This window comes from Gobius niger, assembly GCF_951799975.1.
Source record: "Gobius niger genome assembly, chromosome: 21".
Taxonomy (NCBI): Eukaryota; Metazoa; Chordata; class Actinopteri; order Gobiiformes; family Gobiidae; genus Gobius; species Gobius niger.
Window position 1 is genome coordinate 19,331,876 of NC_136872.1, and position 72,089 is coordinate 19,403,964.

A 72,089-nucleotide genomic window follows, 5' to 3' on the forward strand; every position below is an offset into this window, starting at 1 on the left:
AGAAACCTCGGGGAGAACCACAGAGGAAAAGATCCACTCCCATGGACGGACAGGCTATACATGGACCCAGGGTGTCCCTCTGCAGATGGGCCTAGACTGCAAAAGAACGTCCAGTCCTTGTTGAAGCTTCAGTTCTTGTTGTCAAGTCCCTGTAGGCAGGTTCCTCCATTCCTCCGTGGACAGGGCTGAAGACCAAATAATTATTGTTCCCACCCTCCCCTATGGTCATGAGATTTGGGTAATGACCGAAAGGAAAAGACCGCGGACACAGGCGACTGAAATGAGTTTCCTTCACAGGGCGCACCCTTCAAGATCGGGTGAGGAGCTCAGTTACCCGGGAGGAGCTGGGAGTAGAGTCGCTGCTCCTTCACGCTGAAAGGAGCCAGCTGAGGTGGCCTATGGGGAGGAGGCCTCGTGGAAGACCCAGGATATGGTGGTGGGACTCTGAGCTGGCCTGGTGTTGGAGGAGCTGGAGGAGGTGTGGGTGGATCGGGAAGTCTGGGCATCTCTGCTCAAACTGCTGCCTCCACAACCCGGCCCTGGATAAAGCAGAATTAAATGGATGGATGTATCATAATAAGACAAAGTCTGCAGTAAGAAGAGCTAGAGGATAGCTCTCAGTGTACCGTACTTCCTAGAGCAGTATTCCTCCTAAGGCAGCTTTACTTCAGGCTGTGGGTTAGAGATTTACCTATAAGCTAATCTGATGAGGTAAGTTTTGAGCCTAGTCTTAAATGTTGAGACTGTGTCTGCTTCCATAACACGAGCTGGGAGTTTATTCCATAAAAATGGTGCTTGTAGCTAAAGGCTCTACCTCCTACTGTGATTTTGGAGACTCGGGAAATCATTAGTAGCCCTGAGTTTTGAGAGTGGAGTGCTCTGGTTGGCCAATATGGAAAAATAGGGTCTTGGAGTTAGATCGGGGCCATACCCTTTATGGCTTTAAATGTGAGAAGCAGGATTTTAAATTTCATTCTAGACTCAACAGGAATCCAGTAGAGATATTTCTCAGTTAACTATTAGCAAGCAGCTTTAACACCTACTTTATTCGCCTTAACATGAGTGTTTCTTGAACTACCATCTATAATGTATAGTGCATAACACCAGCAGAGGTTGCACTTTTTCCTGTTTTGCTCCAGGGAAAGGATCATGCATCTCTTTGAAAATCATCTCTTTTTGTCGCAATGAAGGAGAAGACGAAATCTCAATCCGGGATAGGTTTAGTCAGCTGAATAACGGATTCATCCATTCTCTCTCCAACTGCTGCTCCCCATTGTGTACACATATTTTTTGTCTTGTTTTATTGCACTCAGGGGCTTAGAGTGACGCGGTTTAGATTAATGCGCAATTTGCACGAGGCAGAGTTGACAATAAAGCCGACTGAAATAATGGACTAACCGTTCTGCAATAAAACATGACCCACTTCTGCAGATTTCAGCTCCGCTATCCGCTGTAAATGACTTCCATCGTGTAATCGCTCTGACACCGTCGTCCCTCAGTAAACAGAAGCCTCTGAAATGCGGAGTTGACATCTGGACGCCGCGCCGTCACCGCCGAGCGAGATGGGCCGAGCTCGGGGCGAACTGAATGGATTTATGCTGTTGTTTACACGTGGAGGGATTTTGGCGGCTGGGTTTTGCTTTGGCACTTTCCTGACGAACTCCATCTGTCTCACAGCGGTGCCACAGCATTTCTCCCTCAAAATGTCCGGCTTCATTTTTCCGCCTCCGTGGCTCGCGCGTACTCTTCACCGGGGCGTCTGCAAAAGGCGATGGGAAAAATGTTTGCGAATTCAAACTTGTCCGTGGAGTTTCGTACTGCGTGTTTGGGGCGAGTGGTTGACCTTCTTGACTCGCAGCAGGAAGGCGACAGGTTTGATGTTCTCCCTGTGTCTGTGTGGGATTCATTCTCTCCCATTTAACCTTGTCCTGTTCATCTTTACCCAAATCTAAAAGCTTCCTGACTGGAACTTACAGGCTATACATGTGTTTCCAATGACATCATACATAGTTCCGGTGGCCATTTTGAATACCGAAGTAGAATTATGCAGTACTATAACATATAACAATATTTCTACTCAGGACGAACATGAAAGACAACTGATGTGTGTGTGTTTTTACAGTTTTTCATGTCAACAGAGTCTCAGTCTTAGTCAGTGTTTAAGTTGCTCAAGACGTTAGCATGCTACCGGTTAGCAACTGTCAATGGCTTCAACATGATATACACATGATGATCTATGAACACTGATGAAATACTACAGTAACAGCATGTTGTATCCAAGGCTAGATGTTTGTGGTTCAAGGCTTTCTCTTGGAGAGGTCGGAGCTGAGCTGTTGAAGCTAAATGCTAACCAGTAGCATGCTAGCATCTTGAACACTAACTCACTGGTTTCTTCACAAATAAACGTGCATCTCTGGGGCCGTGTTTTAACTGTTTTCTTCTTGAATGATGATTACGAGTACATAAAAATGCCGCTGTCAATCAGTTGTCTTTCTTTTATATCCTGAGATATAGTTACATGTTGTAGTACAATGCTACTTTGGTATTCAAAATGGCCGTCATAACCATCCATCCATCCATCCATCCATCCATCCATCCATTTTCTTCCACTTTATCCGGGGCCGGGTCGCGGGGGCAGCAGTCTCAGCAGGGATGCCCAGACTTCCCGATCCAGACACACCTCCTCCTGCTGTTCTGGGGGGACTCCGAGGCGACACCAGGCCAGCTCGGAGACATAGTCCCACCACCGTGTCCTGGGTCTTCCACGAGGCCTTGTCCCACTAGGACATGCCTGGAACACCTCCCGTGGGAGGCGACCAGGAGGCATCCGAAACAGATGCCCGAGCCACCTCAGCTGCTCCTTTCGACGTGAAGGAGCAGCGACTCTACTCCGAGCTCCTCTTGGGTAACTGAGCTCCTCACCTGATTTCGGAGGGTGAGCCCAGCCACCCTGCGAAGGAAACTCATTTCGGCCGCTTGTATTCGCGATCTCGTCCTTTCGGTCATGATAACGCCATAACCACAAAAGTCAAATGACTGAAAGGCATGTATAGACCAGAGTAATGCCCACTTGAAAGCTAAGACCTACTGAAACGATCGTGACCTTTTTTGTTGTGTTGTCGCTGCATTTTTGGTCATGTTTGCATCACATTTTCACTTTTTATTGTATTATTGTTGCTTTTCCGGCACTTTTTTGTCACTCTTTTGTCGTTGTATTTTCATCCTCGTTTTTGCCGCTATTTTGACACATTTTTTTCCAAGAAGCTTTTAGATTTCCCTTCCACTTCCCACAATATTGAACGCATTTGTGATTGAACACATATTATATCCTCATTATTTCTTCCTATCGGATCAGAAATGTGTTAATCTTCCTAACCTCACTCCTGCTCGCTCCTTTAAACACATTCCCCACGTTCGTCACGAGGGCTCCGTGCTCCTCGCCACCGCGGCGTTCGGGCCAATGACACGCCCCGAGCTGATGGAGTAATGGATTAACATGTGGGGCATAAACATCATATCGGGCGCACCAGCCAGTCGCGGGGAGCAAATTGGTTTACAACACCGGCTGTGCAAGGGCGATGTGCTTTATGTCTGCCGCTTTCCAAAGTCAGTGAAGGAGAACAACAAAGCGGAGATTAAACCGGGAGAATCAACCTTGAAAACGCTGAGTCAGAACAGTCGAGAGTTCGCCATGTGAGGACGGACACGCGGCCGCACAGGCGCGTTCATGCTTTCATGTTGCCAGCTTTTGCATTTCATTTTGGCAAAGAGTTGGCCACGCTCAAACTTCTCACAAACTATAGACCCAGACTGGGTTTGTCCCTGTTTCAGAGCGTGGTGTCCTGCACTGATCAGCTCCTCCTTCCTCTTCCTCCTGCGCAGCTCCCTCCGCACTATAACAATCTTTCATCAACTTCTGGGAGGAGCTTAGCGGTTTATCTGTTTTATTCTCCAGTGAACGCCCATTAGCCAGAACAATAGAAGGCATGTGTGGCTTAGCTTTGAGTCTCGCCCGGATACCTCCTCACTTGTCCCGTCATAGTTTCCTGTAGCACCTCTTGTGCCGCCTCCTCTGTGCTGCGGGCAGGGGCGGACAGGGACAGAAAATCGGCCAGGACTCTGACCAGCCTGGCCCCCCATCTTAACCGAGGGCTTCATTTGAACGTCTCATTTGAAAGCTAAGGCCTACAAAAGTGATTGTAACTTATTGTTATGTTGTTGCCACATTTTTTGTTGCTTTTTTTCATAACTTTTTTGGCGTGTTTTTGTCACTTTTTTGTCACTTTTTTGTTATGTTTTTTCGGCTTTTGTGTTGCTTTTTTTATTGCTTTGTTGTCCTGTTTTCATCACTCTTTTGTCAATTTTTCGTTGTGTTTTTTTTTTTCATTGCTTTTTTTGTTGCATTGTTGTCGTGTTTTCGTCACGTTTTTGTCACTTTTTTTATCACTTTTCCGACACATTTCTGTTCTGTTTTCATCTTGTTTTCGTCGCTACTTTTATGCTCCTCTTTTAAGCATTTAGATTTGAGTAAAGCTTGGTTAAAGCGGGGGTAAGAGGTTAAGAGTTATGACGTACCTGTTTGGTCTTTGTGCGTGGCATCTGGGAGAGCATGGTAGCTTCCAACTTCACCCTTGTTTGGAGCTATAGGAATACACTGAAAGAGGCCAAATGCTAACAACATAATTGGTCTTTTTGCGTGACTGAGGGCACGCACAAAGACCAGACAGGTACGCATCAACTCGTCTTAGCTCAGGTAAGAACATATCTCAGTGTGGAAAAACGAACTATTCCTTTTAAGGACCATTGCGGAGTCTTAGCAGTATTTAAAAAATTCCACCAAACCTCACAAAACATGGCAAAGAACTCAATAAGGCTTTAGTAAAGTTTTAGTCGGTTTCATTAATGAAGTAACTAATGGAAATGGGGATGAATTTTAACAGGCTGTATAGACAGATTGCACCACAATAGGCACAGGCAGAAGTGTCATTGTCAACATGACTTTAACGATATCATTATGTTGATGCAAGTTAGTTATTTTATGCTCACTACTGCCACCTCAGGTCATACATGTAACTGCAGCTTCTATATTAAGGTCGTGCATGACGGTGTACGATCGAAACAGACGGCTTGTCGAGTTGCACTACTTCTCGTTCCTGCGCATGTGCAGAACTATCGAGTCATTTTACATTCAGCCATCGAGTTCCGCTTTTTCAGCAAATAGCATGACTTCATAAATTTGACTGTCGAATTACGCAGTCTATTCTACATGTAATTCTACATGTAATGACGTAGCTGCTAAAACAATTTGCCTTTAAAAATCTGTCTGTTGAAGATATTGGCTTTAAAAACAAAAAAAGTGCAAGTTTTAATTTCAATAATCAGAAAGCATGACCGTTTAAATGTCATAAAATTTGCTGAGGAAAGAGTCGACAGCTCTTTAGCTACGTAGTATTATGCAAGACAAAGTTTACCAGCTGTTAATAACTCAAAGACAAAGACATGTGCACATGCGCGTTGATACTGTCAGTGCAGCTTGACAAAGAAGTGCATCTCGACGTTACAACGGCACTTCAGACCCGAATTAACACCTTACAGTGCAGGATTTTAGAGGCAGTGGTGGTGAACAGGTCTGTGCTCATCCTACACATTTGGACATGGCTGGAACATGTAGGGGGAGGAAAATACTTAGTTTTAACATTTTTAAACTCTGTATAGTCTCTTTAAAAGGACACATTATGCATCTTGAATGACCTAGAACTTCAGTTTCTCCTGATGCAAATGGAGGAAGTGTCTGGGATGTTGGTAATGGCTGCCACTTCTGACACGGGGTGAGGGAGGACAAGGACTTGAGAGGTTTAGGTAAGTTGGAATCCCCAAAACAAAAGGAGTAAGTCCATCACTTGTGCTTGTCGTTTTCATCAAACACTTGAACATATGTTGCTTCAGTGCTTCTTCTGCTTCCCTCACCCCAGACGACAGATGAGATTATAATCTTTCTTCACACCCGATTTAAACTCACTGCTCTATGCATCCCTCGTTTTGCCTCTTGTCAGCATCGCAATGCACGTTCTGACGAATTAATTACCCTCAACCTTCCCCTTGACTCTCGCGCCTCTTCCGCACTTATCCATTCGGGACGGAGGCCACGGATCTGCTGACACCTTCGGTCCGACAAAAACCCCGCGGCTCGCATTGCAAATTAGCCGCGAGCTAACGGCGTTGACAGGCGGCAGAGGGAGAGGAAATGCCCCGGTGTTTGGGCTAAGACCTTAGATCAGTGGCTATCAAAGGCAATCAGCGTGAGGGGAACGTGCGCAGAGTCGCTCGGCATGCTGGGAAATACATTGTTTGAACAAAGGAGAGCCGCTAGCTGCGATAATAGGGGGGTTTGGGACATCAGAGTCAATGTTTTCTGTGCATTTTCTTTAAAAGTTTGAGGGTTTAATTCAGGTCACATTACAAGTTTATGTATTTTTTCCAAGAAGGACGTAGTTTATTAATTCAAACCATGCTCGACTGAACAGGAATCAAAAGATAAAACCCAACACTCCTGACAATGTTATTAAGTAAAGTAAATTGAAAGAGGGCCTAATATATTTCCCTGAAAAATGATTTTGTTTTCTCACTCAAGCTCAATCACATTTGATTAATTTTTGTAATTATCTTTTTTCAACCTTCGTTCAAAGTCCCATTGAGATTTAAAACCCTCTTTTTCAAGGGAGTCCTGGCAAAGAGGCAGCAAAGGTTACTCAGATTAATGCTTGTATATTATTTTAAAGCAGAACTATGTAACTCATGCCCCTAGAGGCCATAAGCGCCGCTGCAGGTGTCGTGGCATGTTGGGTTATTTTAAAGTGGTGTTAGCCCAGAGCTAGCTCTGTTTGCCTGTTAGCTTCTTCTTTGTGATTCCATTAGTGTGTATTGCGCTTCAGACCTGGAGGCAGGAAAGTTGCAAGTGTGGTTTTCTGGACAGAGACACGAGGGGGAGATGACAGACCCCCCAGTCATCCCATTAACACTTGTTTACCTTAATAAATCCTTTTCGTAGTCCCTCTGGGGGTATTACAAGTTACATAGTTCTGCTTTAAACTTATTGAGCAAAATGGCTTTACATGTATATGGATATTCTTTTTCTTTATTTTTAATCCATTCTGACATTTTGGCTGATATGCTGAAAACCAGTGTTCATTTTGACATTTAGTCGCCTAAATTTGCATGTCAATTGAGTCGACTAAATCTAGAATCAATTCAGTCAACTTTGCATTTCAAATATTTAGCATAATCATATTTAATCAAAGTCCTCTGCTTCGTCTTTGTTCTCCCACATGAGCAAAGCAGTGAATTAAAATGATTCAAACGGTCATTGGGAGTTTGGATGATTTTAGTCTCATAAACAACATTTAATTTAGCTTTTTTTTCTCATTAAGTGAGCAAAAAATATGACGAAATATTTTGGTCTACGAAGTTAACACTGATTGAAACGCAGCTAAATTTTAATGTTTTTCCATCTCCACAAGGCTGGGAAAAAAAGTGCCTCGAACCACTTGAAAAATGTAATGGTTTTCATCATAAATTGCACAGGCTGAATACTTACTATAATTAAACAAATACATAAAGGTCATTTTAAACCAGGGGTGTCAAACCCATTTTGGGTCGTGGGCCGCATATAATTGATTTTTTTTTTTTTTCGATAAATGAAAAACAGTAAGCTGTGATTTGGTCAAAGCCCCAACTTGACTGTAGTTTCATTAATAACAACGGCTTACACTTGTATTGCACTTTACAAGCCTGGGTCACAAGTTCCTCAAAGTAACTACATAGTCATTATTCATTCACTCCACACTCGCTGGTGGTAAACTGTGATTGAAGCCACACCCGCCCTGGGGCAGACTGTCCATTCACCACGTGGCTATATAATGTGTTGTTCATATCTCTTATTATGTCTGTGCCCTCTGCTGGACACGTGCGGAACTTTTTTCTTTTTTTTCTTTAATGCCCCCTAGTGGCTGGAATGAGCATTCTGGTTATTCTTTAAAAAATCATAACTCCGCACAGGAATGGGCTAGAGACTGACTTTTTTTATTTACATGCTCTGGAATTTATGCTCTACAGGGCAGGGGCTGGATTAAATCATCTCACATGTTTGACACCCTGTCTTAAACCCATTCATTTTCATATACAGTGGGAGGAAAAAGTGTGTACACCGTGTGGAATTTCTTACATTTCTGCCTAAATTTGTCATAAAACATGGTCTGATCTTTATTAAAATCACATGAATGGGTGGCGTTAGTTCAAGCAGACACTGTTTAATCATTCTTGTGAGTTTAATAACGATCAGACCACATTTTTTGACAAATTGTGGCAGAAAATTGCACTCCCTTTTTCCTCCCACTGTAAATTATGTTTGGAGGGCCCCCTGAAGTTCTCTGAGGCCCCCCAGAATATCAGAGAATAGAGAATATCAGGCTATAGACGGCGAATGCCACATACTAGCGGTGCTTATTTCTGTGGAAAAGTGCAGGGAAAGTGCTGTAAAATTGTACAACTGTAAAACATCATGACACCCCGTCGTTAACAGTAATTACTTCCACCCATTCCTGCATGATTCGATTCCACATCGCCTCTCTCCGTCTCACCTCTCTGCTCTGTGGCGTTACATTAATGGGCATCACGGCGTTCGTCCCATGGAGCCGCCGAAGGTGATTGTGCGACGGACTGTTTGGAACAACGGGATGAGTCAGAGGGTTTTTGTTTCACGCGGAGACGAGCTGAGTTAATATCCTTCACAGACAGAGGCCACCGACGCCGCTCACAGCTCAGACACGGCGGAGGAAACACGCTGGTTCGGAAACCTTGAAGGAATAAATATAAGCGCTTATGGGTAAGAAAGGAAGACTGTTTCGGTGAGTATGGCTCATGTTGATGGTTCATTATTGTGGTAAAGGGTGAATCAGTGTGTAGAACGCACACTGACGGTTTTAAAACGAGCTTTGAAATGGGACAAATGGCAGTGGATGGGAAACAATTCAGTTTAAAGGTTTAAAGACAGAGCAAATGGACTCATGTTTTTAGATGGAGGCCCATGTTTTGCTTTGGAACAGACTTAAAAAGGGAATATCATGCTTTGTGCAGGTGTTTGTTCAATTCAATTTTACTTTACTCTGTAACCATGGTCCATGAAAAATAAATAAAACAAAAGGAATGGACAAACAATTAAAATGGCATTCTGAAAAGACAATCATGCCAAACGTGTCACAGTCCATTTTATATTTGTGAGAGACACAATTGTTTCTTTTTCAGACTCGTTCAGTCTGTGCATCAAAGTTCAGCCTGTGAAGTGTTCACTCTGGCATTTGGTGTTTCAATAAAGAGAGAGAAATATAAAGAGACCATCAGCCCCTACTGGCTGCGGTGAAGCTATGACGAGTGTTTCAACTTTGGATTAATCTTAGCAAGAGAAGGAAGGAAGGCAAGAGGGTCAGGCGGGATGGAAAGGAAGGAAGGAAGGAAGGAAGGAAGGAAGGAAGGAAGGAAGGAAGGAAGGAAGGAAGGAAGGAAGGAAGGAAGGAAGGAAGGGGAATGGGAAGGAAGGAAGAAAGGCGGGATGGGAAGGAAGAAAGAAAGGTGGGATGGGGAGGAAGGAAGGCGGAATGGGAAGTAAGTAAGTAAGTAAGGAAGTAAGGAAGGAAGGAAGGAAGGAAGGAAGGAAGGAAGGAAGGAAGGAAGGAAGGAAGGAAGGAAGGAAGGAAGGAAGGAAGGAAGGAAGGAAGGAAGGAAGGAAGGAAGGAAGGAAGGACTAACCAATAAAGTGACCCCACCATTCATTTACAGACAGAGGTAGACACATGCAAACTCCACACAGACAGGCCCCGTCCAGGTGGGAATCGATCCCAGGCCCTTCGAGAGTAGAGGAAAGCCTGTCCTCGATATGTAGGACCTCAGGAGGAGCTGCACTGCTAAGAATAGCCACCAGCGAAGATCCAAAGAACACTCAAAGATGCACTTACATCTGAAAATACAACCCCAGGTCTGTTTTTGATGAGAGAACATTGCAACCTGGTTTCAAACCTGTAAAAAATCAATATTGCCTAAACCTTCCCTTTAAATGTGTGTGAATCAACATTAACAATTGTTCTCGATCAATGGTGAATGGAAACAGAGAAATTCCGACGTAATTTGATCCAAAACTGACCCACACCACTGAATGTATTGCTTTTGAACGTCATGAATGTGCCATTGTGTAAAGTTGAGTTTTTTTATAATTTTTTCAAGTCGATAAAACTTCAGCGCCTGAAAGGGAGAAGCGAATTTGTTCAACTTCCCTTTCTAATAATCTCATGAATGAGGACTTTTTGCTCCGTCTGCATGGCCTCATTTCAAACGGGAGAGACTGTTTAAATGTTTGCAAAGTCAAAACAGGAGCCGGGTTAAACTCGGGACACGCTCCACACAGGGGCGAGCTCTTTATCACAGAGCTTTGTGGATGAAACGGCGATAAGATGGATGGTCCGGGAGCCTAATGGAAAAGGGACTCCGGTGGTGGCTCCAATTCAAAGTGGGACCACATTATTTATGATCAACGTTAAGTTTAACCCATAAAAGCACTTCGAAAAATACTTCAAGGTTGTTCAAGGATGGTGTGGATCGGTTTGGAATAAATGAACATTATTATTCTATTTTCTGGTTCTAGTCGACAGATATTTAAGTGCAGAAAAGAGTATTGTTCAAGTTTCGGTATTGTAATCAAAGTATTGTTAAAAGGTGCATTAAAGCAGAACTAAGAAACTCATGCCCCTTGAGGCCATAAGCGCCACTGCAGGTGTCGTAGCATGTTTCGTTTTTTTTACTCTTAAATCGTCCGTGAGAGTAAATACTACGCTGACAGAAAAGACAGAGGGACAGAGGGATATTTTACATCCAATCACACAATGGAGATCATTTCTTTTTCACTCAAACTTGGCTGTAAATACTGTTTAAGTGGCGCTAGCCCACAGCTAGCTTTGCTCGTTAGCCTGTTAGCTTCTTCTTCGTGATTCAATTAGTGTGTATTGGTGCCTCCGACCCGTAGGCAGGAAAGCTGCAATTGTGATTTTCTGGCCAGAGACACTAGGGGGAGATGAAAGACCCCCCAATCATCCCTTTAAGACTTGTATCACCCCCAGAAGGACAACGGAAAGGATTTATTAAGGTAAACAAGTTACTTAGTACTGCCTTAAGCAACTTTTTATGTGGAAAAAAAAGTTGATATTTGTGCGTATTTGACCTTGTAGTGTGGTCAGCCTGGCACCATTACTTTCCATCACATTGGGGTTTTAATAATAATAATAATAAAAAAAATGCATTGGTTTTATATAGCGCTTTTCTGGGCACTCAAAGACGCTTTACATTGCATTATTCGTTCACTCCATACCCGGTGGTGGTAAGCTACTATTGTAGCCACAGCTGCCCTGGGGTAGACTGGCGGAAGCGAGGCAACCAGTCTGCTCCATCGGCCCCTCCGACCACCACCAACCACTTATTTATTTATTTATTTATGGTTTATTTGGTAGGGACAATGCAAGTTAATGAACAAGCCACACCGGATTGTAGCCTTAGGCTAATTTTCATCCGTCGTCCCCCATGCGCACTCTCAAACATACTGGCCTATTGTACATGTTTTTAGTGGTAGGGGAAACCGGAGTACCTGGAGGAAACCTACGCAGACACGGGGAGAACATGCAAACTCCACACAGAAAGGCCCCGTCCTTGGTGGGAATCGAACCCGGACCTTCTAGCTGTGAAGCACAAGCACTAACCGCTGTGCTACCGTGCCGCCCATACTCACTCACTACATTCACTAGGCTTCCTGGTGTTACTAAACGGTCGCCCATCCAAGTACCGACCAGGTCCTTCCTGCTTAGCTTCCAAGGTCTGACGGGATTGGGCATCGCAAAGGCGGTATGTACCATTTTTTCATTGTTGACTGACCCTCTCATCAGAAAACCTGCAAAACAATTGATCCTGTTAAAGTAAAGGCTCCATGCTGACCACTCATAAGCCACTGGGTCACTAGGAACGCACAAATATCAACTTTTCCCAAAATAAAAAGTCGCATAATGCACCTTTAACGCACGAGTATCTAAAAGACTGTCACGGTACCCAGCTCTAGTCTGGGCAGTGCATTGCAAAATAAATCTCCTGGCCTCTTAAAAGTTGTTGCTAACATAAAAGATGAGAACATTTTGCAGCTCCTTCTCTTTCAGTTGGAGACTAATCTGTGTATGACTCACCTGTTTTGAAGACATAACCCTTCCCTTGGTTTTCGATTGGCCCCTCACGTCTCCTCCGTCAGCGCCTCAAATCCTAAAATGAGCCAGGATATTACTGGGGGTATTTTTAGCCGCAAACTCTCCGCTAAAGAGTTCCACCAAAATGACCGCATCAGAGATGGCCTTTCCTGGAACCCGTTCAGACGGCTGATAATGACGGGAATGAGTCACCTCCGTTTGCAGAGTCGCTGTTGGAAAAACTACTGCCCAAGGTTCAGCTTTGTTTCTCCACAACAATGTGAGGAATGCGCTTCGACCGAATCTTACGCATAACTCGCGAGACAGACGGAGGAAGTGAGTCGTGCAAGCACTTTTGAAAAATGTGAGGTTTGCTGCGTTTGCAAAGGTTTTAATGAAAAGGTGTTCACACTGAGATTAAAATTTGAAACTTTCCAGCTTCAAAAGGCACTCTACAAAGGATAGTGTGTTTTTTCGTAAAGGAGACGGCAGTTTCTTCTTGAGAACTTTCCCCACAGTCAGTTTCACTCAGGGGAGGAATTGGGAACAGTCTTTACACAAGAAAGGCCTATTTTGCAAAACAATTAAGCTTGAAATGACTTACACACTGCCCGACCAAAAGGAAAAGGTCACATGCTCTAATTTTTGATAGGACGGTCTTTAGTTTTGTCTTTAGTTTGAGATATGTTCTTACCTGAGCTTAGACGAGTTGATGTGTACCTGTCTGGTCTTTGTACGTGCGCTCAGTCATGCAAAAACGACCAAAGATGTTGTTAGCGTTTGGCCTCTCCCAGTGTATTCCTATGGCTCCAAACGGGGGTGAAGTTGGAAGCGACCACACTCTTCCGATCTAAAAGATTCTTGAGAGCAATAGTGCAATGCATGACTGACAAAACTGATTCTAACTGACTTTTTATAGCGTTGTCGCCGCGTTTTTATTGATTTTTTCAATATTTTTTTCCCGTTGCTTTGTGGTCGTGGTTTTGTCACCTTTTTGTCGCTCTTTAGTCACTTGTTTGTTGTATTATTGTTGCTTTTCTGGGACGTTTTTGTTGATCTTTTGTTGCTTCTTTGTCATTTTTTTATCCGTTTCTGGCACTTTTTTCCGTGACTTTTTTGTGCGTTTTCATCTTCGTTTTTGTTGCTATATGGACACTTTTCTTAACGAATCTTTTAGACTTGGGGAAGAAGATCGAGCAGAGGATGGATGGATGGATGGATGGATGGATGGTTCACTTCCCTGCTGTGCTGCGACCCACCTCCACGTCTTCCGGCTCTCCCTGCTGCTGTCATGGTTGGAGGTGGTGTGAAGAAAGCAAACACCCAAAATGCAGGACTGCAACAAAACTGGCGATATTTAATGAACGATGAAAACCAAAATAACAAAATCCAGAGACAAAACTAAAACAGACCGGGGCTGACAAAGAATAAAACAAACAAAATAAAACACAGGACAAGACCAAAGACAAAACATACCAGAACAGAGGAACAAAGACAAATCATGACTGCTGCCTCCTTCACAGGTCTCCCGCACCACCACAAGTGTCCAGGCTCCAGGGAAGACATCTCTAACTCTAACCATCCAACATTCATTTATATGTAAATGTCAACTGCCGGGGTCTGAACGCCAAGAAATATACATAATATGTCAATAAATCGTTCTAATCGCTGCTTTTATCTGTTTGAGTCTATCCAGGTTGAAATGATTTATGTCCAATTAAACCTTTCTAAAGCCTTCACCATCCCACATCCCAAAGATTCTCAATGGGATTAAGATCTGGACTCTGTGATGGTCAATCCATGTGTGAACATCTCATGCTCCCTGAACCACTCTTTCACAAACGTGAGCCCGATGAACCCTGGCATCATCACCTTGAAGTAAATGGTATTTTTCCAGCAATATTCATGTACAAGGTCCCTGTCAAACACTTCACTTCTGTCAACACTTAAAACTATTGACAAAAAAAGACACTTTAAATGGTTGGAACTAATTGAGCTCCACCAATTACAACCTGAAAAACATTCTCTCCTCAAACGCCTACACTTTGACAACAAAATGGATTGAAATTATGAACCGATCCCTCCCCCCCCACTCTTAACACGAGCGTCTGTCGTCCCCTCCCCGATAAGAGAAAAAAACCTCCTCTATTTTTACGATTGCGGAGGGCGGCCAATTTGGTGTCGGCGCAGATCGTAATCATCCGCCGAACATGGCACACATTTTAATAGGACTGCGGCGGGGGAAACAATGCGGTGTTTAGCCCGGCCGCACCTCCCTTGTTTTGCTTCATTGTGGCGGGTCCGTCTGCACTCGGAGCGACATGCGAGCGGAATATCAATGCGTTTAATTGAAAGCAGTTTTATCCATCATTTACCGCCGTCATTGAGGCTGGATTAGAGCTGCAAGACCGGGGCGGCGGGGGGGAGAGGCCGGGTTGGGTATACGGTCTATGGTCGGGACTGTGTTTAGCCACGTGAATGTGTTGGGACTTGGGCCGTGTTGCTTTGTGATAAAACGAATGTGGGAGAGGAAGACATGGACACTTTTCTTTTTTTTTTTTTGGCTGAAGTTTGGAGAAGCGACATCTGGCAAACGAAATTCACAAAACCGAAGGGAATCTCTGCAGAATTTGCAATTAAAAACTCATAAATGTAACATTAAAGCGTCGTCTTTTTGCTTTTGGGCACTTCGGCATGGATATGTTATGCTAAAAGACTGCTCTTTTATGGGTCACTTTTTTTGCTTGGACCAGTTGCTCACAATGGGTGCCATATATTTTATTATTTATGCTCAGAAAAGGTACAGAATCAGAGTCTGTTCAAATGACTGTTATCGAGTTCTCTTGGTTATAATTTTTTAAAGGAAAAGGCCACCGTTTTTCCATACTGAGATATGTTCTTACCCGAGCTTAGACGAGTTGATGCGTACCTGTCTGGTCTTTGTGTGTGCCCTCAGTCACTCAAAATGACCAAGGATGTTGTTAGCATTTGGCCTCTCCCAATGTATGGCTCCAAACGGGGGTGAAGTTGGAAGCTACCACGCTCTTCCACGGGCACAAAGACCAGACAGGTACACATCAACTCGTCTAAGCTCAGCTAAGAACACATCTCCGTATGGAAAAACCTGTTCCTCTAAGCTTTTTTGGTTTATCTAATGCAGTATTTTACATCTATTTTACAAGTCTACGTCGTGTTTGAGTTGTGGCTGGTCATCCCAGGGGGATTGTGGGTCTGTACGCGATCCCAGTTGAGAACCACTGGCTTAGAGCAGTGGTTCCCAACCTGTTTTCCTTGAAGCCCCCCCGCCCTGTGCACGCTGTAGTCAGGCCACGCCCCTCCAGTCCAAAACTGTGGCCCCACAAATATATCAAAGCATGAAAATAATTGCTACTGAGTATTTATTTCAAACAAATAAACTGAAATTGTAGTGTTTAATGCACCTGTAGCCCTTACTCATATTTGATGATTTTATAATGTCATTTATGATGCCTCCTGGTCGCCTCCCGCGGGAGGTGTTCCAGGCATGTCCTAGTGGGACAAGGCCTCGTGGAAGACCCAGGACACGGTGGTGGGACTATGTCTCCGAGCTGGCCTGGTGTCGCCTCGGGGTCCCCCCAGAACAGCTGGAGGAGGTGTGTGTGGATCGGGAAGGATGCATTTATGACCTGACTCTCGGACCAGGCAAAGCTCTGGGCCCCCCTGCAATCCCAGGCGCCCCCCAAGTTGAGAACAACTAGCTTAGAGCAGCCTTCATCGGCAGCAGAGAGACATACAAATTATAAAAACAATATACAAGCCAACACAGAATGCTAACAAATCTATGGTGCCGTAATATATGCAGTGTGAGTGCAGAACTGCTCAGAACGGGTCCAGTTATTGATGAGGAAACATCATTAGACGGCCAAAAAAAAAACAAGCCTGTGTCTCGTGTTTCTCAAAGAAACATTATTCATTATTCATTCACTTCACGCCCCACTGTTCCCCAGGTGTAGATGTCATCAGACCCTCCGACCACCACCAACCACTCACTCACACACTGCATTCACACAGATGATGACTGAAGTGTCCTGCCTATGGGCACCACGACAGTCTGTATCCAGGAGCCAGGATTTAAACCAAGAACCTCTTGGTGTCGGGACAACTCGCTCTCAAATCTGAGCCAGTGTCGCCCCAAATTTAGTATTAAATGTCATTATGTATGAAAAAAGGCACATATTTACTGGTTAACATGCCATACATGAAACATACAGAAGGTGCAGTCTGTACAAAGGAGCATGTGCTGCCCTCTGCTGCCCTCTGCTGGTGCTTTCGCCTATTGATATCTGGCAAAAATGTTGAAATCAACTGAATTCTATTAGAGCAGGGGTGGCCAACACGCGGCTGTGGCTCTTGGCCAATCGGAGTGCGGCTCTTTGCATGATTGGAGATGTTTAATACAATGCGGCTCTTTGCAAAATAATTGGTAAATTTTCCCATAAACTGTAACAGTCTTTGACCAACCATCGTCTTACAGACCCTGTTTCCATCTCTACACATGAATGAGAGTCTGTATCTCCCTCCTTTTCGAGGCGGCGTGTAAAAGGAGCCCGTGCGGCCTCACTCAAAGCGGGATGTAGGTTGAACAATTGTCAGGCAGATCGTGGCACTGGGATTGGCTTCTATGCTTTTCAGGTTTCTGATCAGCTACTCTTTATTTGATGTAATTTGGACTCATATTAACAGAAAAAGATCAAAATTAGGAAATGGAAAAAAGCGGAGCTCTTTTGAAGCATATGATGCGAAGCGCAACATCGTAACGTGGAAATACGCAAAGTCATGACTTTTCTTTCACATGTGACAAACTGTAACAGATGCAACTTAACAGAATCTCAGACGTCCAGAGGCTCCTGGTTAAAGTTCATGAACTTTGTGCAGCCTAGAGTGCGTTCTCTGCACAGTCAAGTCAGGACGAAGCTGCAGGCACTGAGCGCACAGGCCAGGGGCGGATCAGAGAAGGGGGCTCAGTGGGCAGGGCCCCACATACAAACACAGCATAAAAAATAAAAAAAATCTCATTCTGTCTCAGTCAGAGCAGAAAGCACAAAATTTCAGTTAATATACATGTATTTCAATCTTGGTGAGGAGTAAAACCATTCAATCTAACACAATTATTGAACAAAAAAAAGAAAAAGGCCAGGCATAAAGTTCTAGTTTACTGTGATTAAATAAAACGGTCACATTCTATTTAATCACAATAAACTACCGCCCCGGGATCTCGCTAATGGTCGGTGCCTTTGTGGCTCTTCACAGGATCAAGGTTGAAAATTTCGGCTCTTGGTCTCTGACTAGTTGGCCACCCCCTGTATTAGAGGTTTACCGTTGATATTATAATGACCAACTTCAGCTATTATTCGGCTGTATTTAATAGTTAGTGAGGAAGCTTTATTCAGTTCAGGATTAAAGCAAACACAACTTTATTTAGGTGTGAGACCTCAGGGCAGCTTTGTCTTACACTAATATAGTAAAGGAGGTTATAATGGGGTAGAATCATTTCCATGTATTTTCTTTCTGTCTTGAATGTGAATGGAATTTTACGGAAAGTGCACACATATTTATTCAACCAGACTCCAACACTTGCCTGTCACCAAACATACTGAACTGAGCAGTGTTTTTACAAGTGGAGCTCCACACGGGACGGGGGAACATGTTTGACGGGGGAACATGTTTGACGAGATGCCTCTTTGGAAGACGAGGTTACAAAATAGAAGTTGACTGAAAACAGGAGGTGAGGAAGTGTTCCAGAGGTGCCGAGGTCAGCGACAAAGAAGGACGCAAACATGGAAAAGCAACGTGCAGTTATCAGGATAATACTGACAGCCATCTTTGCATCGGCGGGTAAGAACGTTTTAGCTTCGTATTTTAACTTGGGCCTCGGCTATGTTTGATAACTTCCATTTATGCCATTTCTTAGAGGATTCTTTGGCCTGTAGGTTATTTTAGAAAAGCTAAGTCTAAACACTCTGCTCCTGTTTTAGATGAGGATTTCAATTGTTTAAAAAAACTGGCTGCTGTTGCCATAAGTTACGATTCTTCTTGAAAGAAACTGTAAAAAGACTGTGTTTTGTACTTTCCCAGACTGAAGCTTTAATCACCTACACTGCAAAACTAACCAACTGTAAAATGTAAAGATATTGGCCTTTAAGATGCATATTTTTCTGCTCTATATTCTAGTGTTTATTGTGAAATACTGAGGCATGTCTTTAAAATGTAATACTAGTGTCATCAAAATTCACTGAAATCAATAATATGGGGAAAGGTGAATAAATATCCCTAAAAAAAAAAAAGTAAACATTTATCTTTTTCCTGTCACTAAAGCTGTTTTTGTGCTTTCAAGAAGAACAACTTTCTGGTCAAAATGTGGACTAACCAGTTTTTCTTTTCTGCACAGGTTGTCATTCACAGACGCTGGGTAAGTGCAGACACATTCTTCAGTGGGCGTGTTCTGCTCTAGGCTCGGGGGGGTTTGCAGATTATGTAGTCGCCTGAAACCAGCACGTTTTCTCCTGTTTGGCTTTACCCCAATCTAAAAGTGTCAAGATAGCAAACAAAAATGAGATGAAACAATGATGAAAATGCAACAAAAGAGCAAAAAAAAGCAAAAACAAAAGAAACCGAGGAATAACAGAAAAGTGACAAATGTAGTGAAAAAGTGATTTAAAAAGTGACAAAAATGTAGGGAAAAAGTGACAAAAACATGACGAAAAAGTGATAAAAATGTGATAAAAAAGTGATAAAAATGTGATAAAAATGTGATAAAAAGGTGATAAAAAAAGTGATAAAAAAGTGACAATAATGTAGTGAAAGAGTGACAAAAATGTGATAAAAATGTGATAAAATGTGATAAAAATGTGATAAAAAGTGACAAAAAAGTGACAAAAAAGTGACAAAAAATGTCCAAAAATGTGACAAAAATGTGATAAAAATGTGATAAAATGTGATAAAAATGTGATAAAAAGTGACGAAAATGTGATGAAAAAGTGACAAAATATTTCCAAAAATGTGACAAAAAGTGACGAAAATGTGATGAAAAAGTGACAAAAATGCAACAAAAGGAAATGACAAGAAATATCCAAAAAGTGACCACAACGCAGCAACAACACAATGAAAAAGATCTCTTTTTATATTAGTTTTCTGGGTCTGAGCTTTCAAATGAAGCATTACTCTGGCCTATAGATTTGGGTAAAGCTGGGGGTTAAGAGGTTTAAGGAGCATGGCAGAGTGATGTGTGAATACTCCTGTGTGTGTCAGACTGTGGAAGAGCCCCCCTGAGCCCCCGGATCGTGGGCGGGGCGGGGGCGTCTCCGGGCAGCTGGCCCTGGATGGTCAGTCTCAGACTGGACACTGGGGAGCTGGTCTGCGGAGGCTCCCTCATCAACAACCAGTGGGTCCTGACCGCCGCGCACTGCATGGACTACTGGTGAGCAAACACAGCGTCCACATTCACTCTGGCCGGTATATAACAATAACCCCACACTGTTTTCTCCTGAGGTCTGAGGGGATCCCCTACTTTGCCTCTTTGGGGCGTCACAACACCTCGGACCCGAACCCGAACCAAGTGGAGCGCAAGGTCCGCACGGTGCATCTCCACCCCCGTTACGACAGCGTCAGCTCCAACTACGACATGTGTCTGCTGGAGCTGGAGAGCCCGGTCAGCTTCGGGCCGTACATCCAGCCCGTGTGCTTGGCCGCGAGGGGGAGCGCGGTGCACAGCGGGGTGGACACCTGGGTCACAGGCTGGGGGGTCACAAGCGAGAGTGAGTACTCAGAGAACAGGGTTTAATATTAACTTTCATGATCGATGCACAGAGGCTGTTACTAACCACATAATGTTTTTACAATACCCATAAACTCTCTGCTGGGATCAATAAACCCATTTAAGCATAATTTATTATGGGATGTTTTTATTTTTTGGTATATTTTAAATGCTTCCTACATTTTAGGATCTATTGTATATAATAAAGTTAAACAACCAGTCCTGAGCCTGTCAATCACGCTCGGGAGCTCTGTGGAGGCTCCGCCCGCCCCACGAGTGAAGGGCTTCCCACCTTTTTGCCCTTTTAAGGAACAGGCTGTGTAGGAGGAGTCTGAGCGGCCATTAAGGTTCACACAGGACTCAAGATATTGGCTGCGCCTGCTTCTGAAACCATCAGATTATAGCCTCTAAGCACTAACACTAGCAACTAACTCCTTAACCTTTCATGGGGTCGACTGTTAGACCTCTTTGCAGTGAGTGAACTAGAGCTTCAGCAGCATTTTGAAAAATCCGTCCGTCCTTAAACAGGGGAAAGGGAAGTGACATCACCAACAGCTGTTTTTCTTCTTCTTTAAAGTTATTGGTGGAGTGCAGGTCAAACAAAAGTGCATGTCGCCCCCTACTGTATAGTGTCAAACAACAACATAATGTCCAAACAAAAAATAAATCCAAATGATCCATATGTTTCCCTTTAGTGTTATTTTATTTCAACAGCTGTTTCACAAAGCTACATTATGCAAATGATCCATGTGGCTTAGGTTTCTACTACATGAAAACAAAAGCATTTAATCCGTTACTGAGTTTACTCTTTAACACTGACATGTGGCTGAGCTGTGGGGACGACAACATGGATTTTGTCACTTTTATAAAGTTTGGCTTGTTTGGCTTGATTATTATTTTTATTATTAAATGTGCACCTGTCAATCAACAGTGGTTGCGCATGAATCACTCGAGGGTGGGGGCGAGGGGGGTGGGGGAGTTTGGTGCAGTGGCTTGTGGGATGGCACATAGCTCCTAATCACCGGTTAGTTAGCGTCAGAGGTCCCTATGCTAGTGGCTATGATAGTTAGCATCGAGGCTCCTTTTCCTAACTCCTTCCTAACTGACTGCCCAATTCGGAAGCATCTTGTCATGGCGGACGCTGACGCACATTCGGTTTGCAAAAGGGCTCTTACCAATCCGCTCGTTTCGGACGCAGCAATTCTCTATGAACGGGGCTGAGTAGGTTTTAATCTATCTCTAATTATTATATTTATGGTTTTATAACCGTTTGTCTGCCAGAGCTGATTCTTTCACCTCTTCACATTCTGCGAGAGGACACCAGTTTTGTTTCATCAGCACTATCCGGACACTCTGGACACTAATCCAAACCCACATCCTTTTGTGTTTTAGATGGAGTCCCTCCCTCTTCTCTTCTGGAGGTGAGCCTCCCGATTGTGGGGACCAATGAATGCAAGTGCTCCCTCCAGTTTTCCATCTCCCCCAACACAATCTGCGCAGGACTCAGCGAGGGGGGCAAAGACTCCTGCCAGGTGAGGCTTCAGTTCGTACAGTCAGGTGTACAGTAAGGCGGGTCAAGGAGAAAGTCACTGTTGTTACTCCTCAAAAGTATAAAACCTGCCTGTATATGATCGAATATGTCGCCCCCCCCTCCCAGGGCGACTCCGGTGGGCCGCTGGTGGTCAAGCAGGGCTCGGTCTGGGTGCAGGCCGGTGTGGGGAGCCTCGGTTTCGGCTGCGCGCGTCCCAAAGCACCGGGCGTCTACAGCGAAGTGTCTCGCTACCAGGACTGGATCGAGAGCCTCGTCGCCCCGGGAAACCAGCTGGGATTTGTCAACTTCACCTCACCGGGGGAAGATACGGACAAGAACTTTTCCTGCCCCACATCTGCTCCTGTTACTGATGATACAACTACAGCTACTACTACTACTACTACTACTACTACTGCTGCAGTGTCAACAACTCTAGGTAAAAAAACTACTGATGAGGATAAGGATCCCAGCGTTTTTGGACATGCAGCAGATACAAAGGCACATGTCCATCAGGTGGTTGCCTTCTGTGGTGTGGCTATTGTAAAAATACTTCATCAGGTATTAGGTTAGAGCCCAATAAACAAATAAATAAATGATCTAAAGTTAAATCAGGGTTTATGGAGCAGAAAGTCAGATGTGATGCTATTAAAGCGTGCTAGGCTAGTGCATGTCTATGGTAACTAGTAGCCTGCATTAAAAACAGTCTGACCCAAGCGCAGTGCACCTGAGGCAAATCACTTATAACACCAGACTACCCATATAAATGTCTGTGTCGACTGAATAATTTTTGAAATATAACCATTTTGCATTTAAAATAACTTATATTTGAGCAGCATCAGCTTCCTGGTTGTAGCTACGCAGCGGTGGAGTGATCTGCTAGATTACCGGATCTACAGTAATACTACACGTGGAATTCACAAACTAGCTTTCTACAAATCAGATATGGCAACATTTGGAGGACGACCCCATGATTTTGAAGAGGTTTTTAATGCAGGCTACTAGTTACTATAGACATGCACTAGCCTAGCACCACTAAACTCTTAAAATAAAATGACAGCAGGAATAAAAAAAAATGTATATATCTCAAGAAATAAACAGTTCTCTGGATAACTAAGAAATGAGGCCCTATGTCAGAAATCCTGAAATATCCCTTTAAACTGCGTGTTCAAAACAGTGTCTTGTTTTGTTTTTTGTCTTAAGGCAAACAGTTAACACAAAATAAGAATTAAAACTAGTGCAAGGTTTTGAACGAGCCTGCGCAAAAAATAATTAGTTGGTAGTGTTATATAGTGTTGTAATGTTATTGAGTTGTTTACATCTTATATTGTCATTATTTAACACTAGCCTTTAGCTTCAAGATAAAATATCCTTAAAGGGATATTGCAGGATTTTTGACATAGGACTTCAATTCTTAGTTATCCATAGTGTTGTTGATTTCTGGAGCTATATATTGTTTTTATCCATGCAGTCCTTATATTTGAAGAGTTAAGCTAATGCTAGGCTAGCGCATGTCTATGGTAACTAGTAGCCTGCATTGGTTGTAAGCTACGCAGTGGCGGAGTGATCTGCTCGATTACCGGATCTACAGTAGTTTGTTTACCTGCGGCCGCATTACTACATGAATTCACAAACTAGCTTTCTACAAATCAGATATGGCAACGTTTAGAGGACGACCCCATGGCTTTGAAGAGGTTTTTAATGCGGGCTACTAGCTACTGTGGCATGACGAGTGGTATAGGTATGTTTAAATGAAATTGCCAGACAACGCCATCCAGTAAAACTGGAAAAAATGTGCCTTAAGGCACACAGGTTCGACCCATAAGGACAGAGGCAGCATGTTCCTTTTTCACAGTTTAGTTTATTTTTCTATGTTGTACTTTATCATTCTGTTCGCTTCATACTTTTCGTTCACGCTAGACATTTCACAATGTTACATTCAGTTGAACAGTTTCACTTTAAGTCTGTCGGTTCACAGTATTTTCGTTTGGTCACAGTAGCTTTCAGTAGTACAAACAAACCACAACCGGACGACAAGAACAAGGCAAAGCAAGACAGCAGCATTGGGTCCACCTAAACGTAAATACAAAGAAAGTTAGCTGCGGAACAGTTCTCCTACAAAAGGCTAACCACGAGGCAAGGCAAGCCTACCGTCGCACGCCCACATCGAACTCCACCCGGCCGGTGCGGTGCTTCGATAGCCTCCCGGTTACGCGAGGGGCCCAGCAGACCCCGGACCAAACACGTCGGGAGAGCCATGCGGACGCCATGGAGTGGTGCGCCTTAAACCAACAGCCACCCGCGACGCTAAAATACAACCTGCGTTAGCGGCCAAACCAATACTGAAAAGAGGACGAACGAACCATAGCTACCTGCACCCGTAGAACATTGCGCACAGCCTCTGGGCCAGCCCAACCAGGCCGGAGGACGCCAGGGAGGAAGACAGAGGAAGTGCGTGTGAACCAGGGTGGGCTTTTATACTTTTTACGCGCTGGCGCCATCTGCTGTTCATTAGTTATTTTAAAATACATTAAGTTTTATTGGATTAAAATGCATAAAACTGATTATGCCACATCTACCCCCCCAAACTGCATCGGCGTCCCGACGATGAACATTCTTACTGTAGCACTACACAAACATTCAGGCAACGGAAAGGGCTATGAGGCTTACGCTTCCCGAATTTAAAACCAAGGACACCATGGGACCAGTGTCCCAACATAACGCGGGCCACGGCAACAGGTCACCGGACGTCGCAACAATAAAACACCACCCACTCTACCCCACCTGACCCACCGGTCGACGTTGTGAGGGGCCTTGACGGCCACGAGCTGAGGGAAAGGAACTTTTAAAAAACTTGGCCTCCACACGGGCTGTACACGGCTTCCCACGTATCAGTAACGGCTGCCCTTGGGGCTATCGGTAGTAGAGGCACACTCATCTCACGCCTACCCACCGCTACAAGGGGTATGAGCCCCAGAGATGCCAGGTACAACGTAACACAAGGCCAAAATGCTGTGTCTGTCCCCACTAGCGTCCCATGTTGCTATAGCTGCTGTCTTGCTTCTGCACAAATAAAAGTACACGTTACTGCCACAGAAGTACTTTCTCAAATTAACAGGGTTCTCACAAAATGAACCACAATGTCCAAAACAAAAAACAGCAGCTCTAGAGTATCTTTAGAGAAATCTTCAGTGCAACCACACAGAACAATATTATGATTCCAGTTGTTGTCAATACAATTAAATGTACAGCAACTCAAAAGGCACACAAATAGTAAATAAAACATGCAAAAGTACACACATAAACATGCATCAACAGGGCTGGAACGCAACACGTTTTTAGTAGCCAACACAAAGATATCTACAAAGAGCTGTCCTTTAGCTGTTATCTTGTTAACACTGGTCTTTACTGAAGGAACATTAGCCTCTGAACCAAATGTCCTGCCAACGATCGCCAAATGTGGCATGACGAGTGGTATAGGTATGTTTAAATGAAATTGCCAGACAACGCCATCCAGTAAAACTGGAAAAAATGTGCCTTAAGGCACACAGGTTCGACCCATAAGGACAGAGGCAGCATGTTCCTTTTTCACAGTTTAGTTTATTTTTCTATGTTGTACTTTATCATTCTGTTCGCTTCATACTTTTCGTTCACGCTAGACATTTCACAATGTTACATTCAGTTGAACAGTTTCACTTTAAGTCTGTCGGTTCACAGTATTTTCGTTTGGTCACAGTAGCTTTCAGTAGTACAAACAAACCACAACCGGACGACAAGAACAAGGCAAAGCAAGACAGCAGCATTGGGTCCACCTAAACGTAAATACAAAGAAAGTTAGCTGCGGAACAGTTCTCCTACAAAAGGCTAACCACTAGGCAAGGCAAGCCTACCGTCGCACGCCCACATCGAACTCCACCCGGCCGGTGCGGTGCTTCGATAGCCTCCCGGTTACGCGAGGGCCCCAGCAGACCCCGGACCAAACACGTCGGGAGAGCCATGCGGACGCCATGGAGTGGTGCGCCTTAAACCAACAGCCACCCGCGACGCTAAAATACAACCTGCGTTAGCGGCCAAACCCATACTGAAAAGAGGACGAACGAACCATAGCTACCTGCACCCGTAGAACATTGCGCACAGCCTCTGGGCCAGCCCAACCAGGCCGGAGGACGCCAGGGAGGAAGACAGAGGAAGTGCGTGTGAACCAGGGTGGGCTTTTATACTTTTTACGCGCTGGCGCCATCTGCTGTTCATTAGTTATTTTAAAATACATTAAGTTTTATTGGATTAAAATGCATAAAACTGATTATGCCACACTACCATAGACATGCACTAGCCTAGCTGTTTACATTTTATATTGTCATTATGGAGTTTCCTCTGGGGCAGGGTTCACAGCGAACATGATGTTTGTAACACACTGTCCATCAGTAACTCATTGTCCTTTACCAACTCCTGAGCCGTCTCTTCATTTGTTTTGGGCCCTGCTAAGAATGTGAAAGATACGGGACAGGAAGAATTGATTGTCCAGGAAGAAATCACATGGGGACACTGTGCAAAACAGCCCATATGGAAATAGTTAAATCCTGGCATGGAGCAGATACAGATGTTCTTAAACTGAATTTTGGGGATTTCCATAGAAATACAGCCACATATTTCATTGTTGGTGTTCTACATGATGCACAATGAACACTTTGTCTTTTTTTATATATATACATCCAGCTGGACATGCAAAATAAAGGCTTTCTACCTTTTTCAGTGCCTCAGTGTTCCGCTTTTTTCACCCCCGTTGAGAATGATCCCTTGTGTGAAGCGCTTCAATGAAAGAAAATCATGATCATTTAATTGGAAACAGTCAGACCCTAAAAACCCTCTCTTCCTATGTCAATGTTTTTAAGTGACAAAAACATTTTACAGCCGAAGAGTTCTTGTCCCAAAAAGGGCGTGTATTTTAGACAATTCCTTTACGTTACAGGAGCAGACCTCAAACTGCAGCCCAAATTGGATTCCAGCTTTGTGCATAATGCCAGAGAAATCTCTCGGGGGTGAAGCAACAATGTAGTAAATGGGTGGAGTTGAGGACAAGAGTTTCGAAACTTAAACAGCTGGACAACATTATGCGCAGTCATGTCAGAAATGGAGCACTATCGGCTTGTTCTGGTGTTTGCTCTGACCGTTTCATCTTTTCATGGTAAGAGAGCTTCTTTATTCACATACATTGTTCTCTATTTGCTGTCTATTCAAGTCAGAGTGCAACAACTTTGAACATTTCTCGAGAAGAAGAAAGACAGAGTGATGGAAATGTTTTCCCAAGTAGATGGAATTGGGATTTGGATATGCATAATTGAAGAACTCTAAATCTAACCCTAAGGTGACAGATAACAGGTTCTTACTCGAGGACAGAGGAACTACTGTGAGAGCGTTTGATTTATTTTAGTATTGATGTAATCGGCCAGACGATGCTTTGAGAGAGACTGAAGATGCACAATGTGACTCCAACATGCCAGACTGAACACTAACAGATGCAAATGAATCGCTTCTCAAACAATATTTTGATGTGCATCAACATGACAGTGATTGATTGTTGTAAAGTATATGATATAACATTGTTTTGTGGTTTTCTTTCAGGCTGTCAAGGTCAAGGTAAGAAACTACGCTCACTCTATAGCTTTGTAAAAAAAAAAAAAAGCTTTGTAAAAATGTTTTATACACAAGGTGTAACGGATTAGGTGTGGGGTATTTAGTATTTTTCTCTTTTTCTTTCTCTTTTTCTTTTCTCTGTTGATTTTTCCTAATATGTTTACATCCTTTGTAAATGTATTGAATAAAAATGAAATGCTGGGTGTCTAAAAAGCAGTCGCTGTATTGTGCTGTTGGGGTGAAGAAGGAGCTGAGTCGAGGGGCAAAGATCTCGATTTGGGTAATGACTGAAAGGACAAGATCACGGATGTAGGTGGACGAAAAGCACTTCCTTCACAGGGTGGACCCTTGGAGATCCATCCACCCATCCATCCATCCATCCATCCACCCACCCACCCACCCATCCATCCATCCATCCATCCATCCATCCATCCACCCATCCACCCACCCACCCACCCATCCATCCATCCATCCATCCATCCACCCACCCATCCATCCATCCATCCATCCACCCATCCATCCATCCATCCATCCATCCATCCATCCACCCATCCATCCATCCATCCATCCATCCATCCATCCATCCATCCATCCATCCATCCATCCATCCACCCACCCATCCATCCATCCATCCATCCTCTTTTTCCGGGGCCGGCTCATGGGGGCAGCAGTCTCAGCAGAGATGCTGAGACTTCCCGATCCACGCACACCTCCTCCAGCTGTTCTGGGGGGACCCCGAGGCGACACCAGGCCAGCTCGGAGACATAGTCCCACCAGCGTGTCCTGGGTCTTCCACGAGGCCTTGTCCCAATAAGACATACCTGGAGCACCGACCAGGAGGTATCAGAATCAGAACTACCTAACTAACTGAGCTCCTCACCCGATCTGGAAGGGTGCGCACAGCCACCCTGCGAAGGAAACTCATTTCGGCCACTTGTATCCGCAATCTTGTCCTTTTGGTCATTACACAAAATCTCATGACCATAGGCGAGGGTGGGAACATAGATCGATCGGTAAATCGAATCAGAAATCAGTCACCCAGGGAGGAGCTCGGTGTGGAGTCGCTGCTCTTTCATGTCGAGAGGAGCAGCTGGGGTGGCTCGGACATCTGTTTCGGATGCCTCGGGAGGTGGTCCAGGCATGTCCTACTGGGAGGAGGCCTCGCAGAAGACCTTGAACTCAGTGGTGGGACTACATGTATGTCTCTGGGCTGGCCTGGTGTCGCCTCAGACTCCCCCCAGAACGACTGGAGGAGGGAAGTCTGGGCGTCTGCCGCCTCCGTGACCCGAACCAAGAATGAATGAATGGATGGATGTGTGTAAAACAGCTTTTGGCCTTTAATCTGTTGTTATTTCAGCAGGAGGTTCATATAAACGTGTGTGTCTATGGGACTCTCAACAGTTTGGAATCAGGACGGGAGGGAAGCAACTTAATTACTTTCAAATGTCACTCTCACTCTCTCCTCACTTTGCAATCTCACAGACCTCATTTTGTAGCTACGTGTATGATCTAAACCTAGTGCATTTTCTCCAGTTCAGCTTTACCCAGGTGTAAAAGCTTACAGCCTATAGGCCTCATTTGAAAGACCTTCAAAACTGAGACAAACTGATCTTTTTCCCACTTTTTTTTTGACTTCATTACTTTTTTTGTTGCATTTTCATCCTCGTTTTCGTCTCATCTTTGTTGCTATTTTGACACTTTTTTCAAGAACCTTTTAGATTTGGGTAAAGCCAAATTGGAGAGAATGTGCTCGGTTCAGGTGGGGGCTAAGAGGTTAATAAAAGAAAACAAAAAATCTTACAGAACATCATTTTAAGGCAGTACAAGGGCTCATAAGCCATCTAGTGGTCGCCAAGGGAACAGCACCTGTTGCAAAACTGACCATCTGCTTGAGGACAGTGTGCGTGTTTCATATCCTCTGAGAACAACAACATCCCTGTCTCCTTCAGGATTCATCAAGTAAAGCAAATGCAAACATTTTTCAGTGTCATAAATTCTAAAGTTCCACTGTGAACTGAATCATATATATCGTTAATCCTCTGTCAGAAAGTTCTTTTTGTTTTGTTTTTTCGTGCAGCCTTATTTTCTGATTCCGAGTTCCAGCTAATCCGTTTTGTCCCATTGGAGATATCCCCCTGACACTGCGCTGGCACGAGATGGATGTTTTTTTCTCCGACTCACATCCTGTTTTTATCGAACACATGATAAATCCCCTGGCGGTGGATACATTTAAAGCTCTGTGACTTGTTTGCATCATGTTTTCTAGCCATAAAAGGAGGAGGTAGTTATTTGTTGCTGCCTCACATTATGCTCACAGGTCCAGATTCAGATCCTTCTCGACCCTTATAGACCAGAGCAAAGCCTCACGCTACTTTGGAAAGAATGTAGGAAGTAACCAAGGACGCCATTAACTAAGTTTTAAAGAGTCTTTTTTTTTTGGTTGCAGAGTGCACTGGTCAGGGGGGTGCCTTTCGCCCCCGGATCGTGGGAGGGGATGAGGCGGCGCCCGGTAGCTGGCCCTGGATAGTCAGCCTGAGCTACGGGACACGACATTACTGTGGAGGCTCCCTCATCAACGAGCACTGGGTCCTGACCGCAGCCCACTGCATGGACCCACCAGGGTGAGCGCTTTGGTCAGTCGTCCGTGGATCAGTTAAAGGAACAGGCCACTATTTTTACAAACTGAGCTTAGACGAGTTCTTTAGGACCTGTCTGATCTTCACCCGTGCCTTCAGTCACGTAAACACAGCGCAGACGGCGTTAGCATTTAGCCTCTCCCTCTCTCCACTATAGCTCCAAAACAAGTCAAGATAGAAGCTACCAAGCTCTTCCACGTTTTCCCTATTTAAATACTGTGAAGTGTTACACTACAAAGTATAATGACACAAAATTAAACAATGTGGATTTTCTAAGCGGATAAAAAGGGGAACTATGATTTAAGGCGTAATAACACCAGGAGTAGTTCGACATCTGGACAGTAAAGTGAAGATTACTGCGCGGATTTTGAACTACTCCTGGTATTACTACGCCTTACAATATAGTTCCCCTTTTTATCCGCTGAGAAAATCCATATTGTTTAGTTTTGTGTAATCTTAGAGCTTGGTAGCTTCTATCTTGACCTTGTTTGGAGCTGTAGTGGAGAGGGGGAGAGGCTAAATGCTAACGGCGTCTGCATTGTGTTTACATGATTGAGGGCACACGTGAAGACCAGACAGGTACAAAAAACCTCTAAGCTCAGGTAATAACACAGGGTTGCCAACTTTTCACCAAACTTTGGAGTGAGACTTTGGTCGGTCCTGAGCTGGGGGGCCTTTTTCATGGCAATAGTGTCTCGTAATCGTATTAAATTCTAAGCCAAAAACAAGTCGTTTTACATGACTGAGCACATCAGGAGCTGCATGATGGATTAGAGGGGGTTGGCTCCACCCCACATGACCATTAGAGCCTATTGAAAGTGTGGGAGGGCACTCTGAAGGGGGGGTTAGGGGGTCCTCCCATTTTTTATAATTCAGATATGATTTCCTGCAATCTGGTGCATTTTAGATCAAAAATAATAATTGTAGCTGGTCTACTTACTGGTGCTAAAGAATTATATTTCTGGGCCCCTTTCAAATTGGGGCCTCTCAGCAAATGCCCAGAGTTTCTCTGCGTCAGTCATTCCAATTATTACCAACAAAAATCAAGTAGCACAAGCTTTAGAAAATATATGCAACATTTGATCCCTGTATTTTGCAGTATGTTAGAGCATGTTTGATGATTACATTTTGAATATGATTATTCAATGTAATAACTGTTTTTTCTCTGCCTAACTCTCCCTCGCGCAAAAGGGAAAAAAACTGAAGTAAAAGAGGTCGAGCTTCAACTCGATCTCCTCTGTAACCATTGTTTATTATTTCATTAGGACTTCTATTTCTCAAACTCGTTTGCGTGCTCACTTTGAGCTCCTCGTGGGGCAGCAGCAGCAGCAGCGGCGGAGGTGACCGGGGCGGAGGAGGAGGCAGTGGGCGCGGTGATGTCGCTTCGGATGCGGCCAAGAGTGGAGTGAGCTGAGTAGGGCTGAAACAACTAATCGATTAATCGACAACTAATCGATTACTAAAATAGTTGTCAACTATTTCAGTAATCGATTCATCGTTTTCTAGTAAACACAGACTAAAATTGAGCAAAAAAGACATGAAAATTATGTATCTTGGATGAAAACCTACTTTGTTTTTAAAGTTAGGGTCTGCAGTGTTTTGTACATTGTAAATTTCATAAATATCTGTCTTTGTCTCGTCCAATCAGAAAGCAGAATTAGCACAAATAACCTTGTACAAACGTTTACTTTAAGTTTACTCCATCAACATGTCCTCAAGCGCCGCCACTTTAGCTCTATGTGAGATTTTTTTTGAAAAAATACAATTTCCATGCACCTTTCACAGCCAAGCGATTAATCGATTAATCGTAAAAATAATTGGTAGATTAATCGATTACCAAAATAATCGTTAGTTGCAGCCCTAGAGCTGAGTGAACAGTGGGAAGATGTGAGTGTCGGGGCTCCTGTAGCCACCTCGTCACGGAACCCACGCGCCTTTTTCTCTCCCATGGCCCGGGAGAGCTGGCGCTGGGAGCGTTCGGGCGCGTTTCCCCGGAGCCGCGCTCTAAAACCCATTCTTCGCAGGCCGCGCTCACGTCCCGCGGGTCGTTCCCTCTGCAATCCCTCCGTCCGCCCCACTCCTGCAGTGACTTTTGTTTTGCAAAATAAGCATGCACAACTAAAGTGACGCCCCTCCTCCGAAGAGGAATAAAACAACAATACAAAAAATGAGCCGTTCTGGCTCATTTTTGTCAGTGTGGACAGGCACATAGACAAAATAAAGCGTCTGCAGACGCTCACTGCAAAAAGTCAGGGATATTTTTGGTTGAGCGTGTGATATGAGGAGCGTGTGATATGAGGAGTGTGTGATATGAGGAGCGTGTGATATGAGGAGTGTGTGATATGAGGAGTGTGTGATATGAGGAGTGTGATATGAGGAGCGTGTGATATGAGGAGTGTGTGATATGAGGAGTGTGTGATATGAGGAGTGTGATATGAGGAGCGTGTGATATGAGGAGTGTGGTATGAGGAGTGTGTGGTATGAGGAGTGTGTGGTATGAGGAGTGTGTGGTATGAGGAGCGTGTGATATGAGGAGCGTGTGATATGAGGAGTGTGGCGTGAGAGCGTGTGAAGGCACTCAAAAAATGCGTGTGTCTCACGGTGAAAGCGTGAGAGTTGGCAGCCCTGATAACATATCTCAGTATGTAAAAACGCTGGCCTATTCCTTTAAGCACTTTGTATCTTGACCCAAATGCATGTTTTTGCTTTTTTTTAAGGGGCAACTAAAACTTGGGGATTTACTCAATAAAGATGATGAAATGATAATTTTGCAAACCATCAGAAATAGGCAAAAATGTACTGGCAAATGTCTCAATTTACATCGCTTTGTCACACCTGAACACGCGACAAGATGGCACAAAAACACTTTTCCATATTTCCCCCGATTTTTTTTTTGTCATTTAAAAAAAAAAAGCTTTTTCCCATTTTTTCCCCACATATTCTCAATTTTTTCCAAAATAATCCTGTTTTTTTCACCCAAAATTTACTTCTCGTCCACCCCATTGTCTCCATATTTCTTGACATTGAATGTCAACTCAATGTTGTAAATTTGCATGTTTTTCAAACAATACAAGATAAGAATTTTGATATTATCTTGCATATGATACATTGCGATATACAATATATTGCGACATATATGATATGTTGTGATATACAGTATATTGCCCACCTCTACTGTTCAATAGGGAAGTCCCCAAACTTTTCAGGCCATGACCCCCCAAATCACTGAACCTACAACTCGGGACCCCCCTCTGTAAAATGTAATTAAAATGTAATTAGAATATATAACTATTTAAGGTACAAAACTGGTAAAATCTGGTTTAATCTGGTTAGCTTGGATACTGTATTTTGAATTCATGGCTTTCAGTACCATCAACTGAACGGGGTTGAGTTCACGCCTTGATAGTAAGTTTAGTCAAAGAGAAGAGATGGTTTGAGGGAAGGGTGAAGGAGGCGATTTGAGTGAAAAACAAAGAAAACATTATTTTTTTTATACATACATGGGTCTCATGCACGTAAACACACCACACTCGATTGTAGTCTTGGGCTAATGAATTGATCTGGCAAAGTGAGACATGACCTAGCTCCATTATCAAATAGTTTCCACATCTAGATCACAGAAAACACAGGGTCCTGGTTATGGAAGTACTTATAGAGGTCAGACAGATGAGTGTAAAGAAGCCTCTGAATGAAAGATGAAAAGTCCTCAACTCCTACAACCCAGTTCATTTGACGAGTGTAATATAGTAATAATGTCCTGGTATGTTTTTTTTTTAAGGGAGGAGAACCTCACAACAATCTATTTTGGACGCCACAACATCTCCACTTTGAACAACACGGTGTCCCGGGGCATCGGCTCCATGTGGTGCCATCCCGAATACAACCAGACGGGGGAGATGGAGAACGACATCTGCCTGCTGAAGCTGACCGAACCCGTGGCCTTCACCGAACACATCCGGCCCGTGTGCTTGGCCGCGCGGGGCAGCACCTTCCCCGCCGGGTTCCCCTCGTGGGTCGCAGGCTGGGGCGCACTGGACGAAGGTGAGAATAGAGCTACAAATATCATTACTGGTTTTAATCCTGGCCGAACCCAAAGGCGTGCTGGGTAATCGGGGGAGTCGGGACGTTTCCCGGTGGGCCACAGTGCTTTTGGGCTACCAGAAAAAAGCAATAGCAATAATGGACTCTGCCCAAGAAGTGACTTCCTGTTTCGATCCAGCGCGCCAAAATAAAAGCACCATGTTATTCATTAGTTCGGGAGTTCATTAGTTCAACTTTCTAACTATTAACAGACAAAACACTTAAAATGTGTGTATTTAATGACATTCTTGTAATGTTGCAAGTATCTGCTGCTGAACTAATCAATGAGACGAGCTGTGTGCTTTTATTTTGGCGTGCTGGATCGAAATAGGAAGTCACTTCTTGGGCGGTGTTGTTATGATTTTAAGTTATGCACAGAGTCAATCGTACTTTTCCAAGCCCAAAGGCTGACTGGGCTTCAGCAGGAGCATGGGCTGCTGTTTTAGACATAAATGAAGTTACACAAAGGTTTTTTTTGTCATGTAAATCGATCAAAAAGGCCTAATGAGGTGTTGAAATCAGCAAGAACTTCCGCATTGCACTTTGCATTTAGCGCGCTGTATCATGAGGTGCCAGATTAAGTTGGTGCAGTCCCGCGGAGAGACGCAGAAGAGCCTGTATGAGAAAATAAGTGACAGGAAAAAGGCAGGTGAGGCAAAAAAAAAAAGACAGAATGAAAGGCAGAAGTGACCAATGTGTAAAAAGTATAAGACCTCAAAGCTGACTGTGGAGACGTGTCAGGCCCAGATTATGAGCGTAGCGGCCGAAGTAGAAAGAGGTAACATTGATCCAACAAACTTCCATAGAAGAAGAAGAACTTTATTTATTCAGCACCTTTCACAGACATACTCACAATTTGACATGCACTCCATACTCACTGGTGTGCAGTTTCCCCTGGGAGAGACCGACAGAAATGCTGTCCCGAGATGCCCGCAGATGTTTGGGCTGGTTTTAGTATTAAAGACATCTTAGTATTAAGATGTTCCAGCACACCCCTCCCTGAGCCTCACAATTGTACAAATGCCAGTGCTGTACCTCATCTATGACTAAATGGGGTGTTATGCCAGGGATTTTTAAGGATTGAAGCTCCGAATTGTGTAATAATATTTCATAAAATCATCTTATGGTTTTATGCTTGAGGGCCGGATTTGACCACCGGGCCTGACGTTGCCCACCCCTGCCCTATAGGGACATTATTTCAAATTGTAAAACGCAAAATGTCAATGCTCAAGTACCCAGGATAATGTTTTGAGGTATTCGAAAAGTATTCAGGGATAGTAGAGCAATTGAGAATGTAAACAAACAGATATCTAAACTACAGGGTCGGCAGACTGTTAGTAGAGGTAGAGAGTAGAGTAGAGTAACTGGAGACCAAATAATGATGTCAATTTCAGTGCAACAGACCAGCATCTGGTAATAATGTTCCTGCTTAGAAGACTTTAGGAAAAATGTGGTGAGTGTGTGATGGTGATCTAATGAAAATACACATAACTAAACCAACGTGAACCAAAATACCCCTCTCAAAGAAGAGCCCTTTGGAATTAGAATTAGTCGCATTACACTGCTTTTATTGTGAAAATCCCCATTTAGTCGCATTACAGTGCTATTATTTTGAAATCCCAATTTAGTCGCATTACACTGCTATTATTGTGAAAATCTCAATTTAGTCACATTACACTGCTATTATTTTTGAAAATCCCCATTTAGTCGCATTACACTGCTATTATTGTGAAAATCTCAATTTAGTCACATTACACTGCTATTATTGTGAAAATCCCCATTTAGTCGCATTACACTGCTATTATTGTGAAAATCCCCATTTAGTCGCATTACACTGCTTTTATTGTGAAAATCTCCATTACTCGTATTATACTACTTTTATTGTGATAATCCCTGTTTGCATAATACTGCTCTATGTGCGAAAATCCCTATGTTACATTATAGTGTTTTCATAGTGAAAATCCCTGCATAATTGTGTTGTAATTGCAAAAAATCCCTATTTTGTTGCAGAAAAAAAAAACTGTTGACATTGCATAAATCGAATCAAATGTATTCATATAGCACATATTAAACCACTGTTGTTGAACAAAGTGCTTCACAAAAAGGTCTACAGCACAGCTAAAGTCTTTAAAACTGCTGCTGAAATGGCTGAAAAACCTCAATGTACCTGAAGTCCTATTGAAATGAATGGGCAGAATTCCCCATACAAATGAATGGCAGAATTCCCAATCCTGTAGAAAAAAACTGATCAACTGCAGAAGTCAGTGGGAAAAATTGGACGGATTCCGCAGTCGATCAATTAGTTTGTCTTTCTGCTTCTAAAGGTGGCGAGCGCAATCCCGAGGCTCTGCAAGAAGTGAAATTGCCCATCGTGGGGATCAACGAATGCCGATGTCTCAACATTTATTACGTATCGGAAACAACGATCTGTGCCGGATATCCAAGCGGCGGACGGGACTCATGCCAAGTGAGTGCATCACCCGTCGCTCATGTTGGGGTCCAAACAGAGACACTACATAGATGGATGGATGGATGGATGGATGGATGGATGGATAGATGGATAGATGGATAGATAGATAGATAGATAGATAGATAGATAGATAGATAGATAGATAGATAGATAGATAGATAGATAGATAGATAGATAGATAGATATTGACTCTTGGTCTCTGACGAGTTGCCCTCGAGCAGCACGGCCTGAGACGTCTTTAACCTTTTCTAAAGCCCGATTTAAGAGTCTGGCTTTGTCTGTGGCCTTTAGGAGCGGCAAAGTGCTGCCAATGCTCTGGCTTTGTTCAGTCTTCTTTTCTTTCGGAGTCAGGTTACCAAACCACACAGTAAGACAGTTAGGTTATTCTCTATTACACAATAGTAGACGTTTAAAAGAATTTCAGTATTTTGAGAACATTTTCGACCATTAAATGTCCAAGTCGATGTTGTATGAAGATCAATCTACTGAAACTCAACTCAACTCTATTTGTCATATAAGAAAAATACTGGAATTTCCTGCTAATTATAAAATATGATTAAATATTATTATTATGATGATTATTATAATCATTGAATAACCATTTTTATTATACGGCTTTTCACAATGCAAGTAGAACGCTCCATTGACTTGAATGGGGGTTTCTAACATTCAACCGGTCATTATTTTCTGATAAAAGACCTATTAGATACTCAAACAGTGACCGTTGCCAATGGCAATGGAGTTGGTGCTTGTAATACAGGTCTTTCATATCACTCATAGGCTAGGACACTAACTCTGTCCCCGTCTCTGTGAGAGAAGTTGTGGGAATCATCTTTCAACTTACCCAGAGATTCAGCACCATTCCTCCAACTGCACCTTCAACGAAGAAGCTAGCCTTGCTGCTACAAACCTAGCCACACTGTCTGAAATCACAACAAACGCTGCCAACACGCAAACTTTTGGGAACTATTTTCGTTAAATAAACCTTTGTGCCTTCATAAAAGTGTATGAAGTTTATTTATTGTGTGTTCAATTGGCAAATATCCGAATAATAAGCGGGATAATGTATAGAACACTGTTCATTATTGGGAAAATAAGTACCTTCAGGTACTTATTTGGTACTTAGTCTGGTTCGCCCTGTTGGTACTGATAATACATACACATCTACATTATCCCTTACATGTATTAGACTCTAAACCTGAAATCATGATCAAAACAACAAGCAGCCATTTTAACAGACTCTGTGTCTTAGCACTTAAATATTCATGTTCCTGGGGCTCGCGACCCACTTTTGGGTCTCAACCCACCAGTTGAAAACCACTGCATTAAACTGTTTCCCATGAACGGTCAGCTTTCAACTACAGAATCACCAGAGATCTGCACATATAAAGAGAGCATTTCTGATCATGAAGGAGATGATCCAGTGAGAGGCTCCTTCCTACTCGTCCAAACTAGCATTAGCACAAACAAAGCCATTTCCTTTACGTTACCTCAAAGTATTAACCTCTCTGTGCAGGGGGACTCCGGAGGCCCACAGGTCATCAGGCTGGGCTCGTTTTGGGTCCAGCTCGGCATCGTGAGTTGGGGCCTAGGCTGTGCCCGCCCCAATCTGCCAGGGGTTTACACCCTAGTGCCCGAGTATGAGACCTGGATCACCTCGGTGGTGGACAGCTCCGCCTCACCTGGATTTGTTCTCTTCGACCCACCGGACGAGGACAACGATTTGCATTATGTCTGCGAAGACAAGCACGAGTACTACAACACTTACTATACCTCTGGAGTGGACAGTGGTGCCAGGCTGGACTCCTGCCAGCTCCTCTCCCTCTGTGCTATTCTTCTGCTCCGAATAATGTTGGCGTTTTAATCACAATGCCTGAAACAAGTTTAACGAATTTGATCAAACATAAGTGTGTCCTGTGTTATGTTCGACTTTGGACAAATAGGAAAAAGTCTTGTTGAGATTTAAGAGTCTCATTTTCAGGGAAGCCTCGGGCCCTTCTTTAACATGTTTTTAGTCAGATTAACAAAAATATCAGCAGTTTTTCATTGGCCTTCTTTATGTCAGCGAAAATATTGGCGTTTTGAATTTGGAGCTCGGTCATGTGTGTGGGTCGGATATGGGCCCCATCTTTCCCGTGGGCCTTAGTTTGCCCACCTCTGACCCAGGACCTACTTGCTCTGAGGCGAGAGTAAACACCACTGCACAAAAGCTAGCAAAACTGTGTATTTGGGGGTTGATTGGGGGTTGGCACAAATACAGTGTTGCTCAAGGCGAAGTTGGAATCTTGCGCCAGGTTCGTCGGGGAAAAAAAGGGTTAGACTGAGGCATGGTGCGCTTCCTCTTCGCTCTTTTCTCCACATTTACATCGTGCACAAACTACAAACTATTTCTCCCACTGTAAGTTAAACACTGTCCATGTCCTGAGAGAGATCGATGGTATCAAACTGTTTGAGCGTGAGGTTCGCCTCATAATGGAAGCTCTTCAATCCGTTCTGGCTCGGCTCCAGAAATAGAAACTGAAGCCAGTGGTTTCAACGGAGTTCACCCCTCCCACCTGATAACGGAGCTCAAGTGTGAAGATCCAGACCCGCTGTACAACATGAGTACGAGGGTCTGGGATGGACCAGGCTCGTCCAGCCACTTACTGCTCCAGGTGAAGCTGAAGACTCCACATAGCGCCACCTGTCTGCAGAAAAGTCTAGTACGAGATCTAGACCAGTGGTTCTTAACCTTTTGGAGCCGCGACACCATTATAACAGGTAAAGGGGTTCGTGACCCCCCACCCGGGTCACACCTTGAAAAATAGGAACATTAGCCTACATAATTCTTAAAAAACAAAGAAAAAAACAAATGGTTGAAGCACATGCTACAATAAAACTTTAGATTATATGCTAATGAAAATATGTATATTTTATCTAAATGATCTGGCGACCCCCACAAAATTAGTCTAGTTTGTTGAACTAGACTATTCTTCTCTGTTTATTCTAAATTCAACACTTTCTTTAAAATGTATTTCAAAATAAAGAGAAAGACGAGCGTATGGTTACCTTTGTGTTACATTTTGTATGAAAAACGCTTTATAAATATTGATTGATTGATTGATTGATTGATTGATTGATTGATTGATTGATTGATTGATTGATTGATTGATTGATTGATTGATTGATTGATTGATTGATTGATTGAAAATATTGATAGAAGGTTAGTAAAATATTTTTAATGGTGATTATATATTCATATTGTATTATAGTAGATAATAACAATAGTCATTGTAGTCATTATTCATTCGGCTTACTTGGTGTGGTAAGCTAATACTGTAGCCAATTGTTGTCTCTTCCACTGTATGTCTACATACATTAGGATCAAACACTGCTTCTCCTTTGTGTTTATGCTTCTCACCCATATGAAAAAGGGTGGGAACGAAACTCATTTCTGCTGCTTGTATCTGTGATCTTGCACTTTCGGTCCTCACCCAGATCTCATAACTATAGGTAAGATTAGTACAGTAAAGCAGTCTGTAAAGCTTTGCCCTCCCTCTTCACCACAACACAATTGTGTTGCATTTAAAAACAATTCCTATACGTTACAAAAGCACACCGCTAACTGCAGCCCATATGGAATTTCAGCTGTGTGTATAATACATACTACCTTCTCATGGGGGAAGCAACAACAGTAAATGGGTGGAGTTCAGGCAAAAGCTCCGAAACATAAACAGCTGGTCCGGTGTACGGTCATGTCAGAAATGGAGCACGTTCAGCTTGTTCTGGTGTTTGCCCTGGCTTTTTCATCATTTCATGGTAAGAGAGGAGATTTTTTATTTGCATACATTGTTCTCTATTTACTCTCTATTCAAGTAAGAGTTTAACTTTAAAATCACTCGAGATGAAGAAAGACAGAGTGATGGAAATGTTTTCTCAAGTAAAACCATCCTGATCGCAGAGCAGATCGTCTTAGTGGAAGGCTGGTGTTTTGAAGATGGCTTCCAGCAGGTCCAGACTTTTGTTGTGTCCCTGGGCAAAGCACTTCACCTGCCTTGCCCTTGATTAAGTGATGGTGGTTTTCGGATGAGGCGATGATGCGGTAGATTGGCAGACTGTCCCACCACAGAGCATGGAGTGAATCAATAAGGCCATGAGAGGCATCTTTGAGCATTAGCCTCTTACCTGCCATCCCTCTGATCAGTGAGTTAGGGTCAGGGTCAGGGTCAGGGTCAGAGTCAGAGTCAGGGTCAGGGACTGCAAATGTGATGTAAATTGTGTTTTAACTCACTCTTACACATTTAGAACTGGGAAAATACTATCTTATCTTATCTAATGCCTTGAAAGCGCTTGAATTATATCTCTCTTATTGCCAATGGAACAGAAGGATTTTTCTTGCCTTTGACTTTTTTGGCTTGTTTTAAGTGTACAAGTAAATTCCTCTTACTGTAAACAAATAATGCTTTTTTCATTGGCAATCTTAGACCAAGACAGTCCGAACCTGCTCAAAATCTTAATCTTAATTCAAGCACATATCAAGCCATTTATCTGAGAGAAGATGGAATTTTGTCCATGGCTTAGGGATTCGGATCATGCATAATTGAAGAACTTTAAATCTAACCCTAAGGTGGCAGATAACAGGTTATTTATTACTACTTGAGGACAGAGGAACTACTGTGAGAGTCTGATTTATAATAGCATCACCCAGTCCTTTTTACTTGTGTGGTAATATTGTGAATTTACTCCCCATCGTGAGTAAATCTAACAACAAACGCATGACAAGTGAGAAAACCAGTCTATTTTAAGAGTCTACTTACGTTTCCAAAGAATAGACTGCTTTTTCTTACTAGGACAGTGTGATAAAGCTACTCATTTTGTGACAGCTAATAGCGAGAAAGGATTTGTAGTGGAGGAAACCTGAGCCTACGATCAGCAGGTGAGGCGTTTAGAGAGAGACCGAAGATTCTCAAAAATGCACAATGTTACTCCAACATGCAAGAATAACACAATACACACAAACGGGTGCAAAATGAATGGATTCTTAAACAATATTTGGACGTATGGTGTGATTGATTGTTGTAAACACTGACGTTGTTTTGTGCTTTTCTTTCAGGCTGTCAAGGTCATGGTAAGAAACTACACTCACTTTACTTTGTATATTAGGATGCAGAGGTTTTGGAAAACTGTAGTTGTAATGTCTAGTAGTAATAGCATTTTGCATTTTGTTTGTTGTTTGTTGCTTTATTTGTCATTTTGCATGAACTGTACAACGAAATGTGTCTCTGGGCAGTGGAAGTGCTGCGCCCCCTGGGACCCATCTCCATGATCTGGAAGATTCACCTACTGTACATGTTTTTATCTTGTAATCTGAAACTCCATAACAATGTGTGACTTTTCTATGTGCTGGATCCACTGTTGTTTTCAGACAATGGACAGAGACTTTCAGGGTCCACAAAAGCCTTTAAACGCTGACTATGCATGGTTTTATTTTACTGTGTGTATGCGTGGCTTCTGTTGGATCAAACCAAGACCAAGAGATCAGCCCGAATATCTATTACAGTGGCCTTTTGTCCACCGAAAAGTTCATTATGGTGATGTTGGCGTTGTGTACAAAGCTTATTGTTTACATTGGCACAGCTGACAGGGCCAGCCCAGGCAAGATTGAAGACTGATTGTCTATCCACTAAAAAAAAATCTGAACATGTGCAATCATGAAACGTGCGCACAACAGTTACATTGGATGAGAATCTGAACTTCTGAAGTAGAGGTTTTCCCCACGATGTTACACAGCTCCCTGGAGTTCTCGTTTGAAAGCTTGAAATCTCTCGTTTCCAACACAAAAGACCGCAAGTCTCTATCACGTTCTGTCCCAAAGTTATTTTGGATGCGATGTTGTAGATGGCGGGAGCATGGGGTTCAAAAATTAAAGCGCAATTCTGTGCCCCCTCCAGAAGATGGCACCCCAGAGCCAGCCCTGGTTGCTGATAATATCTATGTTTGGGAAACTCCTGCACGGCCACAATCATAATCAAAACATTGAGTATTGTACTGTCGCATTTAGCAAACCGCAATGACAGTCCTTCCTTTACAGAACAAGATACGTTTAGATCGGCTTTGTCGGTCTTAGCTTTCAAATGAGGCATTACGCAGGCCTATAGTCTGTAAGCTCCAGTCCACAAGCTTTTAGATTTGAGCAAGCAAAGGTCTCATTAAACCAAAATGATCCTAGTTTGAGAGGAATGTAGGAAGTAACCAAGGCCGCCATTAATAAATCCATCCATCCATTTTCTTCCACTTGTCCGGTGCCGGGTCGTGGGGGCAGCTGTCGGCCCCAGCCCCTTCTGGCTCCTCCTGCAGGTGGTGGGTCCACAGGACGGCCTCACAATTCTAACCGGGCCTGTTGGTCTCTCATAAGGGGCTTCTGAACCGCTCTTTGTCTGACCCGTCACCTCGGACCTGTTTGCCCTGGGAGACCCTACCAGGGGCACTAAGCCCCCGACAACAGAGCCCCCAGGATCATTCGGGTGCTCAAACCCCTCCTCCACGTTAAGGTGGCGGTTCCAGGAGGGGGAGTAATTTTTCTTTTGGTTGCAGTGTGCAAAGATCAGGGGAGTGCCAATATCCCCCGGATCGTGGGAGGGGAAGATGCGGCGCCCGGCAGATGGCCCTGGATCGCCAGCCTGAGCCTCGGGACAGCACATTACTGTGGAGGCTCCCTCATCAACGAGAACTGGGTCCTGACCGCAGCCCACTGTGTCGACCCATCAGGGTGAGAACTACCAATATCTGAATTGGTTCGGTCGTTCGTCCGTGGCTCCGTTAAGCACTTTGCATCTCGGCCCGAATGTTTTTTTAATTATTAAGGGGCAACTGAACAAAAGTTTGCTACCAAGACACTACGGCATGGGCGATGTTGACAAAAATGTATATCTCAATATTTCTGGGGACTTTGTAGATAAAGATGATGATATTTTTGCAAACCATCAGAGTTATGCAAAAAAAATCAAAGTTATTTGAAAAAATCACACCCAATTTTTCCATACTTTTTTCAAATTTCTACCCAGCTGATTTACTCCAGGTGCAGAAGAAAAAATGCATGACGAGTCAAAAAAAGTGTTTATTGGAAATTGATGTAATTTGGCACAATAATAGTTGGTGGCACCCCGATCAAAAAAGCCAATGGGACCCGTACCATGTTTTGTACGGTGTTGCTATGGGAATGACCGGGACTCCTATGTTATTCTAATGGGACGGACACATAAATCTCTCATTATACACAATTACAGCACATTAGAGCCCTCTGTCAGGAGCTTGTGGACATTGGTCATGGACGTACAGCCCGTCAGGGCCGTCAGATGCTGCTTGTGATATAAAAAAAGGTAGGAGCTATTTCAACCTGGATAGACTCAAATAGACAAAAGCGGTGATTAGGAAGATTTATTGACATGTATATTAGTTTTGGCGATCAGACCCCGGCGGTAGACATCGATGTATGAAAGTCAGTATGGATAAACAGCTTGTAGTTAGGGATGCCTCCCGGAGCCTGGACACTGGTGGTGGTATGGAAGACCCGTGAAGCTGCAGCAGGTAGAAGCCGTGGATGGAAGAGGCGGAGATGGGGTGGAGGCGGGTCGCAGAGCAGCTGGGAAGCGAACGAACCATGATTGCTGGGGCTTAAAAGCGGGACCGAGGGTGATGATTGGCTGCTATGGAGGTGCGGCTCTTACGCTGATGGCTGAGGTGGGGGTGTGGCCCTCACGGAAGCGATCATTGGCTGGAGGTATGTGATGCTGAACATCGTCTCCCAGGTTGAATTAACGCCTAGGCTTCATTTCCATGGAAAGACTAAAATGTAGTTTTGATTTTTACAGACTCAGTTTAATGGCACATCAGGGCAATAAAATGTAGTAGGCGCATTAGCGCCCTGGCTTGGTTTACAGAGGTGTGGTAATGGATGCAATGAATTCATTTTCCAATTTTTTCACCCGAAAGAAACCCCTACAAGACACTCATCCACATTGTCCAAGCATGGACATTATCTTATTCAATGCTAAGCCTGGTAAAAGACAGAATACTGTTTTTTGTGAGCCCTCGGTCGTGCAGGGGTTTCCCAAAGTCATGGCTTTCAATAACATCAACTGAACGAGGCTGAGTTCAGAATATGAAAATATGGAAATTATTTTAGCCAAAGAGAAGAGATGGTTTGAGGGAAGGGTTACGGAGTCAATTTCAATTAAAAACAAAGAAAACCGTCAATAAATCGATCTGGCAAGGCATGATCTTGCTTCATTGTAAAATAGTTTCCACATATCTAGTTCAGAGTCCTAGTCCTAGTCCTAGTCCTAGAAGTACTTAAAATCATCTTTATTACCAGAGGTCATATACAGTAGATGACTTTGATGACTTTGAACCCTTTACTAACGGAGCACCGGCCGATGCTTTTTAGCAGGGTGTAATAATCCTAATAATAATGACCTGGTATGTTTTTTATTTAGGATGGACGAAGCAACAGCAAAAACAATAATCTATCTTGGACGCCACACCGCCTCGAATTTGAACAACACGGTGGCCCGGAGAATTGCCTCCACATGGTGCCATCCTGAGTACAACAAGACGGGGTGGTTGGAGAACGACATCTGCCTGCTGAAGCTGTCCGCCCCCGTGACCTTCACCGAAAACATCCGGCCCGTGTGCTTGGCTGCGCCGGGAAGCACCTTCCCCACCGGGTCCCACTCGTGGATCGCAGGCTGGGGCAAATTGGGCGAAAGTGAGAACAGAGTCACAAGTATCATGACTGGTTTTAATCCTGTTCACTTCCTTCCTGGTTCCTTCTTCTTCGGTTAAAGCTTCGATCTGTTCTTCCTATCAAGTCAGGAAAAACACAAAACTGTCCTCCACATCTTTAAAGCCCTGAACCCAACACTGTTCTGAGCAGCTTTAGCACGAAATCTTTTCACTGTGCCGCTGTTTGATCAAAGCTGTTTAATTTGTAAGTCATTCTCACTGCTGCCTGCAGGGGGAGCTCCATGTAAACTCCTCACCAGTCCTGACCTTTGCGTTTTAGAGCCACCATCTACTCCATATAGCAGGGGTAGGCAGACTTGCTTGGGGGAGGGCCAATTTTCTTTTCCGTCAAAATACAGAGGGCCGAACCTCCCATAAGTAATAAGTAATCATTTTACTGCTTAGATTACTTTCAGAAAAATGTGAGTGTTCAATAGGGATCGAATAAGTGAACCAAAATACAGCTCTTAAAGAAGAGCCATTTTGCATTATTCTCGCGCAATAACAGACTATTTGCAAAGACTATAAACTACATTTAATTATGTTCTCTGTCTAAAGCTGAGGACGTTTTACCCGAGGTTCTTCAAGAAGTGAAACTGCCCATCGTGGGGATCAACGAATGCCGATGTCTCAACCTTTTTTATGTATCGGACACGACGATCTGTGCCGGATATCCAAGCGGAGGACGGGACACCTGCCAAGTGAGTGCATCACCCGTCGCTCATCTGGGGGATTATGTGCTGTATTATGTACTGTATTTACAAAATACAAAACCATCATATTTGTTAAACCAGTGGTTCTCAACTGGTAAGGCATCGGGCCAAACCGAGACCCAAATAAGAATTGTATTTGTTATATAAAATGGAAAACACTGGAACTTCCTGCTAATTATTATTGAATAAACATAAATATAAAACTTGTTGCATTTTGTTTTGCTCTTTCCTACTGAGCACAAACAAAGCCATTTCCTTACCTTTGCATTACCTCAAAGTATTAACCTCTCTGTGCAGGGGGACTCCGGAGGCCCACTGGTCATCAGGCAGGGCACGTTTTGGGTCCAGATCGGCGTCGTGAGTTTTGGCGAAGGCTGTGCCCGTCCCAATAAGCCAGGGGTTTACACCCGTGTGCCCGCGTACGAGGGCTGGATCAACTCGGTGTTGGGCATGGCCGACTCACCTGGATTTGTTCTCTACGACCCACCGGAGGGGGACATGGATTCGCATTTTGTCTGCGAAGACCAGCATGAGTACTACAACAATTACTATGGCGGCTCTGTAGTGGACAGTGGTGGTAGTGGACTGACCTCCTGCCAGCTCCTCTCCCTCTGTGCTCTTGTTCTGCTCCGAATGGCGTTTTAATCATAATGCCTGAAACGAGTTTAACGAATCATTAGTGCATTTGATCAAGCATAGGTGTGTAGTGTGTTATGTCCAGTTGGGTTCAAAACTACTACTAATAAGGAAAAGTCCTGCTGAGATTTTAAGAGTCGACTTTTCAGGGGAGTCTCGGTTTGCTTCTTGAACATGTTTTTACTCATAGGAGGACGAGGAGAACATGGAACAAAGGGCCACACTGGATTTTTTTTAACTTGTCATACGGGTTTGGGTCATATTTAAAAATAATTTCATTAGCTTTCTTTGTGTTAGTGAAAATATTGGTGTTGTTATGTTTGTGGGTTGGATAGACAGTCGAAACGGGCCACATCTTTCCCGCGGGCCTTAGTATATTGGGGGTTTGCGGTGATTTGAATCTGTCAAACACAATGGGCTCGATCTTTCGCCTGGCGCAACAACAGCATTGCTCAAGGCGAAGTTGGAATCTTGTGCCAGTGCTTTTACCGGCAGCCTCGGGTCGTCGGGACAAAAGGGGTTAGACTGAGGCATGGTGCGCTTCCTCTTCGCTCTCTTTTTTACACAAACATCGAGGACAAGCTACAAACTATTTCTCCCACTGTAAGTTAAGAGGTCGGTGGTGCCATAGTGTTTGAGTGCGTGAATGAAACATCACCAAGGGAGTCTGTCCAGCCACTTACTTTGCCAGGAATGAAGCTGAAGATTCCAAGTCTAGTACAGTCTGCATATTCACCTTATTCCCGCCCCGCTCACTTTTGACTTGTCTCGGCACTTCTGTTGTATTGACACTTCCGGTAGAGCGCTAAGCATTTCCACGAGGGAAAATGTTCACCGCTCAAATCTGATGTCCAACGTTCATTTGCTACAACATGTCAACACTGCACCGTTTCTCTGCACGAATTGGCTTTGTTTTTGTGTAGTAACTGATTCGATCTGGACTCCACCAGTCCTGTGTTAACTGAAAAGGGGCGGGCACAATTCACGGCGGCGCCCACGTGAACCTCCGGAATGACGTGTATAGAAACACAAGATCGAGCCCTTTGTACTAGACGGACTATCCTTCTCTGTTTATTCTAAACTAAACACTTTCTTTCGAATGTATTTCAAATACAAAGAGAAAGACGTGTGTATGGTTAGCTTTGTGTTACATTTTGTATGAAAAATGTTAAACAAATAAAGCTTGATTGATTGATTGAAAAAAGCGTGTTTGTTGTTTTTGCATGGAATTTATTGATAGAAAGTTAAATCAACATTTAAAATTGTTGTTTTAAAGCAGTACTAAGTCACTCATTCCCCTAGAGGCCATAAGCGCCACTGCAGGTGTCGTAGCATGTTTCGTTTTTTTTACTCATTAATTGTCCGTGAGAGTAAATACTACGCTGACAGAAAAGACAAAGGGATGGGAGGGATATTGTACATCCAATTACACAATGGAGATCATTTTTTTCACTCAAACTTGGCTGTAAATACTGTTTAAGTGGTGCTAGCCCACAGTTAGCTTTGCCCGCTAGCCTGTTAGCTTCTTCTTCTTGATACCATTAGTGTGTATTGGGTCTCTGAGTCGGTGCAGCGAAGTTGCAATTGAGGTTTTCTGGCCAGAGACACGAGGGGGAGATGAAAGACGCCCCCAATCATCCCATCAACACTTGTATTACCCCCAGAGGGACTACAAAAAGGGTTTATTAAGGTAAAGAAGTTACTTAGTACTGCTTCAAATTCATTGTATTATTGTAGATGTGCATAAATGGTGTTTCCTTTTTCACCATCCATGTTATTAGCCAGCCTCAACAAAGACAGCGGAAACAGCTGGCCTAGATATAGAGTGTCAGTGGTGATGTAACCCAGGGCTGAGATGAAAGTGTAACCTATATGGCATCAAACACATACAAGATTATTATGAAGAAATAAACTGCCTTCTCTATATTTCAATAAGCTCTTTGTAAAACATTGTTTCATGTAATGCATTGATAAACAGTCTTAAAGGAGCTTCAAAGACAACACCTTACTGTCTTCATAATGGGTGAACCACTTTGACCGGGTTAATGAGGGCGGAGCAGGTCTCTGGACTTATACAAGACTTTTGACATCACTGTTTTAAAGGTTACCACATAGAGACTTAGGAAAAGAGACTTAGGAAACCGCGATGGGGAACTACCACATCTATTTGCCGTTACTTTTGGTGATTTTCATATCAAAAGGTGAGAATTTCTTGCTGGTAATGCTCATTGTTGTTGGAAGAAATTACATGTTTTTGGAAAAAATGCATTTTCTTTTTCTTTATTTCAGGCTGTCTCTCACAAGGTAATCTGTTTCTGCATGATTTTTAATCTTGTTTAGCAGTGGGGATATATAAAAGGGTCAAATCCTTAATGCACTTTAATGGACTTTTCTATTGTCACCTTGTATTCTCTAGTAAGTCGGCAAATGCTCAAATAGAAGACATTTAGTCCTCATAACATGTAGTGCTAACATCTGTTTGGAGGGAAAACCAGCACAATGAAAATATATTCTTTAAACTCATATTAACCTCTTAACCCCCACCTTAACTGAGTGAATTCTCTCCAGTTCTGCCTTAACCAAATCTAAAAGCTTCTTGACTAGAGCTTATAGGCCAGCGTGATGCCTCATTTGAAAGCTAAGACCTACAAAACTGATGTGAATGGATCTCTTTCCTTGCGTTGCTACTGTGTTGTCACTTTTATGATGCTCTTTTTCATCAAACTTTTTTCACTGTTTTCATTGCTTTTTTCTTTGTTGCTCTTTTGGGGCTTTTCTGTTGCATTTTCACTTTTTTTGTTCATTTCATCACTTTTTTGTTCATTTCATCACTTTTGTTGTCTCATTTTCATCACTTTTTTGTTCATTTCATCACTTTTTTGTTCATTTCATCACTTTTGTGTTCATTTTCATCACTTTTGTTGTCTCATTTTCATCACTTTTTTGTTCATTTTCAACACTTTTTTGGGTCATTTTCATCATTATTTTGTTCATTTTCATCACTTTTTTTGTCTCTTTTCAACACCTTTTCGTCCATTTTTCGTTGGCTTTTCTGTTGCATCTTCGTCTTTTTTTGTTGTCAATTTTGTCACTTTTGCTGATTTTTTTTTTTCAAGAAACTTTTGGATTTGAGTCATGCCAAACTGGGGAAAATGTGCTCAGTTCAAAGGTACAAGGAACCCCAACAATCTTATCTTTTTTTAAAATAATAAAGCATCTAAGTCAAGCATTGTTGAAAGTATTACTAAAATGTATGTCTAAAAACTAGGAAACAGGTCTGAATAAGTCAAATGCTCATCGATGCTTGTGATACATACAGTAGGTCTCATTAGCTTGTGGCAGGGCGTATTTTAGCCCCAGGATCGTGGGAGGAGCCGCCGTGTCTCCGAGGAGCTGGCCGTGGATGGCTTACCTGATCATCAACGGCACTGACGGCACATTGTATCTGTGCGGAGGGTCGCTCATCAACCAACAGTGGATACTGACTGCGGCGCACTGCGTTTCCGGAAGGTAAGACGTTTCTTTAGTTAAGCTACATTGTATTGTGTTCTGCTTTTGACCCATTTTCATCGCTGAGGAGGGATCCTGGCAGTGAAAGGAGAGGAAAGCCCGTGGGATTTATCTCGTCATCTCTTCCGTTCTGACCTCGGGAATCTTATTTGCATAGCGCGTTTCAGATGACACAAGAGCTTTACAAAAGGTACAGGGACGTTTCCCATTCACTTCAATGGACCCTTCGACCAAGAATAACTAATTCACACACACACACACCTATTCCATCACAGTCTCCCATCCAGGTTCTGTGATATATGATATATGAAATATTATGAGATGAAGATAACCTTTTGACTTTCATCCATCAGAGACTCTGGAACCATCTATCCTTAACTATTTGGGCAGCCAGTCTTAAGACATTTTTAAATGTGTGCAAAATGTACTTTTTAGAGCCATGTTACAATGTTGTTCTCTCATCAAAAACAGACCTGGAGCTACTTTCCGAGCCACTCACACATCTTTGAGTAATCTCTGAATCTTCTCCAGAGGCGATTCTTAGCACCGCAGTGACATCCTCTTAAAGCTTCCAACAACTTCCTCCTGATCTCCTACTTACAGAATAAAGGAAATATGTTCCTCACCTCTTGATCTCTTTTTTAATCCTTTCATCAGGAAGTAAACACACAGTAAAACATAGATTCAATTTAGCCACACGAACCGAGCAACATCCGTCCATCCATCCATCCATCCATCCATCCATCCATCCATTTTCTTCCACTTATCTGTTGCCGGGTCCTATCACATTGCAGAAGCCCCTTATGGCTCCTCCTGCAGGTGGTGGCTCAACAGAAGGACGGCCTCACGATTAAACGGGCCTGTTGGTCTCTCATAAGGGGCTCCTGAACCGCTCTTTGTCTAACCCGTCATCTAGGACCTGTTTACCATGGGAGACCCTACCAGGGGCACAAAGCCCCCGACAACAGAGCTCCCAGGATCATTCGGGTGCTCAAACCCCTCCACCACGTTAAGGTGGCAACATATTCATTTATTTATTTTTGTTGAAACAGCTGAAAAAGAGAAAGAAGAGGGGGAGTGTGAGAGGTTTATGATAGTCTGCATAGAGGATAAGGATGTGGAATTATGTTTTTGCTGTTTTATATCAATATTTCATTATCAAACCAACAAAGCTGAGCCGGCCCTGGGCATCTGCCGCAGTGGGCACCAAATTGAATTTTTTATTCCCATGCTCCTGCATCACCGATTTTACCTTTTACTATATAGAAAATACGGTGTGGCCTGCTAAGGATGCCTTCTCATTCACAAAAAACATTTTGCCTGACGAAGGCCACTGGCCGAAACGTTGCATTAATAAAAGAACACTGGTGTTGCAAGTATACAGTGTGCGAGAGATTTTTCCTTTTCTACATTTGGCCTCTATGCCTTCTCTTATGCACCTGTTTAAAACAAAGAGATGTGCGAAGTAAACCTTCTGACACAACTTTAGAATGTAGTGATAGAGACTTGCCGGCAAGAAATTTCAATTTTCCAAACTCTGGGAGAAATATCATACATTTCCTCCTCCAATATAACTGTGCATGTTTCATGATGATCACATGTACATATTTTTTTAATAATAGATCATCATAATCATAATATAGCAATGATACTCGTAATACTATAAAATGAAACTAGCCTTTTCCATATCCAACACACAACACTTGACCCCCAATAAGATTACTCATGCTGATAAATCTTTTCCTTGTTTGTCTTTCAGGGTGGTAAACCTCACACATGTGTACTTAGGTGTCCACAGCAGGTCGTCAGCAGGTCCCAGCGTGGTCTACAGGGAGGTGGTTCAAGGGGAAGTCCATCCGTCCTATAACAGCATGGGACATCTGGACAATGACCTGTGTCTGCTCAAACTCTCCTCTCCCGTCCCCTTCAGCACCTACGTACAGCCGGTCTGCCTGGCCCAGAAACGCAGCACCTTCCACACCGGCATCAACTCTTGGGTCACGGGCTGGGGCACACAGGAGGAAGGTAACAAACTGGATCATCATCGGACCTACAGTAAATGCATAAGAATATGAGTTGTATTGGCATAATCTGATCATAGGAGGCGACACGTTTCCTGACGTGCTTCAGGAAGTGAGTTTGCCCATCGTGGGGGACAACCAGTGCAAATGTCTCCACGCTTTCTCAGTCCCAGACAAGATCATCTGTGCTGGCTATGCTGAAGGACTAAAAGATGCATGCCAGGTGAGTTAATAGTGGATATAGAACCCGATAGTGTGCACACATACCAAATACTTGCAAATAGAATCTAAATATAGGTATTTTAAAAGGTCTATGAGATGAATGAATGGGGAATTTACTGGAACCAGAGTGTGTTTGATGGTGCACACTGTCGAAATTTCTGCTCTCCTCTTTCTGACTCTTTTTTACTGATTCCGAGATCGATGAACTGTTCCCTCTCCTCTCAGGGCGACTCGGGAGGCCCCCTGGTGGTGAAGCAGGGTTCAGTTTGGGTCCAGGCCGGAGTGGTCAGTTTTGGAGAAGGTTGTGCGAGGGCGAACAAACCCGGGGTCTACACTGAAGTGTCTGAATTCCAGGACTGGATCGAGAGCATTGTGGGGTCTGAGGACGCTCCGGGGTTTGTCATATTCACCTCACCAGGACGGGACAGCGACCAGAGTTACATCTGCACATCGAGTACCACTACTCCTGCATCGCCAGCTACTACAATCTCGACAGCTCCACCGAATACTGCGCAACTGCAACTTGCTACTATTATTTCTGCTACAACTGCAGTGTCACTAGCTTCTCCTACAACGCCACCAGCTGCTACTGCTACAGTACGCCCTACACTTCCTGCTACTACAGCAGTATCACTAACTTCTCCTACAACGCCACCAGCTGCTACTGCTACAATACGCCCTGCACTTCTTGCTACTACTGCAGTGTCACTAACTTCTCCTACAACGCCACCAGCTGCTACTGCTACAATACGCCCTACACTTCCCGCTACTACTGCAGTGTCACTAACTTCTCCTACAACGCCACCAGCTGCTACTGCTACAATACACCCTACACTTCCTGCTACTACTGCAGTATCACTAACGTCTCCTACAACGCCACCAGCTGCTACTGCTATAACACGCCCTGAACTTCCTGCTACTACTGCAGTGTCGCTCACTAGTACAACAACGCCACCAGCAGGTACTTATAGCAAAATACGCTCTACACTTCCTGCTACTACAGTATCACAAACTACTACAACAACGCCACCAGCTGCTACGATACGCCTTACACTTCCTGCTACTTCTGTGCCGACAAGAGCTGAACCAACAACTTCAACTTTTTTAATTAGGACTTCCCCTACTATTACTGCTACTACCACACTCTCATCAACTACTACTACACCGACTTCCACTGTGAGTACTACAACATTCACACAAACAAGTACTGAAAAATTGTCAGCTACTACTGTACCTGCTACTACAACTTCTACTGTTATGACTACTGTGCCACCAGCTACTACACCAACGCCACCTACTACCGCAACAACACAACAGTCCACCTCTATTACTTCGGCTTCTACTGCAGTATCGCAAGCTACTACAGTATTATCAGCTACTTCTTTAAGAGCTCCACCGAGAAAAACTTCAATTGCTACAACTACTCCAGATCGTATTCCTTCTACTGCGTTTCCTGCTACTTTTGCCACTGCACCGCCACCTTCTACTGCGACAACTACATCTTCACCTACAACACCGCAAAGTACTACGAGTACAGAAAGACCTACAACAACTACCGCTAATGCAAATGCCTCTATGACCTCAACAGTGTCTCGCAGCAGATTTAATCAGCTGCTGTTCCTTTGTGGCTTTACTTTCATTGTACTCTGGTGATTACAGAAAACTTCAAACTGAGATATGTTCTTACCGGAGCTCAGACGAGTTGATGCGTACCTGCCTGGTCTTTGTGTGTGCCCTCAGTCACGCACAAAGACCAAAGATGTTGTTAGCATTTAGCCTCTCCCTGCATGTTCCAATGGACCCAAACGGGGGTGAAGTTAGAAGCGACCAAGCTCTTCCATACATACATAGTTACTCGATCCAAGTACACAAAATTAAACAATTCTTAAGGGGTGAAGATATTACTGTGCGGATATCGAAGTGCTCAGAAGGTGTTCTTACGCCTTACAATATAGTACCCCTTTTCATTCGCTAAGAAAATCAACATTTTGTGTGACTATACTTGGATTGTGTAACTCACGTATTCATATTTAAATAGGGAAAACGTGGAAGAGCTTGGTAGCTTCTAACTTCACCCCCGTTTGGGTAGAGGAGAGGAGGAGAGGCTAACAACATCTTTGGTCTTTTTGCGTGATTGAGCACACGTAAAGACCAGAAAGGTACGTATCAACTCGTCTAAGCTCAGGTAAGAACATATCACTATGGAACAGTATGGAAAAACGGTGGCCTGTTAACATTTGTTCTTGCATGTATCATTAGGTTTACATCATTTAAATTGGCCAGAATAGAGATCGGATCATTTGGCTGGAAAGGAACTGCACTTTTTTTTCTTTCACTGCTAAAAATGAACTTTTGCCATGTTCACGATTTTTACCAAAACAAAATGTGCAATGTGACGACCCGGCAACGGAAAAGTTGAAGAAAGTGAATGGATGGCTGGAGGCTGAGCCATTGTCGTCTCTCATTGGCACTTCCTTAATGAAAATGTTCACCTCTATTGATTTGTTTTAATGAACCGTGTTTTGCGATTTTAAACCAATAAAAACTTTGAGCATGAGTTATTGTCACATTCTTTGCATTACCAGCAGAGGTCGCTATGAGCCCATGACACAGGAATCGACCCTGACTGACCCATAGTTCTTCATTAACTTGTGTTCCAGCGTGGAGCTCCATGAATCACCGCTGGCACCTGCATAGACACCGTTTATGTGTGGAAACAAACTGTCCTTCCTGGAACAGAGAGGTGTGTTCGTCCCAACAATTGACAATAACTCTGAAAACACTCCAATCTGCTTTTGGTTTTAGTTCAGGGGAGTCCAAAATGAGGGCCGAAGTACGTCCTCTATATCAAGCATGGAGGCCCATTGATCGTCGGTCTCTACATGCCAATACTTACACTTACTAACCCCTTATCCCCTCTTTTTTTCTCTTTTCCCTCTTTTCTCCTTTTTCACGCCATGTATGTGTGTTGTTTTCAACTCTGTGATCCTTTTATCTCCCTTCATCACCTTTATTGTATCTCTCTCTTCCTTGTACCACACCCTTTCCCATCATCTTGACCTTATCTTCCTCTGTCTCTCTCATATTCACTTGTTTCTGCTCCCACTCTTTCTCTTCATTCTAATTCTCTTCCTTCTGTATTTATTTCTTTTCTTTCTTGTTTCTTCACCTTTGCTCCTGGTTTCCCTGCTTTCTTTCAGGCAGTGGGCGGAAGGGGGAGGATCATGGGTAGGGAGGGAGAAGTCAAGATAAGAGACTTTAGTGTAATTTAGGCTCATCATCATCATCATCGTCAAACTTTTATTGCAGACTCAAGGTCAAGCTAAAAAAAACACACACAACAAACACTTTGTCCTCAAATCCTGTATGTGTGAAAATGATTAATTATTATTATTTTAAGCATTTTTAACCTTTCAACAAAGCTCTACTCCTGTCCTCCTTGGCAATACTACAGTAAGTGTACTCTTACCTGGTCATATTTTCATTTTGACAATAACTTTTCTGGTTCATGTCATCCATGCTACACACACTCATAGCCCCCACCATTACACAATTATTATTATTTTATTTTTGACTTACCAAATCATTCATCTGCCCATGTCCATGGAGGACGTTCTCCTGGAGCTCCAGCTGTGAAAACAAACAAGCTGCGACTTTCTGAGGACCACAAAGGGAAAAGTATGTGACACTCACATTTCGGCCTAAATTGATCTTCACCAAAATCATAAGAGTGAGTAAACAGAGTCTGCTTAAACTAATACCACCCAAACATTTACATTTGATCAGATTTTAATTGGCCATAACATGTAAACATTCGCAGGACAGGGAGGAAAAAGTAAGTGAACCCAGGGATGTCGCTGAACTGCAGCAGTTTTGTAAAGAGGAATGATCCGAGATTCATCCTGATCGCTGTGGGTGTCGAATCTGCGACGTTGAATAGTTTGGGAGGAACACACAACATCATGTGTGGAGGAAAAATGGGATTAGCAACAAAACATCAAAACTCTATCCTCACTGTGATGTATGGAGCAGGAGAATCAGGGTGTGGGGCTGTTTTGTTTCCTCAGGGCCTGGACAACGTGTTCTCATTATCAATAAAAAAAATAATTCACAAGTTCATCAATATACCTGAGACATTCACAGGACAGCATGGAATAACTAAGTACACCCCATATTAAATATCTGCTGACTTTTCTTTCTTGGATCATTCCTCTTTACAAAACTGTTGCAGTTCAGCGAGATTCCTGGGTTCACTTACTTTTTCCTCCCTGTCGTGTGAATGTTTACATGTTTTGGCCAATAAAAATATGATAACATGTAAATATTTGGGTGTTTGGGTGACGTTAGTTTAAGCAGACACTGTTTACTCATTCGTCAGATCAGACCACATTTTATGACCAATTTTGTCAGAAAGGTGAGAAATTCCAAAGCGTCAGATACATTTTCCTCCCATTGTGTATTGCAGTGCTCCACCCGCCTTCTCCAAACACCTGAAGTGCATTTTTAGCAACTCAAATGTTCTCTCGATCACACCAGGTGTGCGCCGTTCGATGCTAGGCCAACTCACTCTGATTTCTGGACGGGATGAATGGTGTCGTCTGCCAGGTCCTCAGAGCAAACCTGTGGTCCCCCAGTGACCGCCCACCCAGTTCCACTGGAAGAGCTATGGAATGGTCGAGTTGGCCCGGATGAAGGAGTCAGGGGTGGATCCAGGATAATTCACAAATGCATGTGTTATGTTACATATTGAATCACACCTGGATGTTGATTGACGTAGATCCAGGACATCTGTAGGACATCTGTTGACTGCTGCCTATGGCAATTGATTGCATTTTAACTAATTTTAATATAGAATATATATATTTAATATATATTTTTAATGTATTTTTAATGCAATTTTATTGTGTTTTTAAAGCTTTTTTATTGCATTTTTATTTGGGTGTCTTGTGTTGCTGTGAGGCACATTGAGTTGTTGTGCATGAAATGTGCCATTCAAATATATTGCCTAGATCAGAGCGTTTCAGCGTAGCTGTACATGTGTGCAGCCAATCACACCTATAGGACCCCAGGGAACCCAAACTCTGCCCTGAATTCAGCCTTCACCTGCTCTTGGAGGTCAGGAGACACGGGCAACTTGATGTATTTGTGCATGTTGGACTGTGGCTGACGTTACTGCATGTAAATAGCCAAACTTATAGCAGGTTGTGCAATGATTGTGCCATTGATCTCAAAGCATGCTGGACAACAATGCAGCGCTGCAGTGATTCTGACAGCATCGGGGATATGGACTGATGGAGTTGGTCTCCAGCTCGTCTGAGAGTAAACGGCACAAATCCATCCACCACCAATGCCTACTTCCTTTTTGCATTCATTTTCGGTGAATTCCAAGAATGTGGCACTTCACGCCTTCTATGCGGTCTTTGCAGTGCCAGAACATACTCCATAATTCTTTTGAGAAAGATTAACAAGAAAACGTCAAAATGATGCGTTTGCTCAAGGGGAAGAAGAGCGTTCAACTTTCGTTCACTTTTTGTGGGTCGTCGTCCATGCCTTGGTTTCGGTGAGCCTCGCACCGAAACCAAAGCTCTCATTAGGTCCTTATATGGTCAATTGGGCTTGCAATAGACCACTCCTCAGTCCACCTCTGACGCCATCTTGGTCGTAAACCTTATCACATGAGTGGCGTACGTGCAGGATCGGAGACGTGTAATGTCAGAGAGGCAGAAGAGCTCGCCCTGGACGTGTTTATCTCCATTAAAAATACTGACATACAGTCCTTTAACACCATCTAACACTTATAAACATTTATAAAACCAACATAAAAGTAAATCACAGTTTACAATGTGGTTCTTCACCGGACAAGCAGCAATAAACGCCTAAGTGAGAATGTGTGGGAGCTTTTGTTCGTCTTCACCTGACAGAAAAACAGACTTCTTTTGATCATTTGATTTCCTTATTTATTTTTGGACATGATGTAAAGCGGAGGCCGTATGCATCGTACTTAGGCGTGTTTCATCTTAATGGCGGCGTCGAGATGAGCATGGGTGGAGTAGCAGAGCTCTGAAGTCATGGATTCCTCAGAAAACTAAACTAAAATACTTCAATCCACATTATCACAGGGATCAGGATTTCATAATATCTATTAGACATTTTGCATGGAACTACAGTATACCCATGGTACAAAGGTCAACGTGAAATTGTCCCGCGGTTGCTCGCTTTAGAAAGACCCAGGTTGGGGAGGGTGCATCCATATAAAGGGTCGGCGGGATTGTCACCTTCCATAGTGTTGAGGCGAGTGTGGAGAGAGGTCTTCAAGAGCAATGGGAAACTTCCAGTTCTACTCAGCCTTGCTTCTGCTTACTTTTCTACCACAAGGTAAGAACTTAATAGTATTGCTTATCATGTACAGAATCAATTATCGTAGATTGTGTATAATGCTTTTTTTCTTTTCATCATCTCTTTCAGGCGTTCACTCCCAAGGTAAATCCACTTCTTCACATTTTTAACTTGTTTGATGGTGTTTAGTTTAAAGTGGTTATATATGGTGGTTTGTATCTTTCCCTTATTTCAAAAGTGGCCATTTTACAGACAACAGTTTATCTTCAGTCAGTCTGAAAGATGAAATAATGTGCAATTTTATCAACATTTTTATTCCACAAAATGAGATGCAGGAAAGAGGCCAATGCAACTACAGTATATGAGAGATTTCAGTTTCAGTCAGAGACCAAAAGCAAAAAAGTTCAGAGTTGATCGTGTGGTGAATCACATCACGGCGAGGTCTTACCGCGATGAGTCAGTTGCTTTAAATTTGATCATCATGAATTTACACTTCACGCCTTATGTCTTTGTCCTTTACCCCTTAACTCCCACCTGAACCGAGCACATTTTCTCCAGTTTGGCTTCACCCCAGTCCAAAAGCTTCTGGAAAAAAGCTGTGAAAATAGCAACAAAACTGAGACGAAAACAATGATGGAAAATGTGACAAAAAAGTGAGAAAACATTGACAAAAAATTGATGAAAAAGTGGCAAAAATGTCACAAAAATGTCACAAGAAATTGACAAAAAATTGGCGAAAAAATGACAAAAATGTGACAAAATGTGACAAAAAAATGACAAAAATGTGACAAAAAAATGACAAAAAATTGATAAAAATTTGACTAAAAAATGACAAAAATGTGACAAAATGTGACAAAAAAATGACAAAAAAAGGCAAAAATTGATAAAAAATGACAAAAATGTGACAAAATGCTACAAAAAAATTACAAAAATGTGACAAAAAAATGACAAAAATTTGATAAAAATTTGACAAAAAATGACAAAAATGTGACAAAAAATGACAAAAATGTGATAAAATTTGACAAAAAAATTAAACAAAATGTGACAAAATGTGACAAAAAATGACAAAAATGTGACAAAATGCTACAAAAAAAATACAAAAATGTGATAAACATTTGACAAAAAAAATAACAAAAAATTGCCAAAAAATTACTAAAAAATTGACAAAAAATAAAATTAAAAAAAAGGGGGAAAAAAATTACAAAAATGCGACAAAAAATTACAAAAAAATTGACAAAAAGTTACAAAAATGAGTTGAACACCCAACAAAAAAATGATGGAAAAAAATCTGATGACGTGAGGAAAAAGATCCTCTCGGTTCAGGCGGGAGTTAAGAGGTTAAATGATCCATTGCAAACAAAGAGCTGTTGTATAAGTCCTGTTATAACCTGGACTGTGTAAAGTTGAAGGTCTGAGAAGGAACATCAAAATAAAATTAAATCCTGATTGAAGCCAACTGATTGATGATTGATGATTGATCAATGATCCGCCGCCTGGTCCAGACTGGACTGTGCAGAGACTGTGCACAGTGTTTGCGCTCTTTAATCCGGAGCCTCGGGAAGACGTAAATTGTGCAACATTTACAGCAGTTGTGAAATCTTCTCCTGGTGTTTTTTAAATTTCCTACAGTATGTAACCTCTGTACTAAGTGGTGGACAAGGGCAGGGCCAGTCGCTGTTTCACTATGGATACTTGTCCTCTGCATTGGACCCATCCTTCGGTGCCGCTGGGGCAACACATTGAAGTATTTACAACCCTTAAAGGAGCTATACCAGATTTTTTTTCTCATTATGGAATGAAATGTATCTTCCTTTAGTGTATCGTAAACTCAGACATTTGTGGGTCAACACCAACATTTCAATTTAGTTGCTCCCTCTTTCATTGTTTGAAATGAAAAAATCAGGTATAGGGCCTTTAACCCCTTAACTCCCACCTGAACCAAGCACATTTTGTCTAGTTTGGCTTTACCCCAGTCCAAAAGCTTCTGGAAAAAAAGCTGTGAAAATAGCAACAAAACTGAGACGAAAACAATGATGGAAATGTGACAAAAAAGAGAGAAAACATTGACAAAAAAGTGACGAAAAATTGATGAAAAATGACAAAAATGTGACAAAAAAATGACACAAATTGGATGAAAAATGGACGAAAAAAAATGACAAAAATTTGACAAAAAATGACAAAAAATTGACAACATTTTCCATAAAAACAATAAAAATATGATACAAATTTGACAAAAAAATTAAAAAAAATTGACAAAAAAATTAAAAAAAATTGACAAAAAAATGACAAAAATGTGATAAAAAATGACAAAAGAATGACAAAAAAGTTACAAAAATGAGTTGAATACCCAACACAAAAATGATGGGAAATAAATCTGATGACGTGAGGAAAAAGATCCTCTCGGTTCAGGCGGGAGTTAAGAGGTTAAGGAGCGGTGAGCGACCGTGGAGCAGGGCCCGGGGAGCGCGGGATGTGGAGCCAGGCTCATGGTCAGAGTCACCTGGCTGGGGGATGAACATATTATGCATGTTTTTGATTGAAATAGGCCAATTTTAATTCAATCCTGCAGGTCAAGTATTGCTTGTTCACCACATGTTCACCCCTGTATCTTCATCCATCCATATATCTATCTTTACACTGTATGACTTATTAACATGCCTGTTGTCTCAGCTTGTGGCAATGCGACTTTAAACCCCTGGATTGTGGGAGGAGCAGATGCGTCTCCGGGGAGCTGGCCGTGGCAGGCTCGTCTGGCCACCACGCACTATAATGGGTTTGAATATACTTGTGGAGGGTCTCTCATCAGCCGAGAGTGGGTACTCACAGCGGCTCACTGCATCGATGACAGGTGAGGGAGATTAAGATTACGGAACGACAGGTTCTTTGCTTTTTGCCATTGTTTCAATGCCGCACATGCAAAGGAAGAATAAACTCTACAACAGCAGCATATTTATATCTTGTTTTGTTTATTGGTTCAGTAATATTTCTCTGTTTGTTTTTCAGTGTGGTAAAGCTCACAATTGTGTACTTGAATGGCTACGAATATGGTCCAGCAGTCGTCTCCAGGGGGGTACAGGAGTGGAGAATCCATAAAAAGTACAACCCTGAGACTCTTGAGAACGACATCGCTCTTGTCAAAATGGCCGCCCCTGTCGCCTACAGCAGCTACATTCAGCCGGTCTGCCTGGCTCAGCGGGGCAGCACCTTTCACACCGGGGTCAAAGCCTGGGTCAGTGGCTATGGCGATCTGGAGTTTGGTAAGAAACGGATCATTTGACAAAAAAAAAAAAGGGAGTCTTATGTGGTTTTGGTTTCTTATAACAGGAGGCGATTCCACTGATGTTCTTCAGGAAGTGAGTCTGCCGGTCGTCGGGGACAACCAGTGCTACTGTAACAACACGCGTTTCGTCCCGGACAAGACCATTTGTGCCGGCGGCTCAGAAGGACAGAAAGACTCGTGCCAAGTGAGTATTAGGGAAGGGGGTTTGTTGACCTCTTAACCCCCACCTGAACCGGGCACCTTTTCTGCTGTTTGGCTTTACCCAAATCTAAAAGCTTCTTGAAAAAACTAGTGATGAGAAAACGAGACGTAGCTAGGATGAAAACGCATTTTAAAAAGTGACAGAAAAATTACAAATATGTAGCAAAAATGTGATGGGAAAGTGAGAAAAAAATTATAAAAAGTGAGAAAAATGTGATGAAAAAATGACAAAAATTATATTAAAAAGTGAGAAAAATTTAATTAAAAACTGAAAAAATGTAATTAAAAAGCAAGAAAAATGTGACAAGAATTGTATTAAAAAGTAACAAAAATGTAATTAAAAAGTAACAAAAACGTAATTAAAAAAATTACAAAAATTTAATTTAAAAAGTAACAAAAACGTGACAAAAAATTGAATCAAAAAGTAACAAAAATGTAATTAAAAAGTAACAAAAATGTAATTAAAAAGTAACAAAAATGTAATTAAAAAGTAACAAAAATGTAATTAAAAAGTAACAAAAATTGAATTAAAAATGTGACAAAAATGTGTCGAAAAAGTGACAAAAATTTAACATAAACGTGACAAATTTTTTTATAAAAAGTGACAAAAAATTTGCAAAAAAGTGACAAAAATTGGACAAAAAAAAAAGCAATGAAAAGAAATGTTACAAAAGTGACTACAACACAAAACACAAGGAAAACTATCTGTTTTGTAGGTCTTAGCTTTCAAACAAGACGTCACACTGGCCTAAAGGCTGTAAGCTTTTAGATTTGGATAAAGCTGAACTGGGGAATCTGCGCTCGGTTAAGGCGGTTGTAAGAGGTTAAATGGAAACAAGGCAAGGACCAATGGGCGACACAATCTGTGCTGTTGTGACACTTCACCTACTTTGAAATGTTAGTGATTTGCTGGTTGATTGTCCAGTTTGTCTCTTCCTGATCTCGATTTTTATTTATATATTTTTTCCCAGGGCGACTCAGGAGGCGCTCTGGTGGTGAAAAGGGGTTCTGTTTGGGTCCAGGCTGGAATCGTCAGTTTTGGAGAAGGCTGCGCGACACCAAACTTCCCCGGCGTCTACACCGAGGTCTCTGAGTTCCAGGACTGGATCGAGGCCTCTGTTTGGTGGGGTGAGGACCCTCCTGGATTCGTCGCATACGCCTCACCAGGAGAGGACAGCGACAAGTCTTACACCTGCGGAGCTACTGCCACTGCTGCTACTGCGACAATGATATATCTCTGTCTTGCCGCTCTGAACCTCTGGTAATCACCATTGTTGTCTCTCATCTGCACTTCTTTAATGAAAATGTTCACCTCGCTTGATTTTTTCTAAATGAACCGTGTTTTGCAATTTTAATGGGAATTTAAAATTGTTTGTATAAATTTGAAACCAATAAAACCTTTGAGTATGAGTTGTTGTCGCATTCTTTGCATTACCAGCAGAGGGCGCTATTAGGCCAGGGATGAAAATCAGACATAAATTTGTACAATTTTAGATTTTGCAACAACACCATTAATTTACTCTGCATGATAAATTAAGAAGAGGATTGTTCATGGAAGGAGTTTGATTTATTTATGAATCAGGATTTTAAGTTTAGCTTTAAGTTCGTTGCATTGTTATGAAAGTAGTTTCTTTCCTTGGTCTTTTTTTTTGCTATCTGAGTATTTTTGAGTGCTTTAAATGGTAAATGGTAAATGGTCTCAACTTATATAGCGCTTTTCCACCTACATTAGGCACTCAAAGCGCTTTACAGCAAGGATCCACTCACCCATTCATACACTCATTCATACACCAATGTACGCAGACACTGGGGGCAATGTGAGTGAAGTGTCTTGCCCAAGGACACAACGACAATGTGCACTTTCAGGAGGTGGGATTCGAACCCCCGACCTTCCGATCATGAGACGATCTGCGCCACTGTCGCCCCAACCTCTTAACCTCTTAACCCTAACCTGAACCGATCATATTTTCTCCAGTTTGGCTTTACCCAAATCTACAAGCTGCTTGAAAAAAAAGTGTTAAAAAAGCAATTAGGTATAAAACCTTTTTTGCGTCAGGAGGTGCTTGTATGAGTCATGGTTGGCGCCTGTTTGTTGTATTTGCAGGAATCTGACTTATTTCACACAAGCAGAATGAAAACAGCGGCACTACTGTAAAGACTCCCCTTTTATGAGGATGTTGTTGTCCTGACGCAGAAGGGAAGTATATCAAGCAAGTGGCTCTCCCCGCGTGGCCGGCCCATTGGTGTGAAAGGTTTGCTTACACACACCCTCTTTAAAACGCACCATATGAACCAGGGAAACAGTATTTATTTAAAAAAAAAAATGCTATGGGCCTGGCCGTCCATCTTGCCTCTTAGTATTGTAAAGTGAAATATATATGTGTGTGTGTGTGTGCGTGTGTGTGTGTGTGTGTGTGTGTGCGCGTGTGTGTGTGTGTGTGTGTGTGTGCGTGTGTGCGTGCGTGTGTGCGTGCGTGCGTGCGTGCGTGTGCGTGTGTGTGTGTGTGTGTGTGTGTGTGTGTCCTGTATGTGCTGTTTATGGGTGTATGTGTTCATGTATATATGTGTGTGTGTGTGGACATGTGGACATTTTTGTATAGTGAGGACATTTTGGGTGGTCCTCACTTGTTCGAAGGACTGTTTGAGGGTCAAGATGGGGTTTTAGGGTTAGGGTTTGAATTGGGTTTAGATTAGGGTTAGGATTAAGGTTAGGGTTAGGGGCCCTAGCCTTAGGTTTAGGGTCTGGGTAATACATTATGTCTATGAGTGTCCTCACTAAGATAGAAGTACAAGATTGCCCGTGTGTGTAGGTATATTTATCTCTCCTTCTCTCCTTCCATCTCTTACACTTTCCTTCCTGATTCTTATGTCTGCTATTCGTATGTCCCTACAGTTCACTAAGATCCATTTCTTTATTATTCTGTCCTTGTGTTTGTAACTTTTTCAGGAAAAAAAAGAAAAGAAAAGCACACAAACATCACACACACACATCTGCACACTCTACTACACGCATACTATTGCTCTATGTTGTTTGATCTACTCTGTAATGAATAAAGGTTTAATAACAAAAGAAAAGAAAAAGAAGTCTATCATGCATGGAGGGCCACATTTGGCACAGCTGTTTTAGTTCACATGATTTGTCTGCACATGGTCAGTTGATGATCTACTTTCATATCTTTTGCTGTAGCAATATAATGTTGAAGTACTGAACAAAATTCTGTTCTTGTGTTGTCAGTGTTGGCAAGAACATTTAAAAAGTTTATTGAGTTACAGAATACTGAATACTTGCCTTAAAGAAGAACTAAGTAACTTGTTTACCTTAATAAATCCTTTCCGTAGTCCCTCTGGGGGTAATACAAGTGTTGATGGGATGATTGGAAGGGTCTTTCATCTTCCCCCTGGTGTCTCTGGCCAGAAAAACACAATTGCCACTTTCCTGCCTCCGGGTCAGAGGTGCAATACACACTAATGGAATCACGAAGAAGATGCTAACAGGCTAACGGGCAACGCTACCTGCGGGCTAGCTCCACTTAAACAGCATTACAGCCAAGGGTGTCTGTCAAAAAACAACAAGAATTAGCTGGTTTAAACACAACTACATAGACCATGATCCTTTGCGCCACGTTGCTACAACAACCATTGTTGAGCCAATAGGAGAGCTCACAGCAGCCGCACACTGTCATACACAAGGCAAGTGCTTCACAGTTGCACAAAACTACAAGAAAGTAGATAAATCAATCCACAAACATCAACATAAAAATGTATTAATTATAGTAAAGCAAGTCTTTTCTATTTTAAACTTCGTGAGTACTTTCATGCACCTGGTCCTGCAGTACATACCCAATGCAAATTTACAGTAGTTGGATAATAAAGTTTACCACTGTAAGAAACTTATTAACAAAGGCTTGTAAAACTGCAACACCAGCAAACAGCATGTCCACCTGAAATGACTTGCAGAAACAGAGTGGCGTTAGGACCGTTTTATTGGACATGAATCACAATTGGGGCTCAGACCCCGGCGGGAGATTGAATTAACGATACGAAAGACACGGCGATGATGAATGATTGACCGAGACTTCCACCGGAGTCTGGACACTGGTGGTGGTAGAAGATGAGACCCGGGGGCGGAGGAGGGTCACAGCACAACTGAGAAACGGCCTGACGATGGACGAGGAAGCTTGAGACGGGGCTCCTGGGCGATGAATGTCTGAAGCAGGTATGAGCAGCTGCGGTGATTGGCTGTGGCGAAGGTGCGGCTTGAGCTGGGATTGTGATTGGATGACTGGTGAAGCAGTCTCTCTCCAACAAACATCACAGACCAGTTTGGATCCAGCGTCACCTCGTCACCCCCAAGGCGCGAGTGCCTCTTCGCTCGCGTCCTCGCTCGGTCTGTCTCGCCTCATGTGTTCAGTTCTGTTCTGGTTTAATTACAATCGGTGCAGCCTCATGCAGCTCATTGTGTTCAGTTCAGTTCCTACACTCTTTCAGTCACCAGCACCACAGACTTTTCTTTGAGACTTTTCTTTGGGTGGCATGGTAGCGCAGTGGTTAGCGCTCTCGCTTCACAGCTTGAAGGTCCAGGGTTCGATTCCCACCTGGACGGGGCCTTTCTGTGTGGAGTTTGCATGTTCTCCCCGTGTCTGCATAGGTTTCCTCCGGGTACTCCGTTTTCCCCTACCACTAAAAACATGCACAATGGGCCAGGATAAATGATGTGTGTGAGTGAACGTATGATGGTGGTCAGAGGGTCCGTTGGCGCAGTCGCGAAAGCGCCTCTGTCAGTCTCCCCCAGGGGAAATTGAAGCTAGTTTACCACCGAGTATGGAGTGAATGTACAACTGTCTCATGTAAAGCGCTTTGTGACTATGTCTGTGAAAGGCGCTATATAAATAAAGATCTTCTGTGACTGTAACCAATAAAATTGATGTAAGTGGTTCGTTCCATCTGCTTTTTGTGTTCAAACAACTTATTATTTGAACTCTTCAGGGCATTTGGATGCATGTTCAGAGTTAGACTTCAGGTCAGACACTATGAGTGACAGTAACATGACGCTAAATACAATGTGCTCTTTGTTTACAGTAAAAAGGATGAGGCCTCTCTTCAGTCACAGACTGAGAAATGAAGAAGGAAGTCACGGAGATTCTGCTTTAGACACAACTGCAGACTTCTGCCTGATATAAGAGTCACATCATATTCTGAAACTCAAATATGTAGAAAAAACATAAAATATATGGAAAATTATTATTACAATTAAGTGAGTGATCTTCATCGAGTAGCCTTGGGATGCGAACTATAGGGCCCCGAGTGGATCTCTGCATACAGTGCATACAGTGAAAGACATTCACAGCAGATTATAACATGGCATACTGGTGGATACAAAGTTGATACAAATGTCAAAGTCATAGTAAAAATGATGGTCAGGTTGTGTAGGGAGGAGCTCATCCCTGGACTTACCGTAAATCGGGAACAGAGTCGTTTTATTGCCATTTTTAGTGAAAGACAGTGACTTTGATGTGAAATGAACTTTACTCTTTTGACACCACTAGTGTAAGGCTAGTGAACAGAGAGGAGTTAAACCACAATGGGACAACACACAATCTTTTCAGCCGTACTTTTGGTCACTTTTCTACCACAAGGTAAGAACTTGACAACATTGCTTATTGTTTGTAGGTAGAGATTTAATTGTTATTTAATTGTTAATTGTACGTTTTATAGTAAAGTACTATAAAACATAATATAAAGATTTTATATTACAGCGCACACTAGGGGTGCCGAGTCAATTCCTCCTTTAGCTGAAGTAAAATAAAAGACAGATACTTTTTACAGTACAGTATCATCCACATGTGTGCCCTGGATAATGTCTTGACATTACCAGTCCAGAACAGGCCTTATGTGAGTTCACCCAAAACAGCAACATTTCATAACAAACAAAAAAATGTATTCTTATTATTCCACTATATTTCACAATCTGCAACGTAAATGTTTGCAGAATGTTGAATTTGTTTGTATCTTAATCAATTGGTGCACGACTATAAAATGCATCTAGGACAGTATTTTCGCCACAAATCAAATGTTTCTCGTCAGGTTGATGTCTGTGACTAATGCGTCTTGTTATTGCTGTTTGTTTGTTTATTTTTTATTTTCTTCATCTTTTTCAGGTTGCCACTCCCAAGGTAATCAACTTCTTTACAATTTTAGCTTTCTTATAATATACATTTTACATTTCATGCAATAACATTTTTAATGAACATTAAGCTGATAATGGTAAATATAGACCTGGAAAATTGTCTGCGACAGAGTAGAACCTTACCATTGCTCTAGTACAGTGGTTCCCAAAGTGGGGTGCGGGGCCTACTGGGTGCTCCCAAAGCTTGTCTCAAAAACAAGTACATTGGGGGAAAAAAGTTTTTATGTCTTTGCCATATTATACCAGCATTTATCCTGCAGTCATGGCTAAATGTTACTTTGTAGCTGTAAAACAATAACACATTCCTCAGAATACAGTAAATATATTATAATACTTTGGTTAAGTGTGACATCACACACACAATAATAAGCTACTTCCGGGTCCAAACTGTTGAAAGCTCCATAAATAAACACTGAAAAACTCAACTTTATCGGAATCTCCAGCTGAAATAACAAGAGATTAAAGGCCAACAACTGTTTTACTCCTAACAATATATCTCACCATTTCTCCAGGTAAAATGAATTACATATATACTAGCTTTCATTGTGTATGGAAAAACTAATGTGACAATGTTTAAAAACAGCCTTGTGATCGGCAGGGCCAGTATATAGTCGAGGGCAGAATTCAATAAAAAATGAAAACACAATCCAATATGTCAACCATTTTGCATTTGTGGCATGAGTCAACTAACCCATAGGCCTGCCAGAAGTCATAATAGTTTTATTATTCTCCACTTGTTAAATGGGGGGGGGCTATATTACATGGTAAGCCCAGGGGCCTATGGGTAGGTTAAGACGTCCCTGGTAGTCGGCTCTACAGCAGATCACAATAAATGTCAATATAGAGAATAGGGCTAAAGCTCCGTTGGACCCAGAAGTGGAGTGATGACATCATCACTTAACAAGCCTATAGGAAGGAAGAATCGAATCAGCGCTGGCCTATTGTACATGTTTTTAGTGGTAGGGGAAACCGGAGTACAAGGAGGAAACCTATGCAGACACGGGAAGAAAATGCAAACTCCACACAGAAGGGGTCCTGGAGGTTTTCGGGTTGATAAGGGGGCCGCGACTTTGGGATGGCTGCTCTAGTGCCCGGGTTGAATAAATTCTCACTCTGTCCAATAAGACAAATAGGTTGTGTTCATCATGTTCTAATCTGTCATAATCTCAAATGGAGGCAAGGGGTCAACAAAACTGTACGAGAGATTCAGCTTTTGAAAGTAACGTCCACACAGGCAATCCCTGGAAATAAAATCTTTTGGTTCAAAGTCCTTTCAAAACCATGCATATTTTTAAAGATTGTGCCTAATTTTTGATACAATTATATGAGAAGAAAATGTTCTTTTGTGTTGACTGAGAATGCATTGAACTTTGAGACTGTTTCATGGATAGGTTCTGGGATTAGCCTTCAGACTTTGTAGCCCTGATCAGTCCCCTTTCTGGGACTCACAATAAAGTTTCTATCTACCCGTCTGTGTCTGTATTCACTCCAGTTTATCTGAGTTGCAAATGTCCATGGTAACTTCATTTATTCTTGTGACGACTGTTTGTCTCAGCTTGTGGCAGGGCGTCTCTAAACCCGTATATCGTGGGAGGAGACAGTGCTTCACCGGGGAGCTGGCCATGGCAGGCTTACCTGCAATTGTCCACCGCTGAGGGAGACTACATGTGCGGAGGAGCTCTCATCAACAAACAGTGGATTCTGACGGCGGCTCACTGCGTTTGCTCCAAGTGAGAGAATTTCAGATTACTGTTTGCTAATCCTCTGCATTTGACCCACATTTCAGCGCCGCGCCACAATCCTGCTAGATTCAGAGTGTGAAAGAGAGAAAAATGTCACAAGCTCCTCCCACTTCCCTCCTGATTGGCCCATACACAGGTCAAAGTCTCATTGGTCAAAGTTATAGCCCAGGGGATTGTGATAAGTTGCTGATATCAGGAAAGGGAGTAACAATATAGTTATTTGATACTTGCTTCATATCAGATTAAAGCCCCGGGTGGTCCATTATACACAACCTGTTAAAAATCTCTTTAAAGCTCTGCGACAGACGCTGAAGGAAGTAAGACATGATATATTAGCTGGAGATTAGTATTACAGCATTTACAACTTTGTGCTCCTGTTGAGTTACCTTTCCCGCCTTAAATGTTCATTTTAATGCTGTATTTAACACTATATTGGATTTTTTTTTGTAGGCTACTAGCTGTTGTTACCATTATCATCGTCATGGCGACGTGAAAACAGGAAGTGACCTCCCTCTCTCCTGGTGCAGCTGAATTGTTTGCCTTTTTCAGTGAATTGTTTGCCTTTTCCAGCGAACCACGTTGTTTTTCTGGATACTTTTGTACGTCTTTACCGTGTTTTTGTGGAGGTTTGGTGGATTTGATTACTTTGAGAGTCCAAAATGGTCCTGAAGAAAGCAGCTTTTTGAAGGTAAACAAACCGCTAGTTTATCAGCTAAACCCATTTGAGATCTACAAACATCTTCTTCTGAGACACTGAACAGTGAAGAGGCACCAAGAGCCCCCACACCTGCAGCACGGAGGAGGCGTCACAAGAGGAGCTACAGGAAACAACAAAAGGGACCAACGAGGAGATGGTGATAGACTGTGGAGGGAGCTGTGCAGGAGGAAGAGGAAGGACGAGGTGGAGCTGACCAGTGCAGGACACCACGCTCTGAGACGGGGGACAAGCCCAGGAGGTGGTGCACCGTTTCAGATGATCAGAGGAGACAGAGGGCAGCTACAGTTTCTCCATCCTCCAAGGTCATGCGGGTGGAGTGGCTGAAGGACAACGAGATCATCGACCCGGCCGAGGACAGGAACTTCTACATCACCGTGGACCACAACCTGATCATCAAGCAGGCGCGTCTGTCCCACACGGCCAACTACACCTGTATGGCCAAGAACATCGTGGCCAAGCGCAAGAGCTCCACCGCCGTGGTCATCGTCTACGGATTTCCCATCAACCAGTGCTCCTCCTGTGACCAAAACAGTGAAGATGGCGGCCGCGACACAACCATCTTTCACCAAAGAAAAAAAAGAGTGGAAAAAGAGTGGTGCGCACTGAATGGGTGCTGCTGCCGGATGCTCTCTCATCGAGTGCAATTTCTCCATCTGTGAGATCCATAAAGTATCATCTTATCTTATCTTATCTTAAGTTGAGTTAAGCTATACTTCAGTTAAAATCACTTAGTTCTTGTTGTCCCTTAAATGCCTTAAATACATTTAAGTTTAGCTGTTAGTGAAATGTGCTTTTTATTAAATTGACTCCAAGAGCATCTGTTCATATGCTGTTTAATGCTCTTGTACATGGTCCCTGCAACATAACTTAAAGAAACTAAACTGATATTTCCTTTTTTGGTCCTGAAGGATAGCAAGTCAATCACTGGTGGCCTTGGGTGCCCGTGACCTGGCTTCCCTTGGGCCAGAAGTGGTGAAAATGGGGGTGGCTGAGTGGATAATCCATCCACTCTACGACTGCACCGGCGGCCGACTGGACAACGACATCGCTCTTATCAAAATGTCCGCCCCGGTCACCTACAGCAACTACATTCAGCCGGTCTGCCTGGCTCAGAAAAACAGCACCTTTCACACTGGGGTCAAATCCTGGGTCGCTGGCTGGGGCACTCATGTGTTTGGTAAGAAACTGATAATTGAGGGGAAACTCGAAATGGGCGCTACATATAGTCTTATGTGGTTTTGGTTTCTTAAAACAGGAGGCACACCATTTCATATTCTTCAAGAAGTGAGTTTGCCGGTCGTGGGAGACAACCAGTGCCACTGTCGCTATATACCATTCTTCGTCCGCTTCCCGG

General features: G+C 42.9%; 2 protein-coding genes across 2 annotated transcripts; both read left to right on the plus strand.

Annotated features, from left to right (window-relative positions):
* Positions 1-26,707: 26,707 nt before the first annotated feature.
* LOC306981017 (chymotrypsin-like protease CTRL-1) lies at positions 26,708-38,660 on the plus strand (the record flags this gene model as incomplete). Its single annotated transcript, XM_079580563.1, has 6 exons — positions 26,708-26,771; positions 27,209-27,223; positions 29,667-29,841; positions 33,635-33,897; positions 36,261-36,403; positions 37,923-38,660. 6 exons carry the CDS (start codon positions 26,708-26,710, stop codon positions 38,268-38,270), a joined length of 1,008 nt encoding a protein of 335 aa, XP_079436689.1. The 3' UTR covers positions 38,271-38,660.
* A 1,480-nt stretch (positions 38,661-40,140) lies between these two features.
* On the plus strand, positions 40,141-46,531 carry LOC306981018 (chymotrypsin-like protease CTRL-1; the record flags this gene model as incomplete). The annotated part of the gene is made up of 6 exons (XM_079580564.1): positions 40,141-40,204; positions 41,499-41,513; positions 42,980-43,154; positions 44,881-45,152; positions 45,728-45,870; positions 46,180-46,531. 6 exons carry the CDS (start codon positions 40,141-40,143, stop codon positions 46,525-46,527), a joined length of 1,017 nt encoding a protein of 338 aa, XP_079436690.1. The 3' UTR covers positions 46,528-46,531.
* Positions 46,532-72,089: the final 25,558 nt, after the last annotated feature.